The sequence below is a fragment of the Anopheles darlingi genome, chromosome 3 (genome assembly GCF_943734745.1).
Source record: "Anopheles darlingi chromosome 3, idAnoDarlMG_H_01, whole genome shotgun sequence".
Taxonomy (NCBI): Eukaryota; Metazoa; Arthropoda; class Insecta; order Diptera; family Culicidae; genus Anopheles; species Anopheles darlingi.
This window is the reverse complement of record NC_064875.1, coordinates 20,223,455-20,294,382: the sequence shown is the minus strand read 5'-3', so window position 1 is coordinate 20,294,382 and position 70,928 is coordinate 20,223,455. Positions and strand designations below refer to the sequence as shown.

Below are 70,928 nucleotides of genomic sequence, written 5' to 3'. Positions count from 1 at the left end.
CTGGTTGCTCGGTGGATGATGACTCCACTGCCCTAGATCGGAATGCATGCAACGCACCGCCGGTTTCCCCCGAATGGTTCTTCCAAAAACCAGAACATCACGGAGTGTTTCGAGTTTCGTTCGGGAAGATGATTGCACTCTAGGCGCTTGAAACAACCGAACGAATCGAAGTCGAAACCTCCGTTGTTCCGCTTGAAGTAACGATTACCAGCAACAAGAAGAGGGGAAGGGGTTGATCTGCATCCCGCTCGTCGTCGTTTGCTCGTTCGCTAATAATTTAATTATAATCCGTGGCCGCGATCCGCATTTTGCATTTTCGCCATTCGGTGTACGGCGAAAGTGAGTTGTGCGTTACGTGGTGGTGGTGGCTGGCAGGCAGGTGAAACCCGGAGAGCCCAAGACACGGCACCGCGTCCACACACACACCGTTCGAGATTATTCCGCGATCGAGCTGCACTTTCCACGACTGCGATCGCAATCGCGATCGGAAAAGCGGATCCCAAAGGGGGGAGGGCGAGGGAAATGGGTTTCTCATTTCCATGCATTCTAGCCACCCTTGCGATCGATCGTCGATGTGTAACGTCGAATGGGGCGGGTGCAACGGCGAGTGACTTCTTCCTCCACCGGGGCTCTCTGGGTGCATCGATGCATCGTCGTTCAGCGGAAAACATTAATTTCTCTCGCTTTCGGTTTTCATCGCACGGAGGCTGTTGTTGAGTGCATTCTTTTGTTCACACTTCAGCAGCAGCAGCAGCAGTAGCGGTAGTAGCGGCGGCAAGTGCATTGAGCGATAAGCTGATACCTGGAACGAATTGGAGAGCACTTTGAAGCGAAAGCTGCCGATGCAAGCTGCTGCAAGCTGCTGCATCATAGGAGGGTGAGGTTGAATGCTTAGGAAATGATAATGAAAGTAGCGAGCGCTCCGAAGATGGTTTTATGCAAATGTTTGTTGTGATGTTTTTCTTCAGCATCTTGACCGGAGCGGAGTGTTTTGCTAATCTCGCTCGCTTCGTTCGCTCTCTACTTTACTTTGATCATCGTTTGCAAGTCAAGTCATTGGTACGAACGCGAACAACTCGAACCTGTTGCTGTTAAGGCTGCATGACCACGATAGCAACGTTTACGTTAAAAACTATCATAAAGAAGTAGAACTAAAGTTGTTATCGTGGCACTGAAAAAACGAAAGAAACTTTCTTTCAGATCCAAGTTCCCTTGATCCAGCTCGGAAGGAAATTCATTTGAAAGATCTGTCGAAATGCGCAACGCTTGCTACGACCACTTGGTTCCTGACTTGAGGTGTTGTTGGTAAGAGTTTGAGAGTTGCATAAACAAGTAGACGAGCAAGCGTCAAAGTAAAACTGTTGCACGCTGCCAAGGGGTAATTTTTGAATGAAATGAGTCAAAATGGAATTTGGAAAATGTAAAAGACTCCCAATAAACATTTCTTAACAGGTGAATGTGGCTTTAATGATGAAATGCTACCATCGATCGCACTGTACCGAGAACCTTTCACATTCTCCGGCAAATTCGTACACCCATTTTACACCCTTTCAAAGAACACGTTACAGCAGCATTACGGTGGATTAGCTAAGAAAAGCTTATGTTAGCGCGACCTGGGGCGACTGGGAGTTTGAAGCGAATCGCGCGATTCGATTGGCGTTTATGCAAGGGCTCCCCCTTCCCCGATGATGATGAGCGTCGTAATTTGAATTTAATTTCCGTTGCGCACCGTACGTACGTGTACCGCGCGTAACGAACCCCGGTCCGGTGAGGTTGTGCGGTGCATCGAATGTGTTAGAATTGCATAAATGCAACCCCCTCGGACACACACCCTTCTTCTCGGTTAATGAGCGAACGTTCCATATGTGTCGCCGTTTTTTTTTCGTCGTTCGATCGACCGAAAGGGATGACCAATCGCTTACTGCTGAAGTTGCTGCTGCAGGTCCCGGTTAATCCTAGAAATCTCTCTCTTGTTTTTTGTCTTTGTTTTCTTCCTTCTTCTCCTCCTGCTGCTGCTGCTGTTGCTTCTCTGCTCGTCAAAGTGATCGCGATCCGCGAATATTCATCAATTTTACGACGACGATGACACAGCAGCTAATTGTGTCCGTGGCCCTGAACGGGTTGTCAGGACTCGTCGTCGTCGTCGTCTCGAGTACCTGACGGTTGACCCGGCGGCAGAAGGGTGCGTTGGCCCCGTTTGTGGGCAACTCCCGTTGGATAGGGGAGGGAGAGATTTGCGAACAATGGCTGCCACATTGTTATTATTAATACTGCTGCAAGTGTTATTATTACCAGCACACCTTTAGCACTGCATCTGTGTGTGTGTGTGTGTGCACACGCATTACTTTGTGGTTCAATTGTTGACCGGCGGCGTGGCCATTGCCTTCAGCAGCGTGGTGCAAGTACAACCCATAGTGCAGTCCTCTTAAGTCATCATCATCATCATCATCATCATCAGCATCATTGTGCGGTGTGCGATGTTCTTTTCTGTTGTTGGCGAAGGGTATGCAATGATTGTTCATAAATTATCATACGGGCCGCAAGTCTGCCTGCAAACCATCGTATCTCAGACACTCACACACACAGGCGTCAAGGTGCCAATAGGGTTCACACATGAGCTCGCGCTGGTCGCGCCTCTTCGCGAACGCGCATTTGGCGAAGGCCAACGAACAGCGTCCGTGGAGTCCAGTCAAGTCAGGAGACCCCGGAGACCAGAACGATGCCCCGATGCTGCAGTTGACTTTCAATTTCGTTCGCGAATATTTATGCAGGTAAATTATGCGTCATTACTCAACCCCGCTCGGTTCTGCCTTCTTCTTCTTCGTCTGGAATGAAATAGAATAGACCAAACTAGGGAGAACTGGCAGAAGGAACAGCAACAACAGGTACTGACCACGGACAGAACTGACAGCAACACTAAATTATGTTTTGTAAATCAACAACAGCAGCAGCAGCTCAGAGTGTTTTCTGTGTGTGTGTGTGTGTGTGTGTGTGTGTGAAGCAACTACTTCTAGCCCAGGATGTGCCGCACATAAAAGCATCATCCTTGGGGTTTTATGTTTTTTTCTTATGTTTCCCTTCCATTCGTTCGGCTGCAATGTTGATCACGATCGATCAACAAGGCCACAACGCGAGCAGAATACGCCATTAGCATGCCAGGGTAGGGGTGAATGCAGTGTGAGCGCGCGCCCAATTGGAATGCAGAATCCTTCCTCCCCAAAAAAGTGGATGCAAACGATCGATAATTATTATAAATCAATAAGATGGAGCATGGAGCGTGATTGGAAGCCGAGCATAGCATGCCGAGCGTCAGCCAAACCTTTCATTTTCCCAAAAAGCAGAAACCCCAGAACAGAAAAATATACCCAAATAAGCAGTCCGTCGCGGCCATTCCTGGGCATTTCGTGCGCGAGATTGTTTAATCAAATTAACATAGTCATCGATTAAAGAGGCTGTGAGATTGCGCGCATCGTCGGCATATCGACTACCACTAACTAACTAACTAACTAACTAACTAACGTAGCATTATGTGCAGCGCTGCCAGATAATGATTCCTAACGCGCACCAGAATAAACTGCAGCACCGGGGAATGCACATTTCCAACAAAAAAAAAACAAAAAACAAAAAACCACAGGAATCTGCCCGGGTGCTTCTGGAAATTGGATTACTTCCAAACTTTTAATGATGATTACATGGTTGTGGCCTTGCAACGCACACACACGGACACGGACACACACTACATGGTGCTTCCAAAGCTGCCAATCGAAGATGGTCAATCAATGACCTTGGTGCCGGGTTGGTGTGTGCATGTTTTTGGAATTTTCCTTCACAAACCAGAGGACCACCGCAGACCAGAGGGGAAGGTCCCGCAGGGCCTGACGATGGGCCGACATTGTGTGCGAACTGCCGACCGATCGGAACGATCGGACCGACCGGACCGACGGACAACGCGAACTCTTGATGTTGCGCGAGTGACGAAATGATTTATTAGCTTCGAGCATCGAGCAGCGCATCGAGCGTGCTCGTGACAGGCCAACGAACGTCGGAATCACTCTCGCTGGAACTGGAACTGAGCTTCATCGTTGCGTGGCATGGCGTGGCATGGCATGGCGTGGCATCCCGTCGAGTGACTAATGGCCACCGGCGGTCTGGACGGTCCACGCAATCCCCCCTCCCATCCAGCGCAAGGCGTAATGCGCGTACCCGCGAAACCGAGGGCTTTGGCGAAATTTGAATCATCGAGCGCAGATAGGAGCGCGATTCGTTACGTCAAAGAGCAGCAGTTGTGCAGCAAATGAGGATCTGGCAAGGAATCTGCGCATTTCATCTCGACTCGCATCGACTGCAGATGCGTCCTCATCGTCATCGTCATCGTGATGTAATTGCCGGTCGGGGCGAGAGATTGTTTAGAAAGTTTTGGATTGACAGAATCGATCGAAAGGATGTGTGCGTATGCAAATGTGTTAAGTGGCACGATTGTAACTTTACGTTTAGATCTGACAAAACTAGTTATGAAATAACGTTGCTATCGTGGCCGAGCACAAATAAGATGAAAGAAACTTTCTTTCAGATCCAAATTGCATCTTATCCAGTTCGGTTGGAGATTTCGTTGAAAGATCTGTCAAAGTGCGCGAAGCATTAGGTGCCTAACCCTGATAGCAACGTTCACAGTAAAGAAACTTTTATGGCGAGTTGCGAAATTTTATTTACGCTCAATGGCCACGATTGAAATCTTGTTCTGCTATTCTCTAACATAGTATTTCCGAATAGGAAGTATAGTGTAAAGAAAATTTCTGTAAACCTCACCGTGCCTGGGCACTGTAGCAACTTTATTTCATCTACATTTTAATGATTCTTACCGTAAATTTGCTACCATAGTCAGAATCCTTTATCCTCGGTTGGAAATTCTGTTGAAAGAATTAGGGAATATAGGGATCCAAGTCGGTGCGTTGTTAGTATGTTGTTGTTGAGAGTTAAAAAACAAAGTTGCTATCGTGGTCGGGCATCTAAAATAAAATTTCACATCCAATGAATGTTTCAGAACTATGGAAATTGCTTTCGTGGCTCCACACCATTAAATTCCTCATCAAGGGACATCGAAATCGATTTCGGTAAATCGGCACAATCTGGTCTCTGTTCCCGTCTCCAACTAGCATCTTGTAGCCCTACCCCCAGAATCCGTTACATGCTGCGGTCATAAACAGTTCCGGATCATGTTCACAAGTTCTCTCTGTGTGTCTCTCTCGCTCTATCTATTGTTAGCACTCGCCTTGGCCACGGTACCATGTCCGTGTCTGCAAATTGGAACGAATTGCACCGCGGGAACCACGTGAGCGGCGAGCGCCCCCCCCGGAGGATCTGTTGTGGCGAGATGGCATCATCGTCCGTGCAAAGATCGTCCAGTCAACCGACATGCCACATGATGATGATGGTGATGATGATGATGATGATGCCGCTAGAACGGCCGGTCCCGGCCGGCGCGGGTTCCCTGCAGAATGGCCGCACGGCCTGACACTGACGCCTGCGCGCTGACAGACCTCCGATGTCCTCCGGCAAACGTCCGCGAAACGTCCAAACGAAACAGGCTCGAAAGGTGCGAACACGTTAACAAACCAACGACCACGACCACGACCACCAGGGGACGACGATGCGACTGTCTGTCACGCTGGCCGCTGGTGGAGTGCATCCGTGGCAACGGGAATTTATGAGTCCGGGAGTCGCTCTCCTCCTTGAGGGTGTGTAGCATTGGTCGTTGTTGCGTCTGATTGGATCTGGAGCGCACTGGATGGACACTTCGTTCCAGGTCGGTCATGATGCTATCAGGGCGCACGAAGATGCTCCTTCCACCGAAGACGAGGCGCTGGAACAGTTTCTTCTTCCTCTCGAAATCGAATCGAATTGGTCAACGGAACCGCATCTTCAGACGTTGTCCAGGGTCAAACGATGACGACGACGACGACGACTACGGCATTGGCATCAGAGCCTCTCTAGAACAACACAAAAAGACCTCTTCAGCTTCCCGTTTCAGGGGCGGTCGATCACTGGAGAGTAGCGAGTAGCGGAGTAGGAATGCGATGAAGCATTGACCCTCCCTAGCCCCTTGTCTCTTGGTAAACGCAACGATCGACGATCCATCTCTTTCGAAAAAAAAAACGCAACACAAACCATCGGACCATCCTCATCGGCCGCTTGAAGTTTTACAACCGCGAGGGACATAAAGCGTCACCGCGTCATAGCAACGAATAGAAGAGCAACCTGTGTAGAAGAAGGTGAAAAGAAGGAAATAAGGGACCTGCAGCAAACGGTGCGTGCGTGCGTGCGGGGCTAGAATGATATTTATGGACGCATAGTGTACGGCGTCAGCTTCTCCGCTCGGTTCAGGCACCCAGTCCAGCCCAGCCTACTACTACTACTACTGCTGCTGCTGCTGCCGGCATGACCAAAAGTGTATCCATATTGTTGTGTTCCAGTCTGCACAGTTCCGTACCGATTCGATACCGCAACCAGCCAGGGTTCGAGAACCCAAGCGAAGGGAGAAAAAGCATAAAAGACAACCGCGCACAGAGAGCGAGCAAAACGGTAAAAATGCGACCAACCAAAGGCTGGAACCGGGGCTTCCTCGACTCGTCGACCCTTCCATCCGTCCGGGCAATCCGGGGTGGCTGTTGGATAAATTGCTTTTCTCTCCTTCATCGACACACACACACACACACACATACATACATACGCGCGTACAGCGAGCATCATAAATCTCTTATGCATATATGCATCAATACCGTACGCCTGTCCGCCGTCATCGTCGTGTGGCTCGACGGGCGGATACATGCCAATAAAGTTCGTTTAATTGGAGTTCCTCTCACTCTCCCTCACTCCAGTCCAGCTGCCGCTCCTCCCTTTTCGGGGTTGCGTGAAGTGAACGCGTCAGCCCTAGCTTGCTCTGGTCTAGTCTGGTCTCGTCTGGCCCTGGCGCAATGTTCTAGTACCTTCAATGTGGCGCCTTCAGCGGGACGAAGACGACGGTAATTATATCGACAGTTAACAGCCTCCTCCTCCTCCTTTCGTCCCGTTTTTGGAGTAGGACCCTTTGGAAAAGCTGACGCTAATAACGTGCCCTGGCAGATCCATCGGGATCCATCGGGATCCATCTTATTTCGTCTAGATCCCGTTTTGTTACCAGAGCAAACGTCAACCCGAGCACCAACCGTCGTCCTCTGCCTGGGTAATGTAATGAGAATTCCCATTTCTCTGTCACATATTTACACCTTTTGCGCCTTCACACACCTTAAAATAAAATAAAAAACCACCAAAGGGCTAAGGTCCGTGATCGGTGTCAGCAACTCGGTACCGGAGTGTGTCCGGGTGTGTGTGTGTTTGTACGAGTGGAGCAGTTTTACTGCGATCTGCGACTCCACGGGACAGCGAAAAGAATCCATCTTGTTCTATTTGACCGCCGTCCTTTCCCTCTCCTGTGTGCCATTCGGTCTATGCCAATACTTTACGACGACGGCGACGACGCGGACGCGGACGACGTCTTGTGGACTGTTGGACGAAGTCGAAGTCGTCGAGATGACTTCTAGTGAAGCGAAGATGCAAGCGAGGTGAGCAAGCGTCATCAATTTGCATTCGACAGCACACCCCCGGGATCACAATGGAAGAGGAGGTCAACAGGAGGAGGAAGGGGAGTTTGGGGTGGGGGGGGGGAAGAACACTGCATCATGCATTTTCCCATTCCCCACCGACCCGGAGGTGCGCACGCCGGGCGCACGAATCCAGAATTGCCAACGCCAACTAAACAAACATCCCATTAAATTTGACTCCCGGGGATCGCCATCGCCAGGCGGCTGGTGCGCGATGTTCCTGTGTTCCTGGTTCTTTCCCCTTCCTTTTTCTCCAATTCCAATCGAAGTCGACGACGCAACGGCTTGGCATTCTTGGTAACTTCGCTGCCGATGCTGATCCCGGGACATCAGGCAATTTACCTTCCGCGATGCCCCGATCGCCAGCTGGCTGCCTCATCAAAGTAGGCAATTCTTCTTCAGCAAATTGACATCCCGCGCGGTGGATGCCGTACCGTCCGGGTCCGTGAGAAAGCCAGGAAAGCCTTCTGACTGCTTAGGTTTTGGGGAACGACCGACGCGACCTCGCGGAATGTCATATGGGAGCGCTCCTCCAGGTTGCATCACAGTCGCCATTGGCATAAAGTGGAGTGTGTCTAACCGAGTCTGCAGACAGTATAGGTGGTGTGGATTAATGCAAAAACTGACTTCAACACCACAGGCTGACATCGATTGACATTTCTCCAACCTAACCTCCTAGTGAGGTGTCAGACTTAGAAGCTTAGACTTAGAGTAACCCCTATAGGGAGTGCGTATTGGTTCTGGGCTCTTCAAAACTATGCAGAGCAGTTGCGCAACTGCTTATGGAGAGACCCGTGGACGCGCCCAAGACTGAGAGCATGAATATTCATCAACTCCATTTGACGCAGACGCTCAGCTGTCACGCGCCTTGTGAGGAATCTGGAGCAACTCCGGTCTCCACAAAATCGGTGACTGACTGACACCGCCCACCTATCGGGAAGGTTAAATAACCGTTTAACCGTTTTTCAATTAACAACTTCAAATCCTCCGGCAGCTCGCTGTGCGCTCGCTCGTTCCGTTCAATAGGATCAGCCGGCAGTGGCCCGTCAGATCAAATTAGCTAATTAGACCGTAAATCAACCGAGAGGCAAGTCAAGGGGCGGTTCCCCGCTAGGGTCCCTGCTGCTGCTACTGCTGCCGTGCTGACCGTCCGCGACCGCGATAATCCGCGTGTTGTCCGCGCGCGCGCAGGGTTCTGTCGGACCGGAGAGGGACCAAAAGGAAAATCGCCACAAGATTTACTGTCCTGTCGATATAATTAGAGCAAATCATGCTCCCAAGGTCTTCATTGTGATCCTTTTGCCGCCACTGCTGCTACTGCTGCGTCTACGGACATGATGGCGGTCCCGGGATCTGGTCGTTCTCTTCGGCGGCGGCAGCGACCGCTGGACTCTCTCTCTCTCGGTGCGCACACATTAGAAACCAATAAATCATCATTAATGAATGAGCAGCAAAGCTCGAGCAAAACCCGGTGGAGACCAGCCGTGCCCGGGCACGTGATCATCCCTTCCCCCCCTTTTGCCAGGGAGAACCCTCTTCTTCTTCGATTAATTTGTCGAGTTTAAGCCCCGCGCAACACGAGGTACACGCGGTGCGAGGAGTAAGACATCAGAACTAATTTTGCGTCGGCTCGACGACGACGACGACGACGACGACGATCAAGGGGAGGGAGAAGGAAGGAGAAGGCGCCGGTGCCGGTGCCGAGGACTAGCATTCAATATCGATCGATTAGCGTCGTGCGGTTCAAGCTTGGAGTAGCCCACAATCCACTCCGGTTCTCGATCGCCGCAACTTCTACGAAGTCTGCGGTGAGTCGGCTCGTCGGCCCCTTCATCTACTCTACTAGGATCCGGGGCCGGGCCGGGCCGGGCCGGGTACATGAAGTCGCGCAGTCGCCGTCCAGCCCGCAAGTTCTTTTCGTCTTTTGCTTCTCTGCCCTCTGCCTCTTCTTCTCCTCCACCTCCTCCTCGGGTATGATCAATTGTCGCGCAGCGTGTGCACTTCATCGGCATCGCCTTGTCGACCAGCCTTTGTAGCTGTCATCTCCCTCTGGTCTGGACTGGAGACTGTTGTGGTTTGACTTCGCGACGCGACCACGAAGGAAGGTGGCAGAGAACGCCGATGGGAATGCCGATGGCCAGAACTGGCCTGGCCAGGGGCCCTGCAGGAGTCAGAAGTTGTGGTGCCGGTGTGCCAGAACCCAAGGGGAGAGAATTTATTCTCCATCACTTTTGATTTGTGTGTGTTCCCCCGTCCCCGGTCCCGCCGTAACGATGCGTCCTTACGGGTTTCCTCCGCAAGAAAACGAGGGAAGCGTCCGTTACGAAGGTGCACGACTTGGTCGAGAAGCCCAAGATGAAGAAGCTGGACCACAGCCAGCCTGCCTGAGGGCCTCCTAGCTAGCCAGCTCGCTCCAGGTCGGACTTGCAAAAGGGACAATGTCGGACGCATCGGAAGTGCAGCGGCGACGTGCGCGCCGCGTGTACCTCACGGAGACACCGACCAAGGGACACCGACCATTCTCAGGAATTACTCGCCGCTGACAAATATGCGGTGCGGTTTGTTGCTCGAGGACTCGAGACAACGCGAGACAACGCGAGGACAATGCAGCACTATGCACCGTGCCGTGCCGTGCCTCTGCTCGGCTCTATAAATCATAGAGGCTCTTGCGGTTACTAGATGCGAGGTGGTTACTGAGGGCAAATGGCGGCTATGGCGACGGTCTTATCAGCCATTAAGTCGACGGTGACTCCGTCTACCTCCATCTTATCCTGGCGCAGCGAGCGAACTGTCCACCAGAGGGCCAGCAAGGAAGGCGAAGCACTTTACGCTACACACACGCACACACACGCACACATAGAGAGAGCTTTAGGCTATTAATAGCAGGAGCGAGTAATTGATTTAAGACAAAAGCACATTAATGATGATGAATGAACCCCTTCCCTCTAATGCCGGTTAGGTAAGACTCTTTGCGATCGAACACGCGATGAAGAGCGAGAAATTAGCATAACGCGAGTATTAGCATAAACATCATGCTATAACAAATTTAGACACACACACACACGCGTACGATCTCGCGGCACTCTAGATCGTCTGTTCGCGATCGTCGATGATGGCGATAGGCAGTGGCCGGCACTTTAGGACTTTCAATTACACCTCAGCGATCGGGTAGAGACGTCGGGAATGCTCCTGTTTGCCGGCGGAACACACTCTTATCGCGGATCGCGCACCATCGGTAGCAGCACCGGTAGCACCAGGTCCAGCAGTATCCCCCAGTCCAAAATGGGGCGTACATGTCGGAAGAGGCTGTACCGTGGACGCCGCCAGCAAGCGGAATTCATTAAGATTCTATCGAAATCTGGCGTGCGCACATCTCGCCATTCTCGCACATTCGCGCCACCAGATCGTGCTTCTAATTTATGTTCTAAGTCCGGAGCGCGGCCTCGGCGCGGCTTCGGCGCGGCGTGGAGACCGTCCTTGCGATCGCTTGTTCAGGATAACGCGTCGATGGATCTTCTTCGCTTCGACCAAAGGGCGTCGAGATGATTTATCGCCAACAACCGGCCAGCGAGAGAGGAGGATAGAAACAGAGAGCGAGAGAGAGAAACCAACGAAGAGGCCCTTGGGGGGGGACCTCTCCATGGTCGAGCAAAAATCAATTTATGATTCACGAATCCCTTGGTCGAGGGGGGCAATAAAAACCGAAATCTAATTACAGGTTGCAGACCGCAAGGCGGTCGAGCAGCGGTCGACCACTCCGCAAACCCCGCAAGGAGCACGAATTTGACCGCATTTCCTGCCAGGTCTACTACTCCCACCCCGCCACCCGGGGGGTTTGACACCATTTTTCCGCAATCATCGTGACATCGGGCGCTGGCCATCGGGCTGCGGTCCATCCAATGCGATGGGTTTTTCGCGCATGCAAAGCACCGGCAAGACCAGCGCACCGCATCCGGCATCACTGTTTATGACATTGCACTGAGCGAACGAATACGAGCCACAACAATGTGCTCTTAGTGTCCATTTTGTAAGAAATATGTTTTTTTTTTAAATCTAAGCGAATTTGGATCGCGCGACACTCGACATTCCGACTAAGGGGACTGCTATGCCCGAGTACTGCAACGAGAAGAGACCCCCTTTCTGGGTCTGGTTAATGGGCGCTAGCTGACCTCTGACAATGGAATTGTCATCCTCCCTTTCCTCCTGTAAAACTGTCACGACCATCCCACCAAAGTCATCGATCGATGAGTTATGAGCTTCGATTTATTTGTTTTTATCCCCCCCCCCCCCCCCAGCGCGTCCCATTAATGGGCGCATAAAACATTGATCGCGACCGCTAAATGGCGGGTCTGCCTCTCTCGCTCTGGTCTCTCTCTCTCTCTGTCTGTGACATCTCTTTACCATCTGCCATCGGAATCGAGGATCCCATTTATCAGCCTTTTAATAAGAGAACGCCAAGCGCGGGCTCGAGGAAGAGCAGGGCGAGAGAGAGAGAGTGTTTTATCGTTTCTGTAGCACCGGCGTGACGTGAGGGAGTCGCCAGGTTTTAATTTCCATTTCAAGCTCAGCACACACACACATAGAAAGAACTGTGGTCCTAGGTGCTAGATGCTAGAAGGGGAAGAGAAGGAACCATCGGAACCATCCATAGCATCATCATCATCATCTTCTTCTCGCCCGGGGAATTCCAAATGTGCCGGATGCACCAGGGATCGTCTTGAAAAGAAGCGAGAAAGGAAGAGCAGCCACAAACACACACACACACCGAGCGAGAGGACCGATGTAGACTACAATTAGAGATAAATTTATAATTATGTACAGTCCCACGCAATCGTCTTTCTCGTCGTCGTCGTTTGCGTCGTCGTAGACATTGCACATTGACTGCAGTCTCGCGCCCGGCTCTGATTCTCGCGCCGTCACGCTTCGCACATCGATATTCCGTTCCGAAGTTGGAGTGTCGTGTGGTGGCGAGGGGCGGTGGCAGCATCTCCTTCATCACAGGCCCCCCCACCCCCGGAATGTCTAGAGACCGGGAAGGGCGAGAGGCACACGCAAGCGGCAGCGAACAAGCGATCGAGAGCGATCGAGACGCTCGCCGTCTCTGTGCCGTTTGATTTGTGTCTGCGCATTCGGGCTCAAGGAGTAAGCGACATGCGGCGGCAGCTAGGGGAACATCAGAGGAGGAAGAGGTGGAGGGTAGCGATGGAACTGCATCCTGCCAGATGCTGGACGCGACGCGGTGCTGGCGAGAGAACAACCCACCAGCACACCAGCAACACCGGCTAATAGGCAAATTGGACAAAAGAAGAGGAAAGAGCGGTGATGCGAAGGGGGAAAACGAGGAGGGGGAGGGGGGAGGGTGGATGGTGGATGGTGATAGAGAAATCGGGTTGGGGGCGCGATAAAGCTGAACATTTTGACTAATTACGTGCTGATCGGTGACTAATTGCTCCGGGGAATGGGAAAGATCGCGCAGCTGCACTGTCGTGGCCACTGGCGTAGCGGTCATTTGTGTGGTGGAAAGGGCGAGGTTTGTCTTTTTTTTTTTTTTTGTATGAGAAGGAGAACGGGGGAGTCGTCATTCGTCTTGTGAGTGACCTTGTGGTGGGACCACCTCGAGGGGGGACGGAGTCACAGTTGAAGAGTACGCGCCATTTGTTTTGGTGGCATTAAGGTAAAGACATTTTGAACTGTCCTCAAATTTGTAGAAATGATTTCGACTTTACATAAAAAAAATTAATAGGGCTCATTATGGACATGAATGACAATTTTTTATGAGGGATAAGGAACATGTCAATCTTGCCAATTTAACAGAAGATGATGTGGAAGTTGTCAAATCAATAAGGTCACAGAAATAATCACAGAAAAAGGTTTACCCCTCTTAAGACTCGCCCCAGTATCAATAAAATAGTTAAAAAACACTTAACAAAGTATCTTGAAACCATTTGAAATCCATATGTTCATATATAATGATCGACTGAACCGCAACTGACCACTAACCATCAAACTGGTGCACAATCGACACTAAAATCGTTTAATCATTTGTGAAATTTCGCTCCGTTGATTCCAAAAGAAGTACTTCTTGCACAGGATTGACTCAAATGACTAAAATCTGATATTTTTTCTATGACTTCATGCTCCAGAAGTTATGGTTTCGACCTAAAAATGACTCCACAGCAAGTTGCTTCAACTTTAGCAAGAACATGATCTAAGTGATTGCTTTAATCAGGACCGTAACGTGATGAACAGAAACCAAAGTGAAATGTAAAGCAATACCAATAAAAGAGGAAAAGACTGAAGCCAATCTCATGAGTTATGCAATCTCCACAAGTGCGTTACTACTGATCAATTCTGAATTGCTTAAGTGATTTAGCGTGTCTCAGCAACTTGAAAATAAACCAACAGACCCCGCAGATTGGTCTAAATAAATCAAACTAACCAAGTATATTGATCAATTATATTGCGCGTTTAGTAGTGAGGAAATGAGTTTGTAACAGTACAATCTTACATTTGATAAAGTAAACAGGAGGTAGTACTGTATTCACTAAACTTCTCCAAACATTTTCATGACGTCATTGAGCAGAGCGCAACATTGCGTCATTTAAAGATTTCCCCTTAAAATGTAAATGCTATCAAATGGACAACATTTTGAGTATCAACATCATCATCTGTTCCTCAAGAAGAGAACTCCGACCACTGGCGATCACTTTCACGCTTCCAAATGAGTCCCTCCACACAGTGCATCGAACCTAATCAGAACGGATTGCGCTCGGAAACAATATCACGCCGATCGTGGCCAGAATGGTCAGTGCTCGCATGACACTCTCAGCCAGGCCGTGTGACTGGCCTGGCTGGCCTGGCCGGTGGTGGTGCTGCGATCTGTCAGAATGATTTATCGCACCGAACGTGGCCGGGACCCGGGGTTCGAAGTTCGAAGACCTCCCCGTGCGAGCGCACCGGCCACCGGGCATGGGGAATGCATGCATTCCGCTTATTATTTTCACGCTGCGATCGTTACAAGCATTTAAAAAACGATTTCAGAAGTCGCCAGCCGGGGCCAACCGGGCCGGGCCGGCCGCCCCACCCCACTGGGTGTTGTCTCAGCGCCACAACCCACACGCAATGCGCCAGAAACCAGCAACGCGTTGTGTGTGTGTCTTTGGGCGTGCGTGCCCAATGCAGCTGCAGTCGCTGACTCCCGATACCGGACCAATAAAGACATCACAAGGGAAGGGAGGCAGCTAGGGAGTGCGTCCTGCGGAAGGGTGGAGCTTTTTCTTTCTTTTCTTCAAATGAAATTCGATTGATTTTCGCCCGCTCCCCGCTCCAGGGGCACTGCTAGAGCATTCCAAAGTCCCCTCTAAGAAACACTCGCACACAGCCATTGCGTGGTGATGATGTCGTTGTCGCCCGGGCACGGGCATAGGTCTTCAATTACAATCACCGAAAAAGTGAAACAGTAAAAGGAAAAAAGAAGAAGGCAAAACAGAAACCTGACGGTCGCGAACATTCCAGGGGCCTTCCAGCAAGGATGGTTGAAACCCCTCCCCCCGAAAAAGGTGGAACCGGTGGAGCGCGCAACGATGGAAAATGCGATAAACAGCATGTTAACAGTTGCGATAATAACAATAATAAATTGCGTCGAAAGTGATTACTCACGATCACCGAGGATCGTTTAGAAGCGGTCCTAACAGCAGCAGCAGCAGCAACAGCAGCAGCAACAGCAGCCGAGGACCTCCTTCTGTGCTACGTTCTGTTCGAACCACCGTAAGCAGTGCGTGCTCTTCGTGACGCATTTAAGTCCCTCTCCTGCCTCTCTTCTTCTCTCTCCTCTGTGTGCTGGTAAACCGGATCGAGTAAAATGTATTTGCATTTTGCCCCTCACGACAGGATGCCATTGTCTCAGGAAAGGGCGAGGGCGAGGAGCGAGGAGTGCGAGAAGCGAGAGCGAGGACTCATTTCGGTGGCATCGATCATTGCTCCGACCCTGCGGAATGGACTCGCCAGGCGCAAGAATGAATTCAATTATGTTTAATTAAAGTTTGTGGCGGTGGCGCGAGCGAGGCGCTTGGATCCCTGCTCCTTGGCGATCCCCGGGTTGCGAGTGTTGGTCCTGGTGGTCTTGATTTGGGATTGGCCACAATCACAGGAGTTAGGGAAGGGTGATTCGGTGACGGTAACGATGTTTTATCATCGAGGGTTTTTTTATCTTTTTAAAAAAAAACAAGATAAAAGAAGAAGAACATTCTTCTTCGACTTCTTACGCCAAGATGTACCGTAAATTGTGTTTGGTTTTCACTTAGGCCAGGCCAGCTTCAGCGAACCGTGCGGTAGGCCGATCGGTAGACGCTTGGCCGAGTAAGAGGAGGAAGAAAATCTTGAAGAGGGCGGCACTGGCGGCCTTCTCGAAAACGGCGTCCTACGCAACGTGCACGTCGTTGCGATACGATCTGCACACACACCGAACGATGCACAGAGAGACAGCTAACACGCGCGAGAGAGAAGTAAGGGCAGCGACCGCCAAAAGTGGTCTGCATTGTCCTTTATTTTTTGTTCTGCCTTTTCTGCAGACTCGCAAGTGGAGGGCCAGCATGCAATCTTGAGTGTATCGCGTTTATGGTTTCAGTTCATGGTCGTCGTCGTGGTCGTCGTTGTCTGCTCAACCGCAATGCTCAATCGATCGCGGCGTCGTTCTCGGTACTTGGTGGTTAGCGTACGGAACGAGGAGAAAAGGATAAAAGAGACGTGACGCGCGGTTGCGCATCTTCACGAAAAAATGCAGTTCTCGAGGCTCCAGTCGGTTGTTCGAACTTATTTTCGTCGCTTGTTATCGCCATTGGATCCAGCGACCATGAGCAGCGTTCTGCGTTGGTTTTTGACAAGCAAAACAAAGAACTGCAGTAGGCGACAGCAGGCAGTAGGCGACGAACCGACGGTTGCGTCGTTGCGTTGTGTCTGCCAATCGTGTGTGCGTTGCGTTGCGACCGTTGGTAACGTAATGATGTGACGACGCCCCGAAAATACCTCCGCATAAAGCGGCGAGGCCATCATTGCGCCCCCGGTTTTGCTGCTACACGGGTTGTGTTTGAATCGGATTTTAGAAGAAGAAAAAAACCCCGCTTGTTTGCGAGCCCTTTTGCGCAATAAGCCCCGAAAGCGCAAATTGTGCAACGGAACAACGACCACCGTCGGCGTAGCGTATGCTGATGCTCCAAGCCGGTTCGGTAAGAGCGAATCTAAAGCCGACCGCTGGCGGTCACTGATTAGTAACGGGCAGTATACATATAAGCGCACACGCAGTGTGTGTGCGTTGGGCCGCAACGAACGCATGGCTGGAGGCGATTAGGAATGCGTGGTGCTGGCGATGGAATCGTAACGCGGAAGTAACATCTTCTGTGCTGCACAAAGGCGGAGGTTTGCAGATATTTAGGGCAGCAGCATGCAAAGATGGATCGATTAGGGATGGCTGCGTAATGCGGAGTCCGGTGCTGGATCTTTCATGTATTATGAGGTATAGACGTCATAGCTGGACTGCACTTCTGTATATATCGGGTTGAAATCACTTTGTGGAATCGATTTTTTACATGAAAGGTTGGATTGATGAGAAAAAATCATAAATTCTCGGAGGAACAGTCTGTTCTGTGGCATTTGATAAGAATCCCGTTTAATGAAACTGATAAATCTGTCTTTTTATCAGGCTGATCCTTGCATCCTTCTGTCTCTTCTCGGGTGGGTGCACGAGCTCTCCACCGGCAATATGGCCAGATGAATTAGCCTTCCTAATCCTCCAAAAGATATCATCACCACCATCGATCGATTTGATCTTCATCTCCTCTCAGCGTGAGGTTTAGCGTTTACTGAATCGTTTAGTAATCATCTTACGTTAGTTGAGGATGTAATAACATCCATTTCCCTTTGTGTTTCAGTGTTTATGTGTCTCAAAGCTATTTAAAGCTGGTCGAAGGAGGCCCCAAACTAGTGCAGGGGAGCAACCGAGCGGTTGGCTTGGCGTTTATTCCGGTGGCGGTTTTACACACCACGGACCGGCTAGTCCAGGCTGCGGGGTAGCGGAAGGTCCTTAGAGTGGTGTCCAGCGGATCGGTCGATCTCCGTCTGATTTTGGGGCTCTTTTTATACGAAAATCAGTCCCCAGAATTCAGAATGCGCGGTCTCACTTGCCGTAACCGGCCATGCGCCCCCAGCATGGTCAAAGAATATGGTGAACAGGGTTTAGAATCCTTTTTAGGGCCTTTTTGGGGATCTTGCTGCAGCTCCCCCAACTCCCCCCCCCCCCTTGTTGGTTGAATAAAAAAATATGCAGCGCACAGCTATATATTTAACAGAATGATTTTCAATCTACCCACCTAATAAAAGAAATGATTAGTTTTGTCGAATACGAATCAGTAACTTCTACTATCGTGAAAGAACAGAAAGGGGTTTTTGTTTCATTTAAGTACTATTTTTCGGTATATTCGACGGTCGACTTTATCTCACTTTCAGTGATTAGCGGTACTGCTACTTACCTACAATCTTTGCCAATCAACCGCACCAAGAAGACATTCACATCACACTTCAGTCACTTTCTCAAAACCATTTGACGAAGAACAAACCTTCGACCTCTACAATCGTCTAATCGACTCCTTTCGTACCACGTAGCGGATGCGTGTTGCGTGTTTTTGCTAGAACGAAATCAAACCGAATAGCGATGCCGCAGACGCAAATAGATTTTGTACCTCCAAGGGAAACTGCCAAGAAGTTGCCAGTTTGTTTGTTCACCCCGTATTTTTGTGTTCCAGATTACAATGCGCTGGCCCATGAGGCGGCCGGGGTTGTACCAATGAAGAAGGTAATGCTTTAGTGTGCAGCTCTCGTATGCACGCTATAGCTGTAGAGAAGAAACAATGTGTGGTTGTTTATTGAAAGCAACAATCCGTCACAGTATCGCCAATCGCATCCACGAAAAAAATATATGACGTATATTATGCTAAAGACACGGAATATGTGAATACAGTGGGACCGCCCTGCAGTCGATGGTAGCGTATGGTGGTCACCTGGCGATCTAACAACGGAATAAACCCGGCAATGTAAGCAATGCAGAAACCCCTACATTGCTTCAAGCATTTCAGTTGAAAATACACGTTTGCAGCAGCGTAAAACTTTTACACACCACCCTTTTTGTTGGTTAACCGAGGCAGGAACGAAAAAAATGATATATACTAGTAGATACTGATTGCTCGCCTATACTTACTCGTTCCATTTGGACACGAAAATATCGCCCAATCAGTACTTTTCGTACCACGTGTAGTGCATTGTACCTCTCCGTGCTATCGTTATGGTAATGGGGGGAGAACACTTTGTACATCCAATCGAACAGCGATGGTGACGATGCAAGCAATTCTTGCTAGGTGGATCCCGTATGGATCGGGTACGCGTAGCAGATTGTTTGTTCACCAGCCACCCTTTCCTACCCCTCCCTCTACATGAGACATCTACACTCGACTCTGGAGGAGCTGTTGACGCAAGTGTTCTCAGTCGACGGGGTGTCCTCGAAGATTCGAAGTTGGACGAACTGTACACCCCGCGAATTGGGATGGATCCCGCCGTTTTGCGGTGGAAACCAGCACATGACCCCCCCTAGATTGTTCGCTTCAATTCTTAGAATTACTACCGTAGAAGCCTTTGTCTCTATGGATTGGTTGGGGATGAGGTGTTTGGGCAGGTGTCCAACAGCTGTACAATTGGCACGATCGAGATGCTACACGAAGAGGTATCGAATTTTGCGAAACAGCCGACGCATCATGTATCTAAGGCCTATGCCTGTATGGAGATAGACAAAGAGCCAGAGACAGAGATAGGTAACCGAACCAGATGTCCGATTTCGGGTATAAAATGTACACTGGTTTTGGTCTTATCATTCAGTTGCTCTTCAAAGCCTCCAGTGGGTTCAAGGATGAAACAAAGTGTGAAGCTAATCTTGTTGGCAGTTCTTTTCTGCGCATATTGCACAAGACGATCCGGCCACCGATCCTGACACTGATGCCGACCCGTCCTCTGTACTCGATGGCACCAACCAGCAAGACACTAAAAGGGCTGGTCGCACGATGGGAGGAACCACTGTCTCTATCGCAAACTATCCGTACGTAGCAACGGTAGAAGTACAACCCGTAAACGGAGCTGTTGTGTATCGCCACGGCACGATAGTAAGTAACACCCAAGTCCTCACTACGGGATACGTTGTGGATCCAACCAACTATTCTGGAGGTATGAAATCGGTGAGTGAAGGAAACGAATCGTAAGTGAACGAAGGAAAGCGGCTAAAATCAACTGATTCCCAATCGCTCGCCTTTTACGTCATTCGCCAGATTCAAATCCGCGCGGGAAGTAATTACCAAACGAAGGAGGGATTCATTTTTGCCGTTTCCAAGAGTGTAAGACATCCGCAGTATAATAAGGATCTACTTTCAAACGATTTGGCTGTTGTAACCATTACGGGCAGCTTCAGCGGGTATCCAAACATAAAACCCATTGCAATACAAACGAGTCCGATTCCTTTCTCGCCAACAAACCCAACAAACTGTGTTGTTGTGGGTTGGGGCTCGGATAGTGCTGGTAACAGTATTGCTCTACTAAATCGCGTTGATTATACACTCGCTGACGATGCGTCTTGCGGCAATATTTATGATACGTAAGTACAACATGGGAAAACAAAACTCTTTTGAATGATTTAGGTTTTAAAGATATATTCCAATTCTTTGATTGCAGACTGCAATGCACTGAAGCAGTGTCAGGATATATTTGCTACACCAACATTGGCTTTCCTCTAGTGTGTAACAATCGGTTGTACGGTGTACTCTCGGAGGCATTTGGGTGCAATACGTTTTCCATCCAATTTGGGAAGTTGCCAGCCGCCAGCATCCAATCATTCCTGTCTCCATTGATAGTGGCAGGTTCATCAGCTCCGTCGAATTCAACAAGTCAGTCCGTAGCGGCAACACCTCGAAAAAATTATATGACCTGCCCATGTCAATCTTGTTAAAGACAAGGACAAGGACAAGGAACGCAACGAGGTCATCTAGCAGTCGAGGATAACGTATGTTAATCACCTGGCGATGTGGCAACGGAATAAACCCAGCAATGTGAGCCAAGCAGACACCTGTTCTCTTGACGATTCATCCAGAAATGGTATATTGATGACGCATTTTTACAATTTTATAGTCTAAATTGTAAAAATTGATTTATCTTCGTAAATTTCGAACTAAGTTACTTTCGGAAAATTCGGCGCAATTCGCAAGCGTGAGGTTTAGCGTTGCTTGGTTTATTCCGGTGGCGGTTTTACACACCACGGAGCGGCTATTCCGTGGCGCCGGAAAGTCCTCAGAGTGGTGTCCAGCGGGTCCCTAAGAGCCGATCGATATCCGTCTGATTTTGGGGCTCTTTTTATTCGAAAATCTGTCCTTGAAAGCCAGAACGGGCCTTGCCGTACTCCGCATCCAGGATGCACGACTCTCTGGTATGGCCAATCCTTTTCGCCAATAGAATCCTTTTTCGTTGTCCCTGGGCCCTGGTTTTTGGGGATCTAACTGCAGCCCCCCCCCCCACCCCCCCCCCCCCCCCAAATGGTTAAATAAAAACCTTAGTCAAAAATCTTTTTAAAAACCGGTCAAATCAAAAAACCAAAATCAAACCAGGTTCGAGCAAAATTTCAAGCAATTTTGTTTCATGCTTTGCTCGATAGATGGCGCCGACTCTTGGAATGTTTCACTTGAAATTTTGCTCGACTTTTTCTCTCTCGCTCACTCTTTGCTGCGAGAGCGGGAGAGGCTTTTTGATTTGACCGTTTTTTCTATATTTTTGACCAGATATTTTTATCTAACCATCTGGAGGGGGAAGAGGGGTGGGGAGCTGCAGCAAGATCCCCAAAAAGGCCCAGGAACAACGAAAAAGGATTCTAAACCCATACTTTTGGCCATACCAGAGAGTCGTGCATCCTGGATGCGGAGTACGGCAAGGTCCGTTCTGGCTTTCAAGGACAGAATTTCGTATAAAAAGAGCCCCAAAGTCGGACGGAGACCGACCGGGTCTAAAGGACCTCCTCAAGCCTCGGACTAAGACCCTGGCCAAGCTCTTGACATTCTGCTCATTTGGTCAATCGGAATTTAGTAGAAAGAATAGATTACTTTGTTTTCTTTACTCTTTACTTCTTTACACCAAGCAAATACGGATGAAAAATGTTAAAATGGACGCCGCGAAAAGAAGCTCAGTCTCATTAATTTCTTTCTTAATTACTGTACGAATAATACGACTTGTTCGATTTGTTGGATAAAACATAACCAACAGCAGCAAAAGCACTTCCAATAACTTCACCAATACTGTCGGCCCGTTTTTCAACCAAGCTCCATTGCAACAACATTAACACATTTAGTTCCTTCGTATTCGATCCAATTACCAAACCACCACACATACCAGCCATTATGAAATCCCGGCAAATAAATCCAATCTTGCGCAACATATCCCTCTCCGGAGCCGGAACAACGACCTCTCCGGTAACAGCACGACACGACTCCGCTGCTCATCTCATCGCCCACCTTGCGACAACGCGGCATTCCGCGATCACCTTGGCACCCCAACACCAAACCAATCAGGTCCAAACCCGGATCTTCGGAGTGAACTGCAGGCCTCGGTGGACTCCGGGCGTTCCGGACGCGTTAAAGTTCATACAAACAACACACAGGCAGCGCCGCACCTCCACCGTCCGCCCGTTTTATGTAATGCAGCAGGCATGCAATCTGCACTTCACGCGACGACTCTGGCACCGATCACCGATCGGAGCTTTGACGTCTTTTGTTTTTTTCTGCCTTCCTGAGTCCTTTCTCGCGCGGTGTTGTAACCGACGACGATCGAAGGTATATACTGATTGACTGACGTCATCTGGTGACGTTTGCGGGTTATTGCGAATGCAGCCACCAAGGGAGAAGGACAAGGAAAGGGGGGTGGAGGGCGAATTGGGAATTTGGGTTTTTTTTGCATAAAATTGGTTCCTCTTCTTTCGCGGCCCGCTCTCGACTCGACTTCTTAACCCCCCAAGATTGCATAATGAATCGCGAATCTGGCCGTGGTGTCCCCGTTTTGGGGACGCTGCATCCCGATAGTGAAAGTTCAGTTCAGGCCAGTCGTGTCGTGGTGTATGCTGCCGGTCGGCGCCACCATTTTCTTTTAGCGTGTCGCGTGGTTCGAGACGGAAGAAAGTCCAACGGAGCGAGCTGCACTTTCCAAATTGCCACCGGAAAAGGGACCGCATTGCACACACCCTCTCGAGGTACGTGCGCGCCGAATGAACCGAGATACCGAGTAGCACACACACACACACACGCACAATGGGAAGTGTTTGTTAAATGTTGAATAATCTCACCGACTTGTTGCTTCTACGACTTGTCGCCGACGACGAGCAGCGGACATTCCCTTTTTCGCGCGAACCACTCCCGCGAATTAAGCCGTTAAAATGGCGGACGGATGAGTAGGGTGCGCACACAACCATAAACCAACCCACGTCACGATTGACCACCGAGTGAGCTAAAGTAGAGAAAAAAAGCGTATTGTACAAGAAGCAAACAACGGGATCGCTCAACGGTTAATGCGCACGTTCTGTGCTGAAGAACTTCCGAATTCCGGTTCCGAAGCGAGACCCCAACCCTGCAATTGCTAATGAGCCGCTTCTCCCCTCCCTCTCCATTCCCCCATTTATTTGTCTATTGGTGCGTTACAACGGGATTCGCGTGCACCACAATAGACGACTTCGAACCAAACCCCAAAGTGGAGGTCACTCGCGTCGCAGGGCCGAGGGCACCAGGGCACCGGGTACTTGGGGGAAAGGGGGACTTCCACCCCCTCTTGGTACCGGATAAATCATTCTTCGTGCCAGCGCATGCCCGTTACGGACCCGTGGCTTACCACAATTGGTTCTCCCCCACCAAAAGGCTGGTGCCGGATTCCGTTAAGGTACCCTCAACGGGGGGGGGGGGGGATTCCCACACGCTTTTCGGATTTAACCAGCACATGCACACACACACACACACACGTAGACACACAACGATGCGTGTGGATGGGGATCACGGATGCGCCGCACGATTTATGCTGGCTGGCACCAACACCACGCGATCGCATGCCACGATCGTTTGCGTGCTGGAGTGGGGAGTGGGAAGGGGGGCGATGGGCACGAAAGGCGATACCTGGATCTCGAACGACCTTGAGCAGGTTTTCCGTGGGCTCTGTGTGGCAGCGGAGATTGCTGAGATACGAAAGACTTGCGGCACAAGCGACGAACCCCGCAAACGGATGTGTATCGGTGATGATGATGATGAATTCCTATAACAACTATGACATCACTCGATCAGTATTCTACCTGAGCACCTTTTTTATGCCCCCAAAATTATCCACCTCCTCCCCCCCCCCTCCCTCTCTATCACTCATTTCCATAAAAATGAGTAACAAAATCTGGACTCACTCGAGAAGAGTGTGTGCCACGAAGCCACCGTCCAGGAGGTCTGAATGTAACGAAAGCAAAAGCAGCTGACCATTCCTCCGGGAACGTCAGCATCATCATCATCATCATCATATTGCATGTGACCACGACATACGTCGTCGCAGCATCATCGGTGGAAGCTGCTGGACAGACTCTCCACGCCAGAGCAGCTGAGGATCGGTCTAGACGGTCGTGCTGTGCTTATTTTCTGCATGCTCCACACATAATCTCACAAGAGGGGGGGCCTCTATCTGTCTGTGTGTATGCGTATTTGTATTGGTGTGAGTGAAAAGGGCTCATCCCGGATGAGACGAAACGGTGTGTGTGAGTGACGTGAGGGTTACAATTTGCGCAAAAAGTTTCAATTCATTCACTAAAGGTTTAGATACGTTCTGTAATGTTTTATGCCAAGAAATAGATCTATTAAGGACCTCAAATCAACTCAACATCTTCTTAAAGAGAGTTCAAAACGTAAGCTAAACCCGTTGTTCAGCTTCCATGCTTGCGTTCGAGTCAAAACATTAGCTCACCTGGGGACGCGATCTTACGCACACCACTACCAGCGTTCGTGCCTGTTGCTCCACTCTCCGGGTAGTATTCCGGGCCGACCGGACGGTCCCCGTTGTTGGTTTCAGTTTGAGTTGGCATCTCCGCGAGTTCGATTGTGTTCGCGACGTTCGCCGTAGACCCGTTCCTGATCCGATACCGAGATCACCGAAGCAACAGCAACTAAGGGGTAATTGATCATTCGTTGCCGTTCGGCGCACGTGTAGTGTTTGATCGTGAGAATCGCTGCTTCTAATCGCTGCCAGTGAAGCATTCATTGAACGTGTGCTGCTAGCGCCTACGCTGTTGCTAGAAGGTGGAATGTTTGGAACGGCAAACAACCTGCAACAATGGTGTTTAATGAGTGAGGATCATCTGCCCACTCCCCGCTCCAAAACACACATTTGCATTCCAAATGCTTATCCAGCGGTTGCGTGCACCGCAGCGAGTGAGAGACCGGAGCCAGTGAGTGTTTTGATTTGTTTGTAGCTGCGACCGAATTGATCGAAAGATCAAAAAGGGATGAAAGTTTGCAAATGTTGATGGTGCGATAAGAACCAGTGACGGTGGCCCCTAATGCGTCTACTGCTGCTGATGATTGTCGTGTGCTGTGAGGGTTTTTTTTTCTTTATTGTGTGAAATCGATCACGCGTTGAGCGTTGCCAACGCGTTTGGTGGAAAATAATGGGGCTAAAGGCCAGCCACCGTACCACCCACCGCTTCTAACACTGTGTGAGGAAGGGATGGAGTGATCATTCAGGGCGAGACCGCTTCAGTGCAGTAGTGGTTTCGAATTCGAAGCAGCAAAACAAAACCTGACGTGCGTGAAAGAAAGAAAAGTGCCGCTGGCGCTGACTGGGATCGGTTCCTTCCTTCGGTTGGTTGCGGAAGGAAATGTAAAACAAAAGCAACCAAGGAAAGGAAAGCATTGGTAGCAACAGTGGTGGTAGCGATGGATGGATGGATGGATGGATGGATGAAATAAGAAAGTGCGCCGTTCGAACGTTCGTCTGCGGTGTCTGCGTCGTCAGAGCAAGCGACGAACCCTCTCTCTTTCTCTCTCTCGCGGGCGTGCGCAGCACACACAGGAAGAGGCCCCAAAAGCGACCGACCGTGCGCGATCGTGAGTGCGTTTGTGTGTGTGTGTGATCGAGACGGAACAGAATGGGGCATGAAAGGGTTGAATGAGCGTCACCGCGTCGATGACATGCGCAGGCAGGCTGGTGGCCAGCAGAGAAGTGAAAGAGTTTGCGGAGAGCTTGCAGAAGAGAGAAGGAAAAGAGAAATCGGTACAGCGGTAACGGTGAAATGGATGGCGGTCGGTGCTGGTGGCCGAAGCTACCGTAGACCATGTGATGCACCTTCACCGAGACGGCTTTTGGCTTTTCCGATCGATCGTCGATCGTCGTTGCATTGATTTGAATTAAGCTGCGGTGATCGCACGGGGAAGAAGAACAAGAATCGGATGCAAAAAACAAGGATCCCAGGATTGGCCCCTCAGGGTCAGTGAAAGAGAAAACGGTCGACGCATACGGAAGCATCGATTTGGCATTTCTTCGATTACCTTCTGCTCATCTGGGAGTGCGTGTGTCTGCGAAAAACCATTCGCACTTTCTTTGTGGAAAATATGGATTTTCAATCAAGCAGCAGCAGCAGCAGCATCATGGGCAGTGGTGGTGAGCAGAAGATCACGAGTTTATGCGAAGCGGAATCAGTGCACGACGACGACGGCGGCGATGACAACGGGGTTGGAAAGCATAAACCCGGGCAGGCCTGTGTCGGTGCCCGTGTCACTCTTGCTATGCGCCCATATTGATTGATGGAAAGTTGAGGCGCATTAAAATAATGAAGCAAACAGTTTTGAACGGGAAAGCATATCGGCGCTCCGGTGAGCGGGAAACGTTAATTTAATTTTGTGACCCACGACGCGACGGACGTCCCTGTCCAACATGAAAATGGTGGGGAATTAATGGATAGCGAGGTTGGAAAATGTGCAGTTTTGAAGGTTATCATCTATTGATTCCGGTTGTCCAAATGCACTGTTGCCTCGCCAACAGTGGCCACTTTCTCTGGGTGTTACGATTCCAGTAGATCACCATATTTTCGTTTAGTGGACTTCGTTTGAGCTGCAGATCAATCTGTACAGATTTTGTTACAGATTTCTGGCCCGGGAAATGAACAAAATCACAGATGCATAAAGAACACAGCAGCATACGTTCATTATTCGTTAGATTTTGTTCATTTCCCGGGCAGAAATCTAGCTAAGCTGAACATTTAGCTGCACGTTCGTTTGATAAATCGTACCGAGCAAACATTGGCTTCCGCTGCAACAGATATGCAGCCACCGGGCATGACAGCTGAATGCACTTTCTCATCCCGGTTGGATCTGGAGCAGTAAGAGCGGGTATCTCCCTCCGAGATGGATGCTTCTGTTGTGCGTGTCGGGAAATGAGCCAAGACCTGGCCAAGAATGTGGCCGTGGGAAAGGGAACCCCCCGTTAATGACGTCTCTTTATCTCATTGTAACCTTAGGTTCGATTGTGAGCTCACTTCTTATGCTTAAGCTTATCTTTTCTTCTCCCCAATAGCGATAGTTTAAATCCGGACCAGCGATCCGTGAGTCACCGTGCCAAGTTTCAAAGGCAACCGAAGCCTATGCCACCGTGGACGGAACACCCGAATTCCGGAGTGCTACGAAAATGATTCTCTGGCCGAACTATGTAACCGAAAGTGAAACCGAACGGCACCGTAGTAGCCCCATCGTTGTGACAAGTTTTGCCATTGTTACGTAAAAACCGGCGTCGAGTGTGTGTGTGTGTTGACCGAAGAACCGAAACGTTACGTTAATAACCCTATCGAAGGCGGTCGTCAAGGCGGAAGAAGTGTGAAGATTATTATCATACAAGCTAAGAAAGAGAAGAGGGGAGACGAGTGAACGAAAGAAAAGTGACAACCCACGAAAAGGAGCAGCAGGGAGGACATTAAGGGTGGTGGCTCAATGACTTTCTAGCCGAAGCTCGATCATCTCGAGGGACCGAGGGACGGGTCGAGCATGGCTCTCGATTGGATGCGAAGTCGGATTCGGAGAGGCTCCCCTGGCCCGGGAATGAGGAGCCGCCGCAGTAAACCAGTGACGTCAGCGACGATGCCGATGAGCCACTGCTGCCTGACGGTGGGGTGGATCGTGTGTACGATCCTGCTCATCATTCTACAGCATCAAGGCACAGGTAAGGCACACAATTTTTCCGTTCGATCATTCTACATTTACAGCCAATACACGTGGCGCACGCGCGACGTTTAAGCGCAACACCGACGACAGTTGTTGAGGTGCGCAATTCGTATAGAAAGCGAGTGGCATCGGGTTTGATGGGGCAGCTAAAATGAAAGTGGTCCCCTTCCCCGGCGACGGCGGAGAATACCGTCTTCGCAACCGCAAAAGCTGTCCAACGGGTTTCTGGCCGTCCACTGACGACTCCCTCTGAGTGTCTGAGTGTGATCTGCGTCCTTTTCCTCTCGCAGACACACACACACACACCGGACACACACCGGTGGACACCTTGCGATCGAAATGATGCGTCGATCGCTTATCGCTTCGCAACAAACAAATTATTTTGTTTATGTCCTAGTCCTTCAACCGTTCAGATTGAACCAACTCCTGGTCAAGATGTCACGTGAAATGCGGAGGTCTACCACTTCATTATAATCCACCAAGTCCCCGGTCAAGTCAGCTGCAGCATCTTCTTCTAGTCGAGGTGGAGGGGGCAATAGCCCGATATGATAGCGTATTGGCGAGAGGCCTGTAATTAGCAGAGCTGCTCTCTAATAGACCACGTCGCATTAAGGTCGTGCCTTTCGACGACAACGACAACGACGACGAGAGGAATTTAATCACCTGGGCTGGCCTAGGTTAACCAAGACGCTGTTGTTGTCGTTCGCAGTGGATTGTGGAAGGTCGCACCGATCGGAAGTAAATTTGAAAATTATTCAACAGGTTCCACACCCGGTTCTGTGTGCCTTCTGGTGGTGGCTTGGAACGTTTAATAGCCCCCTCCGCGCTCGCTCGAGGCTGATTGTTCGGTGTCGCTTTAGGAAGTCATTTACTAACCGACCGTCCACAGAAGGTCACATTGTCAGTGACCCTCCCCGCTCCCAAAAGACCTTCCAGTTTGCTGCCGAGGAAACTGGAAGTCACTGATCTTAAAGTTAAAAGTTCCTTGCAATGGTTCATATTTTTTTGTTCGATTCCGTCGACTTTTTGCAGACTCCCAGGAGCTGAATACCCCACCGCTGATCACAGTGGATCGTCATTGGCGGATCAAGGAAAACACAACGCTCGGTACCGTCATCGCGCGTGTCCACGCGAACGACAACGAGGACGATACGCTGGAGTTTGGCATGGATGCGTTAGTCGCCGGTCAAGATCAACCGTTCGCAATCGATCCACATACCGGCATCGTGACGCTAAACAAAAGTGTCGAAGGACGGGCGGGTCAGAACTTTTTCGTCTACGTCACCGTGACCGATGGTAGCGTAACGTCGAAGAACGAGGTGTACGTTAACATACTGGCCAGCAATGCGACGGGACTGTACAAATCGCGTCCACCCCAGTTTACGCCCAGTATCGACAACATCCGGCAGATACTGCCACCCGGCTTTAACCTGCCCGGTATGAGCTCACGGCCGCAGGTTCCACTGCCCCTGCTGCCACCGCAGTTTACCCGAAGTCCACCACCGATCCAGCAGCAGGAGTTCGATCTAACCGGTGACGGTTACGGTGTAACGCCACCATCGACGAAACAAACCAAAACGTATCCAGATCGACCGATCGGGACAGTGGCAGCGGTGGCACCGGAAGTCGAAAACCCACCGGACACTAACAGTGCCGTCGACAGTACGCTCGACGTTAATGGAGCTCCAAGCAATACAACCAAATTGTCGATACCTTCAAGACCTACCATCAGCAGCAGCAGACACCCTCCAACGGTTGCCAGCCATCCGACGGTGGGACCTCCCTTCACGACCACCGCTACTACGGTTCACGGTCCGGTGCGTGCCCACCCGGCCCACGGCGCCAGTGAGGAGGCGAGCACGATCAAGATCCTACTGCCCGTCATCATCTCGGTTACGATCATCTTCGTCAGTGCGGGCCTGATCGCGATCTGCATCTTCCGGAAGTACCTGTGCGCCATCAGCAAGACGCTGAAGAAGAAGAACAAAATTGATAAAGCCAAAAAGTCAAACCAAAGCAACGCCAGCAGCAACATCACGTCGGGCACGGAGGACAGCCGGAATTCGATCGGGTTGAGCCACTGGAGCGGTCCGATGGCGTTCAGCAACCGTTACACCTCACCGTGGGAGCGCGATGCGAATGGGCATCTGCAGGCGACCTCGCAGCTGTCCGAAGAGTCGAACGCTTCGATCACGAAGGATCGCTGGGAGTTTCCGCGCCATCGGTTGAAGGTGTTTAACATACTCGGTGAGGGAGCGTTCGGGCAGGTTTGGCGCTGTGAAGCAACCGATATCGATGGTCACGAGGGTGTCTCCATTACGGCGGTGAAGACACTGAAGGAGAACGCGAGCGAGGCGGAGCGGAGTGACCTACTGTCGGAGCTGCAGGTCCTGAAGTCACTCGAACCGCACATTAACGTCGTGCGGCTGCTCGGTTGCTGTACGGAGAAGGATCCAATCTTCGTTATACTCGAGTACGTCAACATGGGCAAGCTGCAGACCTTCCTGAGGAACTCACGGGTGGAGAAGTACGTATTGGCACTCGGGTACACGCAAGTGGATGCTGTACTGTACTGACCTTACTTTTGTCTTTCCTGCAGACACTATGGCAATACTCACGGCAAGTCTAAGATACTCACCTCGGGTGATCTCACCTCGTTCATGTTCCAGGTGTCCCGTGGGATGGATTTCCTGACCTCGCGAGGAGTAAGTACCGTTGGATCGGGATCGGGTTCTTTTCTAACATCGATCTATAACCTGCAAATGGCGGCCATTCTCTCGCCCACAGATCATTCATCGCGATCTAGCCGCTCGTAACATTCTGATCACCGAGGATCACACCTGTAAGGTGGCCGATTTTGGGTTCGCTCGGGATATCGTCACCTCGAAGGTGTACGAACGGAAGAGCGAGGGCCGTCTACCGATCCGGTGGATGGCGACGGAGTCACTGTACGATAACATCTTCACCGTCAAGTCCGACATCTGGAGTTTCGGCATTCTGATGTGGGAAATCGTGACGCTCGGTTCGACGCCCTACCCGGGCATAGCGGCGGCCGACGTTATGCGCAAGGTGCGCGATGGTTACCGGTTGGAAAAACCGGAACACTGTCGGCGTGAGCTGTACAACATTATGTTCTACTGCTGGGCCAGCGATCCCGATGAGCGGCCCGGTTTCCCGGAGGTGGTAGAAATGCTCGACCGACTGCTACAGACGGAGACGGATTACATCGAGCTGGAACGCTTCCCGGATCACAACTACTACAACATGCTAAACATGAGCGGCGAGAAGCTGTAGCTGCCCGCGATACTCAGTACCAAGCTTTTCACCTGTTTTTTGGGTTGTGATAAGATGACGGGCAAGCCCGTTACTGTTCCGCATTCGTTTCCGAACTCTGCAGACACTATTTATATCGGTGTGCTTTGACGAACGTTGGGCGGCGTTACGGATGGTGGTTGAGACGAGTTTTAAAACATTCGACATTCTACTTGTAAATAAGAGAGAACTGATTTCGCCTTTCGTTCATTGTACTATTTCATTGGGCTCTGCATTGGGCCAGAGCGCGTGTTAATTTAAGAAGGCAGCCAATAAAACATGATCCTACAATCAATAAACAAAAAAAGAAAAACCCAACCGTTAATTGGCTCAAATGAATTAACGAAGGCATCGTTGCTGTGCAGAAACAAGATCCATGTGTATTAACACTAAGTAACATTACATAAAACATCAGTTGCTATCCTATTTGGTAAAAGATAAATTAGATTTCATCTAAAGCTCGTGCGCATCCAATGCGGTCTGTCGCAATCATTGCACAGAAACGGCCACGGTCACGTTCCACTACCAGCGATATCACTCGGTGCAAAGCTCGTCACCTTTTCCAACCCGGCGTTAAACGATTTCGGGAACTTGATATTAAACAGTGGCTTACCACCATTGCTGACCGCAACTCCAGGCTGCTCTACCTCGATTACGGTAGCCAGCGGTGCATGCTTTCCGTGACTCTCGCGATCTACGATTTCGATGAAGCTCGACTTTGGCTCTACAGAACGGGAAACGCATTTTAAAGAAAGTTCCTCACAGACCTTGACTGTTGGAATACTTACTTTTACGATTACTCTTGGACACCTGCTCCAGGCAGCACTGATAGAGGAAGGTGTACTGATCGAGCGTCTGCACCATCTTGACACGCTGCCGCCTCAACTGCTTCACCGTATCGTACACGTTGATCTTCTTCTCGTTCTGCATCCGCTGGAGAATGATGTCGAGTGCGATGAAGGTCCCAGTCCGGCCAACACCGGCACTACAGTGCACGACGAGCGGAATGGCGTAGCTTTTCCGCTCCGCTCGTATGATTTTCGTAAACTTTACCAAATCCGTCGGACTGGCCGGACAACTGTGGTCTGGCCACTCGAGGAAATGATAGTGAAACACCAGCTTCGTGAGGTTACCCTGTGCGATGTAGAATGAGAAAATGTTATTAAACTTGAGAGCCATATCTGTGGTAGTGTGGCCACCACACTGACCTGCGTCACTTCGAAAAGACGTTTATGGTAGAAAAGGAGCTTCAGCTCCTGCTTGCACTCGACCCGGATGTCGTTAAAGCGGATCTTCTGCTGATACCTTGGGTAATACTGACAACATTTGTTCTTTTCGTGATCAATTGGCTGCGTGAGCATAACGATCGCTTCGATCTCGTACTGGATCACCATGCGCCAGAAGTCGGCGCAGGTTTCCAGCTTCGGTCCCTGCGTCGCAATGTACTCCCGCTGGTACTTGTAGCCCTCGATGAACGAGGCGTTAATGTAGTCGTTACCACTCCGCCCATCGTACTCATCCTCTTCCTCGTTACTGTCCAGCAGTACACGATTGGAGTCGTACGGTAGTATGTTAACGTACCGGTTCTTGCGCTCATTCTCTCTCGCACTGTGATAGCTAACCGTCTCCTGGAGCACCGTGTCGGAGAAATAGTTGATCGCTTGAAACTCTTTCGAGACTTTCTCCCGGTTCGACTGGAACAGCTCATCGTACTGGTTGGGAAAGTTCTTCAACGGGATGTCCGACGGTTCCTCGCTCGGTGCACGACCAGCGAGCTGGGCCGGTAAAAGCAACCGTTGTCGACGCCACAGAATCACTAGGCCACTGATGAACGCCAGCAAACAGCACGCAACGATCGAGCTAATGATCAGCCCCACCATGATGAGCGAATCGGTCCGGAAGAACTGTAGCTCCGAGTCGGTGAATCCGGTACGCGAGAATATCCTCACGACCAGTGCGTACTCAGTGCCCGGTTTCAGTGGTCCATTGCAGTACTCCTTACCATTATCGCACCGTTCCTCACCGACGACGAACTCCACGGGATTGGATTTGGCACGCGACAGATGCAGCAGCGGGTTCCAGAACTTGGGCGTCGTTTGGTACTGCTCCGTACAGCGCATATTGTTAACTCGGTGCCAATCGGGTACCTCGGGCCACTGCGTCGTACCTTCGCTGTTGATGAAATCGGTTCGCGGTTCCGGATCAATCTGACAAAAGCGTTCCGACACCAGCAGGGCCACGTAGCGGATGCTTCCAATGTCCGACTTGAGGGTAATATTACCAAGCACGATCCGAGCTGTGTTGGTCGGGTTTGGGGCATCGAACACGTCCACCTTAAACCAGTCGTCGGTTTGATCGATAGTTGGAACTGGAAAGATACCAACAACAGTTAACCTGTGGACCCTTCACACTGAGTACGGGATCCTTTCGTTACTTACTACCCGCCGGAGACTCGAAGGTAAGCTGAGCATCCGGACTTGGTTCTGGTACCTCAGCGACCGCTACATTCATGGCGACCGTGTACACGTACTCCGGCTTCAACCGCGTCTCGATATATCGGAACGGTTCCAACGGATCACTCTCCTCACTGACCTCAACAACCCACCTCAGCACATGTGGCACCGAGTTGTCCGTCTCACGAACACCACTCAGTGTGCCCTCGAATCGGTTTAGCTTCCCGTTCAGCCGGCACGGTATCTCCCAGGAAAACTCAACCGACGAGCTGTACGCTTGATCCAGTTCGGGGCCCTTAATTTGCTCGATTCGAAAATTCCGTGGCTCACTCGGTACATCCGGAAGCGTAACGATCTCGGATGGTTCAGAGTACGGACCGACTCCAGCACCCGTAGCGGCCGCAACCTGCACGGTGTAGAGCGTGTACGGTGCTAGCTGCGTTATGGTGTACTGGAACTCGGAACCATCCCAGCTTCGGTGGATCGTTTCATCCGGATCGATTTCATCCCTCAGATCGACCGTTTCATTGTACTCCTCGAGCTGATCGCACAGCTTCGGCATCGGGTATTCGGGGCCGATCATGCGAATGTGAATCCGGTAGCGTACTACGACGCCATTCTTGACGGCTGGCGCTTTCCAGGTGATCTCGATTAAGCCACTCCCAGCGATAAGCTGTACCCCGCGGGGACTATCGGGTACTGGAAAGATTACAAACGTGAGCGTTTAGATTTGACCACAACTGAAGAGCCGATCGATAGTTACCATCCTCTGCCGTTTGTATTTCATATGACGGCGTAGGGTCGGACCAGCCAGCGATGTTCAGTATCTGTGCATTACACTGGTAGACGGTGTACGGTACGAGCGGTTCGACAACACCTTCAAAGCTCACGTTGCCACTCGGTATTGCAAACTCCTTAATCACCTGTAAAACCAATGAAACGACCATTAAAATCCACTCGAACCGCCCTTGCGATGCCATAAACGCCCTTACCGGTAACTCGGGTGCGGAATCTTCAGCTTCTGGTACAATTGTGCAATTAAACCGCACACTAACCAGCAGACAGTTATTGTTGTTATCACTCTGCAGCTTCGTGGACAACTCTAGGCTACGTGACCGTACACCGATCGCTCGAATCGGTTCCACATGGTACGGCAAGATCGTCCGCTCTTTCGTCTTCAGCGGAGCAATCTCATTCCGGCCGTCCTTGTTCTGGAACGATATCGGTATCACCTGCACCATGTAGGACATACAGGCGATAGCCTCCCCAAAGGTAACGTGCTGATCGGTGGTCGTGTTGGAAAACACCAGCACCACGGAAGCATCCTCGGGGGAATTGTACCAAGCGGCCACTCGATACGATTGCACACAGTTCGTCCCATTGAGCGGGGGTTTCCACTTGGCCGACAGTGACCGTGGTTCCACCTCGTACAGCTCCAGCTCCACCACCTCCGATAGCTGCTCGATTTCACGTACCCGGGCCTCAACCGAGCTGGGTGTTCCCTTCGCATTACTATGATCGATGGCACTGACGGTGAAGTTATAGGTCGTACAGGGTTCCAGATTTGTCACCGTGTACGTCGTACGCTCGGCATCAACAATCTCGCTTTCCGAAGCCCACGTAATGATGTACTCTTTCACGCACACTTTCCCTTCACGCGGTGGCCGCCAGCTAAGGATGACCGTTCGATCTAGGTCCGTATTCGCCCGAAGATCACGCACCTCACCGATGATGGTAGGCTTCACGGTAACATCGCCTGGATGGGCAGCGCTCATGGGACAGAACGGTGGAATAACGTGAGGTAGGGCATCGGCTTTGCGCACTTGATTGCTCCTCTGCACACTCTGAACACTACATAGATCCAGATACTCTACGGTGGTCGGTGTGCGGCACGATGTCATGTAGTGTTCGAGCTGGGCGATACTAAGCTCCCCCTTCGACAGTTCTAGTGTGGATACTTTCCACAGTTCCGTGGCGTTACGGATCTTACTGATAACACAAATGGCTTGCTGCGGGTCCGCTAGCTGAGGATAACCATAGAATTGCACTTCTTGCTGTCCGATGACGCCATTTTGCATCACAACTTCTACCACAAATCGATTCCATTGGCAATCGCGCACATTGAACATCTTTACTGCCACAGGATTCGTGGACTGAAGCGTGAGGTACCCAGGACGTAGCTCATACTTTTTCACACACTTACTCGGCTTCCACGAAACAATGTATCCCCCATCGGACACTTTAACTGCTGTCACGGCATTCAGTGCATCAACTGGCGGCGTCCAAATACCACAGACACATGGCTGCGATTTTCTCCAATCACCACGGCACACAGATAGTTCAACGATCTCACACCAATTCCTCGTCGGTAACGCGAAGGTGGTCAGTTTGTAGATCCCGCCACTCCTGTTAACCTTTCGGCCCACGCTCGAATCAATCCAAGTTATGTTGTAAAAATGCTTGGCCGTCAAGTCCGGCTCCCCTAACCATTCAATACCCAGCTCCCCGTCCGGATCGCGACGTTCGACGACCGTAATTCTGGTCGATTTACACTTTGGAGAGATTTCGATAAAACTGTGCTGGACGTTTGTACGTTCGTACAAAGACTCCGTTTGAGTGGCGTCGGAATGACCGCTGCCCACATCGCTACCCCTAGTGCTGCTCATCCATTGCTCGTTTGTATCGCCAGCGATAACGATGGTCGGCAGCTGGTGGTATCGCTGGAGATATGTCACCGTCACCAGACAACACAGTAGCACACCGAGACGCGAAAAGTGTCGTTTCACCATCACTACTGCTCATTACTTCCCCTCATGCGGATGCCAATTCGCTGTTGCGACAGTTTCACTTTCTAACACTTCCTACACACTGTAACTGGAGAGCTGGCGAAGCGGCGTTTAAGTTTTTCTTTGAACATTTGAAGAAAAACTCTAAAGGAATACCAGAAAAAAACTCCTAATCAAACCAACAAATATCAGTTTGTATATCTCGAATGATCGAGCTCCACAAAAAGTGCGTTTTAGTGCGAAGATATGCCTATATGAAATAAATTTCTCAAATTGCGACCAGCTGTTAACAAAAAAATTGAAGTTTAATTATCACAAGCTCTCGTTAAATGCTGCAACTAAAAAAACCCTATCAAACGATTAACGGATGATCGAAAGAACATTCTCGTAAAAATGATCACACAAAATCACACGGAACTCGACTCAACTGCATTAGATAAAGATAGCTTGTTTTTGATTTTTTTTACAACTTCACGCCACCACTTATCAGAAAACGCTTTTTTGTGCTATTATGTTGACACTCTTCTTATCATCAGCCCGTCATTTGCAAGTCGCACCATATCGTTGGTTCGCGCCGTCTGCCATTTCCAGTAGTAGACACTGTCGCCTCTACCTGCTGTCCACGAAGGCACCCATCATCATCGTGTCAGCGCCACCATATGCGCCTCCTTGTCCTGTTATTTGTGCACTAAACACCGGCCCCGATGCAACACTTCAAATGGGCAACGTGCCCGATCCATCAATAAAAGTTCAATCAATTAATCCATCATCGCCAGGGCGTTATCGGGATGTCGGGCCACGCACTAGTACTCCCCCGGTTGGACACTTCTTCGTTACTACTTTCGGGCACGTGTGGAACGATCTAGGTTCTGTGGGGTGTTTGTCACAAATTCCTCACAATTTCGGAAGGTTTCACGGGGCTGGGTTGCGCGGGTTGTTGTACCAAGATGTTGATTGTTTTCCAACCACCGGACACGATTTAGTTCGGATGATAAGATTGATATCTTGCGGTTCCAAAGCACATACGTAGTTCGGGAGGTGCCCTAGTCACCTCCGCGGTCTGTTAACGACTGCCGTACGGAAGGGATGGTAGTCAGCGTTTTCAACCACCATCATTGCGCATATCGGGGCATGTGTTTGTCAGGGTTTGAGACAAGGCAAAAAAGTGGGGTTTCTGCGTGATACCAATAGGCGAGAGTATTGTCCAATACAACGGCAATCAATTGTGGCGTTTCACAGAAGTGTACTGATAAGCAGTGAACACCCATACCAACTCGCGAGATAACGAGACATTATCTACTAACGCGTAGTCGACGTGGGAAGAGGCGAGGAAACAGGTTTATCGTCACAATTTCGTCAAATCAAAGCCCAAACAAGCACAATCAGGTGTTGAAAGCTACTGCTCTACGATCGATACGCGCATTTGGAGCTGTATGGAAACCAAATAGAAGAAGGAGATGAATGAAGCCTATGACACCCCATTAATGGACGTACTTCGACTTAAAAGTGTAGTCACTCACACTGGATGGCTTATCGGTTTGAAGGACCTGAATCATGGCTCGGTTAATCGATTTATCGCCTTATCTATTTTCTTGGGAAACACGACAGCTTTTGTACTACCTCTGCATCTAGAACTAGTGTGAACGTTCCAGTGGCTGACGTCACCCCGAACCAATCTGCAATCAAATGAGATGTACCGATCGACGGTAGAAGCACGACAGAATTTCGTGAGCATCATGTGCCGCCGGTATTCAAGCGCTGGCAGTAGAAAGGGAATCAAACGCCGGTCCGATAGGCATCGGAACCGCCGTTTGTGTAGATATAATCTTCCTCATGCATCGATCGTGCAAAACATTCATGGCCGACACCGCCGGAACCGCTTCTAGTGGATGAAGCCGCACAACCGACATAAGCGACCTTTTTATGTGTTCCGGCCGTGCGGTCCGGGTGATATTTGAAATTCCTTAAAAACATACATATGAAAAGAATACAAAAAATGAAACATTAGTCGTATTTATCAAACATTTGTCAGAACGCATTTATGTACAACATTTCGTATTAACAAAATCGTTTAACGTTCCCTGCTGCTAGCGTTGCTTATTTGCTTCGAAGTTATAGAACCAATCGATCTGCTCTTGAGTTAGCGATGGTCTAATATCTTTAAATGCTTCTTCAAAGTTGCCCATCGTCACCTCCGTAGCCTCTAGGTTTGTCGTTGCCGCTGCTAGTGCCGCCTGGGAGCACAGATTGTTCAGATCAGCTCCAGAAAACCGTTCGGTACGCGTTGCCACCAGCGTCAAATCAACATCCGGTGCTAACGGGATGCCCTCAGCAATCTTCCGTAGTATCGACAGTCTTGTTCCTTCATCCGGCGCAGGGATGTGAATCAGCTTCGTCAATCGTCCTGGACGCAGCAACGCATCATCGACCATATCCGGACGGTTGGTAGCTGCTAACACAACGACACGATTTGCATCGGCACTCAGCGCACTGGCCGACTGTTGCGCTTGCCCGATGCCATCCATTTCGAGGAGCAGCGTCGAGAGGACACCCATATTAACAGCAGACGCAGTTCCTGCCATACCTGCCGTTCCACGATTACCGACAAGCGAATCGATTTCATCCAGAAACACGGCGGCCGGAGCGTTCATGCGGGCCTCGTTGAACACTGTTGAGATAAGTCGTTCGGCTTCACCCACGTAAGGTGAATAGATTTCAGCGGCCGAAAGCGATAGGAAGGTCATTCCCGATTCGGCCGCAAGGCACTTGGCGAGTGTGGTTTTGGCACAGCCCGGAGGCCCGTACAGGAGTATACCCTTCAGTGGATGGATACCGAGCCGATGGAACCGTTCCGGATGTTTCAGCTGCTCCACAATGCACAACCGGAGTAGCGATTTCAGTTCCTCCATTCCACCGAAAGAGTCGAGGGAAAGCGTGGCGGCATCCGAGCAACCAGTAAATCCGATCGCATTCTTAAGACTGCTTGGTCGATGTTTCTTTTGTGCTTCCGTTAGTGCCTCCTCAAATGAACATCGTTTGCTATCCATCTCACGGGCCACGTTGTGATAGAGTAGCTCTAGTTCCGCACCAACGTATCCGGTGGTTCTGCTCGCTAGATCTTCCAGTTGTTCTGCTGTGAAACAGGAACAACCTCCAGCGTTGGTTTCAAAAGCGCGTAGAATGTCAATCCGTTGCTCTTTAGAAGGTATCCCGAGTGTGATTTCCTTCGCTAGCCGTCCCGGTCTGCGTAACCGATGATCGAGATCTTCGATGCTTGAGGTAGTGCCGATGATGATAATGTTCTTCGATGATATGGCGTACTGATCGAGCAACGATATGAACTGTGACGAAATGCGAGCAATATTGGCATTGTCCACTCCTTTCTTTTGACCAACCTTGGGACATATCATATCGATATCTTTGACTAGCAGAAGAATCGGCAGGTCAGTTTCGATCAGCTCCTCAAAGTGACGCAACCGTAGAAAGGTTCTGCGTAGCTCAGCCTCCGTTTCACCGGGCAATGATCGTACAAAGTGCAATCCTCGGACTTCGAAAAGTGGATAATTTTGCTCCACTGCTAGCGACTTCACCAGACTGTACTTTCCCGTTCCGCTCGGACCTGAAATGAGAACGGAGGATCGGTTTGCGATCGCCGCTGCCAACTGCTCGCGGATGCTCTCAAGTCCACCGAGAGATTTTCTTCGCTTTCCACTGGCTTCTGCGGGGGTGTATATAATATCGCCGATGTCGATAACCGTTCCTACCCCTAGAAATCCGTATCGGGATGTTCCAACCGCTTCTCTCACGAAAGTTCCGCTCAGTCCCAGATTACGGTCACGGACGCAGCTCAGGTTGATGCGGGAACCGCAGCAGAAAAACGAGCGTACGAGGAGTGTCCGCAGCAGTTGCTTCAAACTATCCTTCTCCAGCATCAGCTCCAGCCGGAGGCGAGAAAGATCTAGCCAAAGATCGAACGTCACCCGTTCAAAATCGTCGATCTTCTCGCAAACGGGCACGATCTCCACGAGCGTTCTCTCGCCGTCTGGATCGTGGTCGTCAGTTTCCGGTGGTTCGATCGCCTCTGCCGCGAAGTAACCTTCTCGGTGGGAGGAATTCCGGTCCACGCTCGTCTCGAGACACCACAAAAACCGTCGCCCATTTTTCAAACGACCGATCACGCGTGTTCCGGCGGAGAGCGCGCGTTTTCGGTGGGCTGTTTCGTTCAACCAGAGTACGCAGGATTGCGGAGCGGTGAAGGCAGGTTCCAAGTACGGTTTGGGTTCCAAACAAACTCGAACGGATTCTTCCATTAATTACACTTTTGAATAAAATAAGGAATTTATGAAATAGCGCGGCGCCCAAAAACTGTTCCCATGCAGCAAAAGTGTTGGAAAAACAAAAACAGACCGTTTGACGTTTGTGACGTTTCGGTTTTAGAGAAAGTCTACACGTAGCGCAACAAGTAGCTCAGTTTTTAGCACATTTCGCTCAAAAAAGGCGAAGTTTTCGAAAAATTCGCCTCTTTTCAAACCACCGGTTTTTTTAAAACTGAAACGGCCAACTCCAGGACTGTTGGCTGGTGCGCCAGTTCTTCCTTACACGCCAGTCCCTTCTGGGACACCATTAATGTTTATCGTCGCAGAGTCCAACTTTTTAATGCTTATCAGGAGTAGCTAGCATGCTTCTGGTAGGCTAGCTCTAGTGCCGGCTTGATCCGGGCATCAATTCGCTTGTAGTACACAAGCGATAGTTCATTTTAGTGAACACTGATAGACTGCTCTCAGCAGAAACCGACCGACGGCCAAACGAAATTCTGATCTAGACCGATGCACCGAGCATATTGCGATTCAGGAGGTTTCTTTTATTTAGAAGTAGATATTGGCAGCTGCTTTCGATGTGTTATCCAATCAACCATCATTCCCCTATTTAGGTACATTCTGCTCAGAACTCTCCGCTCCTTTCATAAGAATTCTGAATCCATCAAATAAAGCATGTGATTTTTATTTAATAGAGCCCTTGAACCACAGAATTAAATTTTGCTTACAAATGGAAGATAACAAACGAGTTAACAACTAACTAAATTCGTTAACTTTTATAGGAGCTCCTTCCATCAATCAAACAAATCCAATGAATAAACGCTGTGAACCGTGCAGTAATAATTCATAAAGAAAAGTTATCAGTCAGCAATTAACCTTATCAAAGCACCATATATCTTAATCATCGCGCATCTAGCCGCGAACCATTGCAAGCTATTCAGTCGGCCTTCCGAATCGGTGTGGATGAGTCGGTGATTGTCCGTGGTGGAAAAATGTTTCTCCAAGGAAGTAAGTACGGCAGCGAGCTCTCTAAGAGAGCACAAAGTTTGTTCTAATTTGTTTTATAAGTTTTAAGCAACAAAAAGGTGCTGACCGCGTGTGCGATTGCGGTGGTGATTACGATCTGTGCAATCGTCGTACCGATCGTGGTGGTTAATTCTTATGATGATGCACCAAAGAAAACTTTTGCTGGACGTGATGTGCTAGATGAAGTTCCGCTGATTGATGGGTAACAAAATAACAAGCCATTAAACTGTTTAAATTGTAACTGATCTGATTCCTGTTGATGCTTTCCGTAGCCACAACGATCTACCGTTCAGCATCTACCTGGTGGAGAGTAACGTGTTGAAGCGTTTCAATTTGGATTCCAATCTAAAGGAGGACACCGTATGGTCAACGGTAGATCGTAGCCACACCGATTTGCCTAGATTGCGCCAGGGTAAGCTCGGAGCTCAGTTTTGGGTGGCTTACGTGCGTTGCGTCGACACACAGTACAAGGATGCGGTCGCCAGAACGCTCGAGCAGATCGATGTCACCAAGCGGTTGATCCGCAAGTATCCATCCGATCTGAAGTACGTCGATACGGCCGACGGTATCATGGAGGCGTACCGTGAGGGGAAGATCGCTTCACTGATTGCCGTCGAAGGTGGACACTCGATCGATTCCCGGCTCGCGGTGTTGCGGTTGTACTACGAGCTGGGTGTGCGATACCTTACCCTTACCCATTCCTGTAACACTCCGTGGGCTGATGCGTCACCGGTGGACGATCCTGACGCTACACCTCAACCATCTCCGTCGCAACTGACCAACCTGTCCCCCTGGGGACGCAATGTCGTGCTGGAGATGAACCGGTTGGGCATGATGATCGACATTTCGCACGTTAGCTACGGTGTGATGCGCGATGTACTGCAGTACAGCCGAGCACCGGTCATCTTTAGCCACTCGTCGGCACACGGTGTGTTTGGGCATCACCGGAACGTACAGGACGACATTCTGGTTTCGTTAGCTTCCAAGCGTGGCATCGTGATGGTCAACTTCTATCCACTGTTTGTCGGCGGAAACACGATCGATGACGTTGTCAGTAAGTATTTGTCGGGTGTCTTCCGATCAGTGGTCGCTAGAGTGTCCTGCTATTAATTCCAATCTCTTGCAGAACATTTAAACCACATCCGCTCGATCACGGGAGTCGATCACATAGGTCTAGGTGGTGATTACAACGGTGTTACCAGCACACCGGAAGGACTGGAGGACGTTTCCAAGTATCCGGATCTGTTCGATCTGCTTGCCGAAGGTGCGCTACGATCCGGCGAAACGTTCGAACCGTGGACGAGAGAGGATTTGAAGAAGCTTGCTGGACTGAACCTAATACGTGTGTTCCGGGAGGTGGAACAGATACGCGACTCCCTCGTTGAGGTGGACCCTTACGAGGATCTTATACCGTTCGAAGAGTTTGAACACGCCAACGTGGCCGTCCAGCCTTGCAGAACTGACATCGATATGTTAAAGAGTTAAATAGACAAAACAGAAATCCAAACTATTTGCGTCAGTAAGCCGTTCCCGTGGATCGCCTTCGCTCCTTATCTAGTGGTCAGTGACGGTCGATTGACAGTTTTCATCTGTATCACTTTACGACTAATTCCTGCGCGATAAGAAACGGCTAGGGGCGCCCCTTCGGAGCGTCCGTCTTCGATCACGAACAATGCTTACCTGGCATGCGAAGATGACAATGCGACATCCGCGCGCAACACGCGGCTTTTGCATTGAATCGCATTGGTATGGCCATTCAGTAAGACCATTGCGCTACGCGACAGGCTAATTGCTTTATGACTATTATCATATCAGCCATCCGTCTTTTGCGCTACCCGTCATCGCGTCATCCCCGCTCGTTCGCAAAGCGTTCGTTATGGAAGCTCTTAAAACAACACGACCTACTACCGAACCGGTTTAGTAGCGCTCCGGTCGTCGATCTAGTAACAAAATGATGTTCCGTCCAAGAGGTACGTATGTACGGCTCGGGGATTTTTCGTCGTCGTCGGCTTATCATCGGCGTATCGAAGAGCTTGTTACCGCATGATGTGCATTTCGAACGGTTGTTAATGTGCTAGTGGTATCATCCAGTGCATGTTGTTATGTGGTTTGTTTTAACAATCTGTCGGGATGGGCCCCGGAAGTTTATTTGTTCTATCACAGACCCGTTTCTGTCGCTCTCAGTTCCTGGGTGCTTTATTCATGATTTGCTTCCGAGAGGCCGTAGTGTGTTGTGGTTTGTGAAGGGGGGGGGGGGGGGGGGGGGGGATTTAAACAGATACCAACTGTCCACACACAACGGATTAGTGAGTCATTGGCGAAAAAGCAAAACAAAAGCTATTATTCGTCTTTGTATTGTATCGTTTAGAAAACAAGACATCGTGGCTGTTTCAAGGGCTGTTACTGTCGGCCTCGCTAACTTTGGCTGTATCCATTCCGCTAACGACCGACGATGAAGCAGCAGCCAAGAGGAACGAGTTGTCCGGCCGCTCCGTACTCGATGAAGTGCCGCTAATTGATGGGTTAGTCACACAATCGTATCTAATCTATGTACACAGTAATCGCGCCAGTTGACATTGTCTTATATTGCCTATCGCGTCTCCTCTGAACTAGCCACAACGATCTGCCCTGGAATCTGTACAACTTTGAGCGCAATCGCATCAACCAGTTCGAGCTGAACAGCGATCTCAAGCAACATCCCGTCTGGGGACCGTCTACCAGTAGCCATACGGACATCCCGCGACTTCAGGCGGGCAAAGTCGGAGCCCAGTTCTGGGTGGCTTACGTGAGTTGCGGCAATCAGTACAGGGATGCGGTCGAGCGAACACTGGAGCAGATCGATGTGATCAAGCGGTTGGTGCGGAAGTATCCGCAGTATCTGAAGTACGTCACATCGACCCAAGGTATTATGGAGGCGTTCCGGGAGGGGAAAGTTGGTTCACTGATCGCCGTCGAGGGTGGCCATTCGATGGATTCCCGGTTGGCGGTACTGCGTATGTACTACGAACTGGGTGTACGGTACATGACACTGACGCACTCTTGCAATACACCTTGGGCGGACGCTTCGCCCATCGATGCGGAAGTGGATGCGGAGAAGCGCAACGTTAGCAGCTGGGGCCGGAATGTGATCTGGGAGATGAATCGGTTGGGTATGCTGATCGATCTGTCGCACGTGAGCTATGGGGTGATGGTGGACGCACTGGAGCATACGAAGGCACCGGTCATCTTCAGTCACTCGTCTTCGCATGCGATCTTCCAGCATCATCGGAATGTGCAGGATGATGTGCTGAAGATGTTGGTCCAGAACAATGGCATCATTATGGTTAACTTCTACACCGGGTTCATCGGGGGCAGTTCCATCGACAATGTGATTGGTAAGGAGTGGATCGTGATGGTTCCAATTGATCGGCGACTTACTGAAGAAAGACAACTTTTCTCCTTTTTAGCGCATCTTAACTACATCAAGAGCATTACGGGTCCGAATCACATCGGACTCGGGAGTGACTTTGATGGCGTAGACTCAGTTCCAGTGGGTTTGGATGATGTGTCCAAGTTTCCCGATCTGTTCGATATGCTGGGCGATGGAAGGTACCGGAATGGATCCACGTACGAACCCTGGACACACGATGAGCTGCGGAAGTTGGCCGGAGAGAATTTGCTGCGCGTGTTTGGGGATGTTGAACGGGTGCGTGACAGTATGGTCGATGTTGAGCCGTACGAGGACCTCATTCCTTATCAGGAGTTCGTCGAGGCGGGTGTGGCGGAGCAGCCTTGCATGAGTGATATCGATATTCACAAGCAGTGAGTCGTAATGCTTCGGTTACGGTATACCGAAGAGGGTATTAAACAAAAAGCAATGTTTTTGTGTAGATAAAAGACAGTTCTGTTAGTTTTTGTACGGAATTTGATGTAATTCTTAGTAGCATATTTTCATTGTCTGACATTCGAAACTAGATAAACACGAAGTTAGTATGAAGATCCTCTAAAGAAACCTTTCACATTACTCGATTGAAGACTCCTACTCTGTAAAGTCCCTACATGTGCAACTGCGCACATTGTTAGCGCATCCCTGTAGCGCAGCTCGAATGTCCTTGTAGTGTAATGGCCGGTCCAGCACGTTACGACCGAGCGGTAGGGGGTCTCAGAAGCAAAACGAAAAAAAAGAACGCCGTCCGAACGAACCAAAATCATCGCCAAACAAGGAGGAAAAAAGAGCAAACAAAAAAGAAAGGGAGAATCCTTTACAACCGATGCTCACGTGCAGCCCATCGCAATGCAATCCCTTTGACCATCCCTTTTGGTATCCGCAGTGTCCAGTGATTGTGCGGACCGTCGACGGACCGGGGCTATTGTCGACCGGTACGGATCGTCGTGCCATCGGTTTTCAAAGAATTTCGGACCCGTTTCGATTGTATGCGCTTGGTGCTGAATGCTGGACCGGACCGGTGGTAATCGTGGCCATTTTAAAGGGACCCCTACCCCGGACGGTTATCCTTTCGGCGAATCCGCGAGCCCAAACCCGGGGCGATCGATGATCCTCGTCCATTGATTGTGAGTTACGCAAGCTGCGCAACGGATGCTAGCGCTCGGGACGGGAGGGACCCCGAAACCCTTCCATGTCCGATCGGTCACGGGCACGGCCTTTGTCCAGTTCGATTGTTCTGCGATATCCGGAAAGCGGACAGACTGCAACCCGCTTCACAGCAGGGATACTTTTCGGAAGACAAATACCAGAGCGAAAAAGGATTTATGCAGGATATGGCGTACGAAGGAGCATCAGGCTCATTATTACCGATCATTGGAATGTGAAGCAGACAAAGAGAACGCACTGATTGTGGGCACGATGCCGTTATCTATGCCTCGTCTACTCTGCATTGGACTCTGCAAGCTGCTCAAGACTCCACCTTATCTACAGACAGCAGTAGGCAGTTTGTTAGGCAAGACGAAACAGTTCAATTTAACTTTCTCCCAGCATCCTTTCCCGGTGTTTTTTTTTGCATCATAAATTACCGTTTCATCACGCTGTTCACAGTGTGCCGCCTGCAGGAGGAAACATCTGACACCAGACCGAGTGGAGGACAGTTTTATGAGGACCGTTTGTAGACCAAAAAAAAACAGACGATTTTTAGGACTGCTCTAAAATCAAGTCGCGTTGCGTAAGTCGATACCGTTTGACGCTTCGCTCGAAGGAGGTAAAAGATACGTCCTTTTTCCGGACCCAACCAGAGACAGAGAGCGAGAGAGTGAGGCAATAAAAAATTAGCTACGCAATGATGAGTTTCATCTGTGCAACTGGTCCCGCCGCACACGGTTTCGAGTGCCTCCTCGAAGCACTCGCTCCACTCGTGTGAGGATGGCGCTGAGGATCGCGCAACCTTTCCGGGATGCATCCTTTTTCCGTTACTTTCGCTCCATCGGCAGGCGTTTCGTCGTCTTCGTCGAGAGCGGATAATTAATTATCCTGCAACGATGTGCGATGTGTTGCGGCCGGGCCACCGAGCGATCGACCGATCGATCGATCTGACTGGCGCAATGGTTTGGCGAAAAAAGGGGCTCGTACGGTTTCTTTCTTCCTGGAAGATGGGTTAATGATTTATTGCGAGACCGTCTGTAGTAGTGGGTGATGCCGGCGCAATGCTGAAGACGCTCGCTCGCTCGTTCGCTCGCCGGATTCGATCGAACCGAAAAAAGGCTACCAAAAGGATGAAGCTTCTTCGTTGTGCTCGAGGAAGGATGCGCAGTCCCAATCTAGCACCTAACCGAGCGAACCGAAGACATGATCTGAAGGACGAGGCAGATGTTTTACGTTTTCTCTCGTTACCTTCTTTTCCTTCCTATTTCATTGCTCCTTAACTGAGCAAAGGATGTGTGAAAGGATAACACTCTCTCGTTTGTTGTCTGGATCCCTTTTTAAAGGGATCCCTATGCCAGCCAAAGGGAGGATTCTATTTAACTAAATCGATGATCATTATTATTGATTTTCTGTTGTGTAACGCAGCGGACGACCGTGCAAGCGCGTTTCGCTGGAGACTTCATGTTAACGTTACGCTGACATCCTTCCAGGCCAGCCAGGGTGGAGAATTCTTCCTTTTATCCCTTTTGTGCATCCCCTTACGACCGGAGACACGTGTGTCACGACGATCGACAACAACAATGTGGAAGGTACTTCAGCAGGCAAGAGGTAGGGGAAAGGTGATTTTTGAAAGGATAAAGTTTGCAACATCACCTCGATGGTTACCTCAACCCCGTTTTCGGTCTTCAAGCAATCGAAGCAGCAGTTGTCCTAGACGACGACGATGACGCAAGCAACCAATCAAGTAGTCATGGCACCGTTTGTGCAACGCAGTTTTCCGGTGTCTTCCAAGTGATTGAATGCGTTTGTGCGCATTACTGGTAGGTAGTTAAATTCAATGCATTTTAATTAGTTCGTTTGTTCCAAGTATTCCAAGTATGCCGGGGTGATCGTTCCAAATTTCAGTTTGCATGTTCCACATCCAGAAGTGAAATCGAATGGAACGATGCCAAAAATAAATCCGTACCCCTGGAGAAACATGACAAGCATCTTTCATCAACCGGGAAACTACCGCAGCCACCACGACGCACTCGACTCATCCTTTTCGGTGTGTTCTACCGGCTAACGGCTAACCGATGAAAGGTCCTCAATTAGATCGATTTATCGGGCACATTACTCACCCATCACCGGCGAGCTGGAATCTCTCGCCGTCTCGCCGCGATGCTAATTGGATCGGAAACGGAGCATCGCACCCTCGCACAATCCGTGGCTGCTCGACTGTGGTAAGTTCCGATAGTTCCGGTCTTCCAAGACACTTACTTCTCCCTTAGATCTAGCTAGCTATAAGGGGTAGCCAATTTTAGGGGTCACATCGCGCGATCATGATGAATGATGGTGTGTTGGCGAGAGACAGGAACATGTCCGATTCCCTGCTCTGGATCTGCATGTTTTTCCAAGAAACCACCTCGACAGCGGCAGTCACCCCCATCTCGGGGTGCGTCCTCGGGATCTGCCAGGCCACCAATTATGGTCCCCGTAAGCGCATCGAGTCAGCGAAACTGTCGGTGACATCCTTTTCTTCGCCGACGTTGCTGTTTCTGTTGCTTCTGTTTCTGCTGCTGCTGCTGCTACTGGTTGCGCTGGTCGAAGCGTGACCGGCAACGGAAGTGACTCTTCCGATAAGCACACACACACATGCACACGCACACGAAGTGTCAGTTCACGCCTCGAGCACCATCACCGTGCTCGCATATCCTTGGTTACCAGATCGAAGCAACCACCGCCGATGATGGCCAATGGCGGGCAAATGGCGTGGGAAACTGGCAACAGGCTAGCGAGCCGAATCCCGGAGGCTCACATTTCCATGTGTGTGGATTTCCAAAATAACCCAACCCTGCGGACCTGCCGGCCTCCAGAGGCCAGAGAGCCAGAGGAGGGAAGAAGACCCCGAGCGCAGGAACGGGGAAACATGTTTGTCAGCCGTTTATCGGAGCGTGTAATGTAGTTTTCTCCTCCTTCTGCGTTCACGCGGTGCGATGAGGTGCGCCGGCGGGTATGACCATCTTCCTGGACCATCATTTCGGGCACTCTCGGGAACCGGGCGACAGGGAGGTTTGAGCCCAGCCCAAAAAAATCAGTCAGATTAATGCTATTTTCACTATCGAACGTTGCCCGCAGGCCCAAGCACCCAAGCTGGTTGTCGCCCCGTTGGCGACTCCATTGCCAAAATGTGACACAAAAATGTCACTCCGGGAGGAAAGGTTTGAGTTCCCCAAAAGAGCCGACAAAACAAACGAGAAGACTAGATAAAAAAAACCACGAAACACTCTCCCGGAAAAGTGATTTCGTTTTAATTAACTATTTAATCACTTTTCCCCCAGGCGCTCGAGGCACGCTTGGATTGTGCCGCGCTATACAGCCGGAAGTTGCGTGAGATGCGTGAGTATCGGGTGTGGCGTGGACGTGGACGTAGACGTGGAAAACATCTGTGCAACAAGTGATGCCACAAAAATGCAGGGAGGTCTATCGGGAGGAGCGCGGTCTCTCTCTTTCTCTCTTGCAGTCGCTTGCTACTCAGGGATGGCTGGATGGAGGAATTTTCAAACAAACATCCCAAGGACGCACGATTACGGAAATGTTCACATCTAGGAACCCGCGCCGGAGTGTAAAAAAGTGCAAATGAGACAATTTTCTAGAGCTGTACGTTATTAATTGAAAAATCTCAAATTGAAATGCGCTTCCAACTGATGCAGATGCACCGCAACCAATGGAGATGCAGCCGGCACACTGGAATTTCCGTTAGCTGCTTCGAGAGACACTAACTTCCGTCGAGGTGGCGTCGATCCGATCGAAGGAAACGCCATTGACGCCAGCTGAACACCCGAGGCCCGAGATGTTTTGCCCTTTTTTCCGCTTGACTAGTTATTGGTTTCACCAACACAGTAATCAATCAATGCGTCGTGGCTGCATTGGACAGGTTTGGACCGCGCTGCAGACACCCGAAATCCGTCTCGAACTTGACGCTCCTCCAGGGGCTCCGACGAGACGAAACAATTAAAATGCCTTCACTGGTGGTGCCTTCTCTATTCCGGAAAAAGGATGTCATGCATGCTGCAACCGCCATCGCCGTCGCCCTCGCTAGCATTTGCATATGGTTACCGTGATAACCGCGCACCCGGAAAACGTCGGCAAAAAAATGGACCTGCCGGAACCTGCTGCTCCTTACCAACTGCTGTGCCGGAAGTGTTGCCGACCATAATCAGCCTCGAAATTGGTCCCCGAGGAGTGAAGCGCGGTACCAGTGAAAAGTGTCGAGAAACGTGTTGTTGGCAACAGCAACACAACGGAACAAAAAGGAACAAAACAACAACAACAACAGAAAAAAGCCGAACCACGGCAGCGGCGGCGACGGCGGCAGCGACCCCCTAAGGACCGCGACATCCGGATAAATGGCTGATATTGGGTTGGTTGTGAAAAGATTAGTCACATTCCTCGCGCTGTGCACATAGTTGTCGTGCGCTCCGAGATGTCGAGAAGGAGGTGCACGAGAAGTAGTGGAGAAAAAAAAACTCCTCAACCGACAAAGAAGCGCGTCCTCGACAGGACGACCAACGGCAGCAGCTTCAAGGCGGAAAAGGGCTTAAAAAAGGAAGAAGGTCCCGCGTCGCGGCCGAGATCCGCAGGCAAGGCACCGCGAGTGGTGTCGCGTCGACGCTCAGCGGAAGCCGGCCTCTCCAGTTACGCGTCGCGACCTTTTCGGCTGACCTCTGGAGGCGGCTCAGGCAGCGTGCCTAGGATCGTATCCTTTCTCGCGCCGAGTCTTTCCACGCCTTATGGTGCGCGTCTCACCAACGGGCCAATATAACGGCTAACGGGAACGCGTACCGGCAGCCACTTGGTGCCTATTATTTGGTGCCACTTGGTGTGTGTGTGCGTGTGTGTGTGTGTGTGTGGAATTCCTTGGGACTCCCGCAGGAGTGAGCTGCTGGTTCCGAGGTTCCATTTGGAAGAACCTAAAAATAAGGACAACATCCAAACGAATACAACCGAAAGCATCGACAACAACAGGAGAAAAAAACATGCACAGAAACCAATCCGTGGCGTTGCTGCGAAGGAAAACACATCCCTTGGCCGGTATGGACACCGATGCGACGCGGTCACTGGAAACCCGTTACGCATGGTTGGCGATTTTGGAATATATTCATTTTCGTGGAAGAGAAACTCCTCGAAAAAAAAAACGATTGTTCGGGGTCGGGGTCAGTTCAATGCGGTGCTGGTGCTTATGCAAAATGCGGTCCTCCGGTGGACAGGTTTGGCGTGTCCGTTTTCAGTCGGCTGCACATGAAAGACCCCCGGGACGGGATCTGGGACAAAAAATGGGGGAGGAAAAAAAAAAGCAAAATGCTGATCCAAACCGAACCGAACCGAACCTTCAGCAACGGCTAAGACGAAGATCGATATCTTAAGCAAACCGCCAGGTTACCGCTGCCAGTGGTGTGTGGGCACACTGTCTACTTTTCTGGTGTGATATCTCACACCTTTGATTTGGTGCCGAACGCGGCTCTTCGGTGTGCTGGAATCCGTTGGCGATATCTTCTACATACCGTGCAAGGGTGGGATAAGCTGTGCTTACGTTCCCGACAGATACACACGTATGGGCCCCGGGGGATAAAGTGTGAAAAGTGAACTGTTTTCGTTGCAATTTTCTAAACAAATAGATCTCCCTTACCACCGCTCCGGTCGCAGACAGTGGCGGCCGCCGTAAGGTGGTTAAGCTCTTTTGCAGTTTGGAGTTGGGGAATTCGGGTTCAACGTTAGCGGGAGGAGGAGTAGGAGAGTCCAGGCTTTGAAACTCACTCCTACCTAGCACATTGGTACCACCGGTGGACGGTGGAGGACGCATCGTGTGCCGGAATCGGGCATTATCCGTTCGGAAGGCCGTTGCCTCTCTCGCACACACACACACACACGCTCGTGTGCATTGGCGGCCTTGGGACGAGGAGGGGTTTCGGTTGAAGGGTTTCAATGTCTGGGCACCGAAGGAGTAAGCTGCCGCCAACGACTACCACGACGACCACAATGTCCTCTCTGTGAGCCTACCGTACGCCGACACCGAAAAGCCGATTAGCCACCGTAGCTGTCGGTCGGTATTGTCACCTCACGGCGCAAAGGCTTCGGCTTCGGAAGCCACAGAAAGCCCGACGACGACGACTCAGCCAAAGGATTAAGCGAACAACAGTTGAAGGTGAACCCGCATCGAGGTGGTTGCACACCTTCGCGAGCTGCATTGCGGGGTCTTCTCGTCGTCGACGAAGCTCGTCGGCCATTGTTTTGTGGCGCAATCAGTGTACCGTGGCTTCCTGTCGCGAGACACGAGACACCAGGGGGGGAGGGAGGGAGCCGGCCGACTGGAACGGCTTCTTCAAAAGGGTATCCCCGGAACGTCTTTCGCCAACATCAACAACAGCAACAACGACAACGACCAGAACTACAGCAAACAAAAAAAAGGCTCCCGAAAAAGTATGCCACGTGGAGCAGAAGCGGCAACAGACCTGAACCGGCAGCGGTTGCGAATCGAGCGTCCGATTATCATCATCATCATCATCATCGTCGTCGTCGCATATGTGGAGCGCTCGGAACGACGACAACCATTTGGCAGTGAAATGTGTCACCGTATCCGTCGGCCTACCGTCCAGTTTTTCTTTACTTTTCAAGAGTTTTTTTTCCCCCACTTCCTCTGATGATGCTCCTGCTCCTGGTCCTCAACCTCTTTGCTCCTATACTCCGTATCATCAAGTAACGCTTGGTGGTGACGATGATCCCATTTATCAAACCACGAGTCGAGTGTTTCTCGATGCTAAACTGGAGGCTAAAGTGTGAACCAACCAACCAACCAACCGACTGACAGCAAGACAACATCATCACCACCACCACCACCATCGCAGCGGTAGAAAGGAGTTGTTTTTTCTTCTTTTCAGCTTTCCAGCGCCGAAAACCTAACGAGCTCTCGGCGAGGGTTGGACTAAAGTGTTGTCACTTTCACTAATCTAGAGCCGGACGCACACGTCCGTACGTACGTCGAACCGAATCGATTCGGATCCGGCTGTTTTTTTTTTTGTTTTGTGTGCCGCCTCTTCCTGACGATGACCACCACAAACCGCCATTACCTCGGGGAGCGAAAGAGCGAGAGTGTTTGGTATCGAGATGATGAAGTCGTTTAGATATCCCCGTCCCCATCCCCCCGGCCCAGGCCAGAATGTGATTTTTTAACGTCATCCACAGGGGCCCGAGCGGAGGATAAATGGATCAATCTGCCATTCGTTGAGTCGGCGAGGACTTTTTCCCAAGGATTCTTGGTACAATCCGGTTCCGGTTAAAGAATAGTTGGATCGATAGATGGTCTTCCTCGCGCACCTCGTCGCAGTTGCAAAGTGCGTGGTGCGTGTTTTAATTAAAACAAGAAAACAAACGACTCACGAGAGTCCGCCCAGTTCCGGGATCATGAAGCGCGAAGATGAAAGTAACCGAAAATAACCGGCGGGGGCCAGTTAATTTGACAAAACTCTCCTCTAACGCTGCTGCTAACGTAAACTCGGTTGCAGAGCTCATCTTCGTCGAGGGGAAAATCCTGCCGCATGTCCTGAACCTCAACAAAAAAAGGATATCCCCCTTGACGGGTCCTATCGAACAGCACTGCGATCGGGGGTGTGTTCCTCCATGTTCCTCCTCCTGCTGGTGGCGGCCTGGCAAGATAAATGTGTTCCCTTCATCGCAGCTCGCAATCGGACCATCGTGCAACGCAACCACGCCGACCAAACCGAACCGAACCGAAAACCAGTCCATCGGAGCATCTTCTTCTACGCCAGACAACGACGACGACGACGACGCACCGAGAACCGAGAACCGAGGAAAAAAGTCATGATTTATAACCTTAAAAATAATCTCGAGTGTCTTGGTTACGGGGCGCGAAGAAGAAGAATAGTTGTTGAAGAGAGACCTGCAGGGGAGGGAGTCGAGCAAAAACAAAAAAAAAACAAAAAAGTAAACCAAACTAGCAGCGAAGAGGGAACGGTGGGTACACTAAACTAAATATAGGCTTATACGATGGATGAGCGCCTATAAGTTTTTCCGACTGCGAGAGCAGAGGGTGGTTAGACGGACCTCTGCCATCCGGAAGTATGACCTGGAAGAAGGAGTACGTAGTCGCTGCTTGCTCCCTGCTGCCAGGAAGTGGCAGTTTCATATCCTGCTTTGACACTTTAAGGAGCGAAGTTTTCCTCCATCTAAACCAGAAAGAGAGAGAACGAAACTGTTAAATGCTTGCCCTGTCCACACAGCCATCGACGCAATGCGCCGCTCCAAAAGATGAATACCTCTTCTCGAGAACCTGAAGTGGAGGAACTCTCCCTGTCTTCCCTCCCCCTGAGATGGGTATGTAATTGCCTATCAAGCGTTTGCGATACGAGCAAAACAAAAAAAATGGAGCAAATCGTAATCGGATGTCACCATCCGTTCCTGACCAAGCAAGTATGAGGAAAGGGAGGGGAGGGGGGGGGGGGTGGTCACCGTATCGGTGTCGTTGTAAATGGTTTTGCTGTTCCCGCTGTCCGCCGTCCGAAATGACAATATTTATTATGCACTATCCACGGGGTTTGGGGCTAGTTGGGGAGTTCGGGGTGAGTAGCAACATTATTATCATCAAATTACTCTCCGCAGGATACGTGATCCTGGGGCCAGAAGAAGCCTCGACGCTCCTTCTGCTCGTTAGATCCGTCGGCCTCGTACGGCCGAAAATGGGATAACAAATGTCCTCTTCAACTTCTTTGGCAGCGAAACAACGAAGCAGTAGCTAGATTATGCGTCAACCGAGTATGCTGCGGCACTCATATCCGTGTGTGTGTGTGTGTGCGTATGTGTGTAGCTTATGCAAATACGATTAAGCCGGAGCCACAGTACAGCACAGAACGCAGGTCGATCGCAAGCGTCTGGTCCGCAATCCAACGCATCTGCCGAGAGCAAGCAAGCGAAGGACCACGGCACCGACACCACCACCAGATTGTGACATGTCCTAATGAGCGCCCGGAAGCTTTCAACCCCCGAGTTCGGTCCGATGGATGGACGACGTATGGACTGACGTATGGTCTGGCGGATGATTAATCGATTCCTCTGGCACTACGCACTGCGAAGGATCAATTTCCAGTGGCGCCACTAATTGGCTGCAAAGGCAATCGTTTGCTTGCGACGACGACAACGACGGACACGCATCAAGGACACAAACACACACACACATGCATACTCTTTCTGTTCTGCTCCTCGGGACCTTTGAGGTTCGCGTGGGTGACCTTTTTGCGTGTCCAGTGTTACCCCGTTCCCGAAATGTGACCGCCGCCACTCATGCACGACCTCAAAACTGCTTCAACCCTTCTCGCGCTTGTTTGACAGTTGACGGATAAGGGGTTTAAGTAGGTCCTGGCGGCCGCCTGGTAACACGGTACGGCTACCATAGCAACCCGTTCCGAAGGACCGATGAAGGGCAGTTGTTTGTTGTTTGGTGCCGTGGTGCAGTTGTTTGTTGCTCCGCATAGCATAAGCAGCATAAGTGGCCACAAAGTGGGCACCCCCGTTACACACATGTCCCGTGTCCCCGTGCCTCGAGTAGCCCCTTTTCAAGTGGTTTGATTGGAAACAAATGATTCGTTTGATCGGGAAAACCCTATTCCTTCCCTTAAATGGCATCCCCAAATAGGGTTTGAAAAGGGTTGTAATAATAGATGTTGAGTGGTGAGTATGTGTTTGTCTGTTCAAGTGGCATAAACTCTGTCGGATACCTCGGATCGATGAGCGAAGAAATTATGGTTTCAAATGGAGCGTTTAACACTCTCTTTGTTGAGAGATAATGATTGTCAGGGGGATGCAATTAACCCCTTTTTGGCACCCCTTTATGCGATCGCATAAGAATTTACCGCCCGGTGGCGGCCATTTTCGATTCTAAATAAACCTACAGCAGCATCAAACAACGGTAAGCCCATCCCATATTGCGCAAGACGAGGCTCGGTGCGGTTCTTTCCCTTTCTCGCGGCGTTTCTACTGTCACCCCTTTATTTCCACGACGATGACTCTGCTTTGCTCTGCTTACCTTTGCTCCTCCTCATTCTCATCGTCGTAAAAACCCATATCTTCTCTGTACCCCGTTCACGGCATAAAAAAACCAGAAGCTAAAGAAGGGGGAGATCCTCCATTCCCGGTCGTTTTTCTCGGTTGTTTAGTTTTTTACTGTCGTCGTCGTGGTTGACGCTGGATGGCTTTTTTTTACCGAACCATCCCTGTCATCCCTTCTTTATTGCACCCCCGGTGAAAGGGTTACCCCTTTAGGCCGGCGTGGCACACGACAAACGGAGCGTGATGACGTCGGTCACCGTTAAAAAAACACACACAAAACAACGAGAAGCCATTTTTTATCATCGACTTTTTTGCCATAACGTCAACTTTTGTTTTTTTACAATCCCGACCGGTGAGAGGAGCATAAAAAACATGCCGGGCCTGGTCGCTGTGTGTGTGTGTTTGTGGATGATGGCGAGCGGTGCACCCGGCGTAAATGGCGCCGCCTACCAGACATTCTCTGTCGGAGAAGACGGTCGGTTTTTGAGGATGATTTTTATGAGTGTCAAGATATGCCGAGTATTGTAAAAAAAATGGCAAAAAACAAACAGATTTTTAGCATAATTTATTGCGCCCTGCTTGCCTGGTTTCGGTTCGGTTGGTCATAAAGCTGTGTGTGTGTGTGCGCGCATTACCTCCTTTACTCCCGAGAGGTTCAATGAAGGACCTGGCCGCGCGCGCACATGGATTGCGGGTGGCAAAAGGGCATCGGGCAACCGGCAGGTAACGCACACCAGACCCCTTGCAGACGCGGGCTGCAACTTCAAACGACTGCACGCGAGAGAGGTACGCACCCGAAGGACCGAAGGACTAAACTACCAAACTGGAGCGGTGCCCGGGACTCACCCGGACTCACATACATGCCCGGGATGCAAATAAAACCATTTTGGCAAGCCCCGACACCCCGACCACCAGCAGGATGTCGGTGAAAGTGATGGCAACCTTCCAGGGTCACCATACGCCAATAATGTAACGGGATCGACGACGACGACGACGATGGCATTGATCGGAGTGAGCCAGAAAGAAAAAAAAACACACGGAAAACATCGCACAGAGGATGACAATTAGCATGAGGCGCAAATTATGTTACCGTTTTTTACGATCCCAACAGTCCGTTGCATCCAAGTCCCATGTTCCAAGTCCCAGACCAAAGGGATCCTGTCTGTCCTTGGACTGGAATGCGTCGGGCGTAAAATCGGGCCACCGTATCACGGTGCGCGTCGTCATAAAAAGAAGAGGAACACCGATGACCGAATGCTGGTCAATTTGCAAATATGATGCACTGCACTGCACTGGTGGTGGTAGGGTGTGACGTAAACGTTGGTCGAGGTTAGATGTCGAGAGAGAAGTCATTTGCACGGAGGTGTTCTATGCGTAAAACGGATAAGCATAAGCCTCGTTGGCCTCGAGCGAGCACTGACACGATGCTCTGATTGTTTTATGATCTCCAAGTAGCTCGATCCCACCAGGAGTGCCAGAGGAAGGAGACCATTTTTTCCTCGGCAATGCATGCAGTTCACTGGCCTAGCACAGTGATTCGAGGTGAAAATTGTTGGGAAAACTAGGATCCAGAGGTACGGAGGATAAGCGGCAATCGATGGCACGGAGGTAGCAACTCGCACTAAGACATTGAATTCAAGATTCACTTGGAATGCATTCGCTTAGTCCTCCATTTTATTCTTAAGGGGAAGCTAAGGTCAATTCGAGGCTAAAACAGTCTCAATTTTTAGAATTTGATTGTTTTTTACCTAAATTATATATTAAACTACCTCTTTTCAAGAATGTTTGATTATGTTTTGAGGAAAATTTATTGATTTATGAACTACGTTCATGGCATCCAATCTAAAAAAGCGGGTCAGTAAAAATACATTTTTTCGGTGTCCATGCTTTCTAGTACAGTTAATTTTCTGCTGCATTATTGGTAATACAAATCAATATTCTTTTTTAAGGGGGGGCTTTGGTTATTTCAGGTTAAAACAAGGCTCATTTTTGACGATTTTTAGTGAAGAAACTATCCAACTTTATGTTTTCAAAATAATGTCATATTCAACTACAACTATTCAAGAATATTTGGCTTTATTTTGGGGAAGATTTATTCAAAACTACGTTCATGGCATCCAATCTAAAAAGGCAAGTTTGTAAAAATGTACATTTTGCAGTGCCCATCGTAGCCACGTGCCGGGTCATCAGAAAAATACAAATCAGTATTCTTTTGTTAGATTATAAGTTTATCCAGGTAGCTCCGTCGATTTTTTGTTTCATTTTCATTTTTTCGATTATTAGAAGCTTTCTGAAGTTAAAATCATTATGCTTTTTACCATTTTGCCTCAGCGATTTTGCCACAACAATCAACAATTTTTAAGAAAACTAAACGGGACTACCTGACAATTAATGTATAGATTAAGTGTTCAAAATTTCAAATCGATTTCGTTCCAGTAATCCGCTTCAAAGTATCGAGATGCACATCAAATTCATTGTCAGTTTTGCTTGCAGTGATCCAAACATTTCACACAATACTCTTGAAAGGATCAGCATTTAGAAAAAAAAAATATAGATGAAGAAAGTAAATGTTAATAATAAACAATCAATAGCTTAAACCTCCCTTAAGTCACCGTCAACCGACGGGTTACAAGAGATTAATTAGGAAGAAAAATACACACATGATTGGCCGATCACGACCACGACGACCGCGACGACGACGATGCCGCTGATGATCATCATCTGCATCATTACGCGATTATTCGGGACGATCATTGTGCTGCTCGTAATAGTTACAAATTAACCGCCATCGCGCCTATTGCATACCAAGCGGATCCCCTCCTCCGGGTACATTCCACGGTAACCGAACCTTTCGGAAGCACGCGGACTGCGAGATGACCATCATGGCCTCCTTGGCCAACGCTTGCTACGGCCACACGACGGGTATGCTGCATACCAGCGGGTGCAGCGCGAGGGTGAACATCGAATCGGAATGCTCTTCTCCCTTCGAGCTCCTCTTTTTTGGCCGCTCTTGAGTGGGTGGGGGGGACCCGGTAGAGACACTCGGATTCCATTTCAATTCGTCGTCGTCGTCGTCGTCGACGGCCCTTCTGTAAATAATATATGGAGCACCGTATTTACATAATATCGGCATAAAAGGCCATTTTTTATGCTCGCACTCCTCGCGTACGTGTGCGTGTGTGTGGAGTGCCAATGGGGAGGTGGGAATGCTTCTAGTGCGTGTCACGAGCAGTAACCGGTCGCCAGTTGCCAGTTATTTTGTCAAGAGACCGGCTACAGCGAGGAGGAGAAAAGACAAGAGGTCCCTATAGTGTAGTAGTCAAGCGATGGGGTGGTGTTCTTATGTTTTGTATGTCGCTTCTCCCTTCCCCCTCCCCTTCACGGGTTCCTGCTGATGGCATTCGAAGACCAACACCTAAACGGGGAGACTTCAGCAGTAGTCGCGGTGTTTCATTTCATCCAACACATCATCACAAAGGGAAGGAGGAGAGGAAGAAAAAGGAGACCATGGTGGGAGTCGTTCACCCGGGCCATGGCTGCATCATCATGATCATCACCATATTCCGATGCACTGTCGGCCAAGCGCAAGCGGTACAGGTTTTTCCTTTTTAAAACACAAAAACGCACCAAGAACTCCTTGGCATCCCCTTGGCGAGGGTTGGTTGGTCTCTGTCGCCGTGTTCCATTAACCCCAGCCCCCCAGAGGTTTTTGGTGAGGAGTTTGGACTATTTTTAAGCCACACAACCGTTGGCGGGGAAACCGTTAGCTCCAGTCAACTCCACCGAGTAGCTAAAAAGTGCACCAAGGAAACCAACCCGGCGGTGTGTGCATTATTGAAATGACATCTCGCGACATGCAGGACCGTGTTGCACCCTCGCAAAGCAGCCCTTTAAGCACACCTCCGAACACCAGACCAGACCAGACGGAGGACCGCTTTTTAATATCCCCCAACAAACCGGTGAACGCGGAAGTTTATGACCGTGGCGGTGCGCGTGCTGCTGCTGTTGTTGTCGATGACGTCTCCTGAGGCGATGGGGTGCATGTCGCGGGGGGTAGTGTTGGCTAAAAAAAGAAGCCCCTATTAGAGTGCGCGTGCCACGAAACAACGTCGCCGTCACAGAGAATCGACCAAACGACAGAATCGCCGATCGAGGTGTTGGTGTTTGGCGTCGATCTCTACGTCCGTGAGCGAATGGCGTCGTCGCGTCGGCTCTTAACCGATTCACGCTCCCGGCAGACTCCCGGATACCCGGATTGGTTAACGCCCGTTAACGCTCAAAGAGGTGGAGCCAATCCTTTTTCTGCCTCTTGGACCCAGCGTCTTGAAAGCGAGATTCTTCTTAGATTTGTGCATCTTGCTCTCTCTCTCTCACTATTCGAGACCATTAACCTGTTGGAGGATGCTGTGGTGCTTCAAGGCAGATAAATGAAACACATTTCTCAACGTCGAGCGCGAAAGAGTTCGACGGTGCGATGATGGCGGACGCTTAAACGATCGTTGAAAGCCGCTAACCAGAGCGTGCGCGATGACAGACGACAGACATACCCTTTAGTTGCTGCTACTGCTGCGGTGTGTGTGTGTGTTGCGGAATGAATCGCTTAAATTCCACTCGGATGTTCCACGCGATGCGACCTTTTGTGACAGCTGACACAGCGTTCTGTTGCTGTTGCTGCTGCTACTCCCGGTTGGTTGCAAAATGGTCGCCGGATAAGCAAAACATTACTTTGCTCCGAGGCGCGACTCGCGATGCGCGCGATGAGTTATGGCACTGTCAGAGCATCAGACCTTGTTGGTTGGTTGCGTGTTGTGACAGGTGAAATGTTTAACGTTTCGGACGTTGATCGGATCCGATACGCGCTGCCTTTGCGATAGGCAACTGCATTTCTACGACAACGACAATGACTACTCGGCACCTCTTTACTGATGGACGGGTTTGCGCTGCTCCCCCTTCACCGACAAGAAGGCAATCATTTTGGGTTTCATGCGAATCGTCACTTTGCACGTCGTCATCCTAGTCGCCATCGTCGTCGCTAACATGACATTCGACACTACGCTGCACCATGGCAACGAATGGCTGCTATTTACGTTCGCGGTGCCGTGTCAAAGTGTCACTAAAACCCCGCTCAACGGGGTGTGGGAGGACGATTCTACCTCCTTTTTTTTGGGAATGCTAGCTAAATTTGACTAACCCCCCTCCCGAGCTGGGAGCCGATTGCCGGATAACATCCGAGGGTTCCGAAGATTCATGGATATGGAGTCCGCCCGCGTGCGCCGACCGGTTTCGGCATTTAATTGACGCCATTACATGGTAATTACGCCCCATCTTATCTCAAACTCCTCTACTTGGCCCTCTAGGGAGCACCCCAGAGAAATGGCGGGCCGGCAGCCAAATGGATGTTTCTTCCACCTTCTTTCTTTCCTTTTTTTCTTGGGTGATTCCAACACGAAATCGGTTCGATGTGGGCGCTGCTACAAGTGGAGTTCTGAGTTCCAGCAGTAGCAGTAGCGCAACCGACGACACGGACAGGCCGGTAGTTGTCGGTGAAGGTCCTGCGACGATGATGCTCACTCTACCACTGCCCTCTCCGCTCCCCCAACAAAAGGGGGTCTTGACTGACAAGAGACCGTCACCGTCGCGCGTCGTAACCGTAAATTGTGTCAACCGACGTTCCGCGCGACGTTTTTCGTCCGTTTCGTTCGGGGCACGTAAATAACCGCCCACCCCGTGAGGGAGGGGAGTCCTTTTTGTAGGTAGGATCATCGCACCTTAACCGACCAAATAACCCTTAACCGCCACGGTACCACTAAATACTCAACCAACCAACCTCAACGAAAGCCAAACTAACTCCCTTTCGGTACCTTTCGGATCGGGGGTTTTAGGTTTTACGACTTTGTCGCGTGATAACCCCTCGGGAGGGGGAGGAGGGACGATATTCATAAATTCCGGATTGTGCCAATGCCAGAGTCACAGTCAGAGGAAGAGAGAGAGAGAGAAACCTTGGTCGTTCCTTCACACTACCACTACTACTACCAGGTCGGGTTAAATTTTATCAATATCGTAAACTTTATACCTTATCTTGGGGTCGGTGCGTTGTTGTGGATCCTGCGACGGGTGCGAACAGGCGACAGGCAAATGCGGTGGCCTTGTTCCTCGTTCCTCGTTCCTGTCGTCACTTGGCAATTTTTCGTGGCGACCATTTTCGCACAACGTCGCCACGACTAGCAATTACAGGGTTTGGGAGCGCTGGCTATGAAATGGGCCCCCCCGAAATGGCCAGGTGTAGGCCCCATCGCCGGATGGGTATCATAAAACTAAAGAGTTTTTCCCGCAGTGTGTCGCGAATTGACGCCCGATTCCTGTTGTTGTTGCTCCATTTATGGGCTCTATTCGTGGTGCGAAAAACAGTTTTTTTTTCGCCCCGGAAACACTTGGTGCTTGGCCCTCGATGTATTAACGTACCAGGCGTTAGCTCCAGCCTGCCTGTGGAAGGCTTCTTGAATGAATGAATTGGTGTGTGGTGCCTTTGCTATTAGCTTCTTTCATTAAGCCGCTCGTGGACCGAAACTGAAAGTGATTGATCATAACCTTTCCGATCGTTAGAGAGAGAGAGCGCGCACCTCCTTCATACCTTATAATTATCCTGACAGCGCTGCTGATCCGAGGGAAGGATTCCAAAACAAAAACCCATCGAGGACGAACACTCCGAGGTGCATCAGCGCAAAGGTGGCCTACGGTAATAACCGGGTTCACCAAGAACTCCGTCTAGGACGCAAGGAAATCAAACAGCACAGCAGGGGGCCAGGACCAGGAAGTCATTACTTACCAGTCCAGTAGAGACTCTACACTGCCTCGAGCTGCCTTAAAGGTTAAAGTATTAATTTCATTTCGAATCCGGTATCCGAATCCTCGAGGAGACTGAGGAGAGTCGAACGAAACCCGCTTGATTTGGCGCACCCGGATGCACTTTTTTCCATGGTTCCTTGTTGTTTGTTGTGTGTGTGGGCCACCACTGTTACTCCTGTGTCCCCCTTGGGGTCCCGTTCCCCGGGAGTGAGCGCAAAATTGAGGTTTCTAGCGAACGATGTAGCGGCCGCTGGCCGTGAAGCCGTGATTAATTTCCAATTAACTGGCAGGCAGTGACGGAGATTCCGTGTCGTTAATTTTTTTTTCTCTTCTTATTTGTGGTGACGTCTGTGGTTCCAGCGTCTTTTTTTTTGAGTCTTTTTTTTTATTTCGCGTTCCAAATGGTTTCAGGTTTTCGGTCCTCACTTTCGTTGCGGGGGCCCTCCGGGATTGAGAGGTTGAGATGAAAGCGAAAACCACCACTACAGGACAAGGGCAGCGCAGCGGGAGGAAGCAGCTGTCACACAGCAGCGCGCGATGCACCGTCGTCGGTTGTTGCAACGGTACCAATGGTCGCGATGCATTTCATGTGTTCTGTTGCAGCGCGCAGAGCGCATCTCACCTTCTGCAGTGTTTGTGGCGAGAGGTAAATACAGACCGGTTGGCGGTCCAGCAGCAGCAGCAGCAGCAGCAGCAGCAGCAGCAGGAGATCTACCACGTGCCATGATGATGTTTGGAGCGGTCCCCCCCCCCCCCCCCCCCAGATTCTTTGTCCCGAGCCCTGTCCCTGTTTGCTCGTTCTAATTGCCCTGGAACATTCGTTTTAAATTACGAGCGCGAGCGCGCGTCCATGTGGCCTCGATCAAATAAACAAACATGAAGGAAAACCTGGACGGCAAGGGACACAACAGCACGCAGCAGACACCGCGGTATGTTGTGTGGCTTCCTCGTGTGTTCCTCGTGTGTTCCACCAGGAAGGTCCCGCGCAAAACTTAAATCAAATAAAGCAAAGCGAGTGTGAGGTGTGTGGTAGCTCTTGTAGCTTCAGCCGTCCATATTTGCAGCTTTGTTGCAGCGCTGCCGTTGGCACAATGAAATGAGCGGAATTAAGTATTTCGCAGCACAGTGGCCGCGGCCGGAGAGGTCGTCGTAGCTTGAGCTTAGCTGTTTGCAGTTTGACCTGGCCAGAGGACACAGCGAGAGAGAAAGGTGGCCTTTGAATACTTTATGCGCTGTGCTGTGGGCGCACTTGACAGATAACACTCCACGGCCACTCCAGCGCAAATAACACTCGAGTGGCGATCGATTTGTCGTCGAAATGAAATTTGATTTACTTTAGTGTTATCCAGGGGGAGGAGAGGGGGGTGAGGAGAACAATTCCACGAACCAGAAAGCTCTTGTGTCTCGAGTCATGCCATGGAGGACGACGAAACAGACAATAACCTTTTGTATCACAAGGATTCGTGGTACGCTTTCTGTTTCTCTCTCTCTCTTTTTTTTTACTGCTGCTCCATTGATGCCTATACACTTGTCCCTTTGGAGGTTCTGGCCCTCCATGTCCATACATCTCCACAGCGCGTTACGTAAATCCTGGGCCCCATGACGCCCCATGAGGTTGTTTGATAAATCCTCCAATCAGCAATGAATGTTTGCGTTCTGAGTATCGTTCAAAGAATGAATATCTTCAAACACCGGTTCCGGATCCGGGAAAAAAAGCGAAAGTCTTTTGGCCAGCAAACGCATTCCAGCCATTGCCAGCCGAAGCTGATGAACATGTTGGATCAAATTATTATGGTGGTTAGCGCCGAATGGTGCTCCAGAAACTTGCGACAGCGTGCGCGCGTTATAACTACATTCTTTCCAACAAACGAACTGAACGATGAATTTGTCAGTTGCGGCAATGCGTCAGCAGTGTCAGAACCTGTTCCTGGTTTGCACCTTGCCTTGGAATGAAAAGCACTTAAGCTAAACTAAGGGAACGCGTGCGAGAAATAGAATAATTCAAACAATGTTAATCGATTTCTTGGACCCGATATCTATTGCATCTACCAAAGCCGTGGTTACCCTTTCACCTGAGTGACATTTACCTAAGACATCAAATGGTTGAATACTGCTCAGAGAAAGGGTCCAGCAACAATAAAAACAGAAAAGGGTGACATTACATTTCGAGCGTTCTAACCACTGAATAAATTTTATCCAGGGATCCCCAAGGCAAAGGAGATCCCTATCTACACTTGTCACCCTTTCTGTTCTGACAGCATTTTCTCTTTTTTCTGGCAGCCGTTTCCTCGTCTCGAAGGTGGCGTAAGGTCGCTCCCCGTAAAAGGGTTTTTTTATATCCTTATCCGGGCCACGTGGGGGAACGTGCTACCAAAAAGTCATCGTGGTTAGCAACCCAGCAGTAACTAAGCCCCAGCCGCACATCCTGCAGGATTCAAAGGATTCCAAAAAAAACGGAAGGGAAAACTCCAGCCACGCCACCGTCACGTTGCTAGATTGTCGGCCGGAATTTATACAGCCTACTTATCTGAAATTAAAAGACTGGAAAGGAGATAAGAAACGGGCCGCTACATCGGCTTCAACTCGTGCACTGCGGTCGAGGAGCACGTAAGGGCACTTTCTGGGTTTGCGGGTGCGGTTTGCGGCACATTATAATTTGGGATCCTTTCATAACTCTCGAACCTTTAACATACTTCCGCTGTCGGTCGACCAATGAAAAAAAAAGGGTGGAACGCGATGCCGGACAGGTTGATTTATGGCGCTCTCCAAGGATCCAAGGGGTTTGCGCCCGTTGACCGCACCGGAAGTAATATGTGAAATATATCGCTCACCTTTTTTTTTGTTTGTTACAAGAATCTGAAAGCGAGAAGTTGGGTTGTTTGAACAGTTTGATTGTCCTGGCGGTTGGCTAATGCCACGGACCGTGAGTCCGATAATTGTATCCAAATTGGATCAATGATAAAGATCAAATCATGGCGTGGTGAAGGTTGTTTATTTGCTTCTATTTCTATGGTTCTCATTTAGAACGACCGCTTCGGCGATAAAGGATAACCCCCAAACACACACACAGCACCGACATACGAACAGCACACAGCACAGCACAGATCCCTTTCATTTTATCCCCGAATATATATATCTTGGAGCCGCCGATCCACCGAGTGTGTCGCAAACGGCATCCTTGATCTTCGGCTTCTCTTGTCGCCATTCGGATCCTTTGGTCGTTGCGGAGGACGAGCTTGAACTATGGAAACCCTATAATTTGGTCGCCTAATTACCGATCAGCGATCCGATCGACTTCTTCAAGACCTGCAAGGACCTGGATCAGGACCAAGTCCTGCCGGTCGGTCGGTCGGTCGGTCGGTTGACCCGGCCCATTTTGTCCCAATCGAAACGGGTTCAAACACAGTTCTGCCACAGTTCGCCAGCCAAAAACGATCCCCGAAGACGACGACGACGACGACGGTTTCGTCCTTGTGATGCCGAGACGGCTAATCCCTTCAATCATCCAACTACTCCGCCTCCGACATTCTTCGCCCTTTTGTCGGAATTCGCTTCAAAAGAAAAGGCATCAGAAGAAATCCATCAAAAAAGCTGCCTCGAGCCTCCGGATCGTTGTGCTAATATTGAACAATCGAGAAAGCGAAATTAGGGTTTTGAGCTGCATCCTTCTACTTCTTCTTCTGCTGCTGCTGCTGCTGCTGCCGAAGAAGAAAAAAAGGGGAAACTGCCTCGACGGGATGTTTGACAACAAGTTTTCAATCTTTAGCCCGCACTTTTTTTTTTGCGCGCGCATTCGCTCACTAATCGATCCAGTTGAACTCAACTCGACCTGCAAGGGTAGCTGCAGGGTGGTTGAGCAGCACCTAAGACCCCGGGGGCGAGATTTCAGAGGACATCTTAGGACTCTTTTTTTCTTCGGGGACATTTGGCGTTCGAGCAAGAAATTGTTTTCGGGTGCGGCGCTTACCCTCGGTCGTGCTTGTTTGTGTCTTGCTCCAAATGGCTCTACAGTAGCGCAAATAAACCAATTCGGCACCACCAACACCAACGGGAGTGAGTGAAAGTGGTGGCATTATGGTGGAGGATATCCCTTTCTTCTCATCAGGACCCTTTTTCTTTTCGGGGTTTTTTTAGGGGACAAACAAGGAGCAGCAAATTACAAACTCGGTGTGTTTGACGGGACGTCGGTTGACGTTGTTTGATCGGGATCTTAGAAGCGGCTTTATTTTGCCCCCTTTCTGGGGATGGAGTTGCACATGAGAGCACATGAAAGGGATACGATCCGGGGGCTGGGATAAAGGATTTTTTGCATTATGTTCAACCATTGGCATTGGAATGAATGCGTTCTGTGTGCCTGGGTTTAATGGATGATTAATCTAACCAATATTTATGTCTCGGAGCAATAACAACAGGAAAACAACAAAAAAGTGCAGCCGACGCAATGTTTTTGTTTGCCGAACCCGAGAGAAGTTAATCGCAGAGAAAAACGCTTCCATCTCCATCTTTATGGTGCAATTACAGCGTTGTTCGTTTCGAACACTTGAACCGATATGAGAGATGAAGTCGTTAGATAGAAGAATGGAGCATGTTTCCATTCGTGTCGCTCTAGTTGTACGCCGTTGTTCGAACAGAATGAGGGGACGCTCATAATCTGCTGACACACGATGCTTGTCGTGATAAATATGGTTACGAGTTGTGATAGCCTAAAGGCAGCACATTGTCTGGAGGCATCGTTCGGATCGGCAATTGATTGTTTCAAATTATTCAAACAATCGCCTCAAGACCGGCACCACCATTCGTACAAAGCTACTAAAAACGATGGATCAATTACAATGTGCAAAAAAAAAAAAATATCTATCGCTGCAAGAAATTGACGTTTTGCCTGAATTTTCGTAGAAAATGATATCTAAAAATCGTCCAATATCGCTAAAGTTTGTGAGCAGTTTTGTTAGATACTTCTTTGGAGTATCACTGCCTTATTTTTAATTTTTTTTTTTGAAAATTTTTTGATAAAGCCATCAAAATGGGCCGCAAAAGATCATTATTTTATTATTATGAAGTGAAAGCTTTCTATGTGCCTTATAAAAAAATAAAATCAAAAAATGAGGTTCAGATACGTATTCAAAAAGGCTGCAGATTCGACAGAAACATACAATTTTGTAGTGCAATGTTGAATATTTTTATGCTGAATAATTTAATGTTGAATATTTAAAAACCAACATGGTAGTACGATCACTCCTGGATCACAATCGAATTGGAAAATCGGATCGATTTTGAAGAGCAAATGCAATCAACATGGAACTAGCAAAGCAGCGTGGTATTGTGTTAAAATTAATGCAAAGATGAAAGCAATTTTTTTATTGCAAACGATGGAGGTTATGTGTACTATTAAACAAGACAATCATGAAGGGGTGGGTAAACTTTTTTGCGTGTTTTTCTAACATTACTCGATGGATTAACATCTTTTCTGGCGAGTATTTTTGTTAAACTAATAGGAAAATGGAATAGAATACAAACTGAAGCGAATGATACGTGATTTTAATTTGTAGACTTAGATTTTCTATGAAAAATTAGTCAAAACGTCAATTTCTTGCAGGAATGGATAAACTTGTTGCATACTGAATTTATTGAAACTTGTCATTCAACTGTTGCTTCACCAGCTACATAATCCACAACATTTAAATCATTTTAAACCCCACAAACATATCAATCCAACACACAATCGCACACACACATACACACAGATAATGAGTAAAACTTCCTCCCAAAAGGCCACAGACACAAGTACTTCAAACTGTAGCTCGCAATGCGCCTATTACTCAGTCATGCCTCTCACCACCGGTTATCGACGATGCCATCAAGCCGAGAAACCCAACCAAACCATGATCGCTTTGCCTATCAGCGGCTCTCGATCATCAGCACCCAGGGGCATCAAGCATTTGCGGAATCGAAAGCGAAAGCAACGAAGCAACGTGTACAGGGAACACGGAACACGGAGCATAGCATAGCACAGCATATAAGCATCGTCTAGCATCGGTCGTCGTCGTCGTCATCGTCGCCAAAACTGTCAATTTCGATCCGTCAGTCAGTCAGTCACTCTCGCTGCTGTTATGTCGGGGCGCAAAAGGGGCTTGCGCACCCATACCTCCGCCACCTCAGTGACCCTGTCGTTCCCGGGCCACGGAATAGGGAAGTAAAGAGACCCACAGAGAGACAGAGAGAGAGAGAGAGAGCGCAAAAGAGGAAAGCGAAAAAGGGAAATAAAATTTTGAAAAATCCAAGGTTTTCAAGTTTGCTGCTCATCATCGTCCCCGCTGGCGTTTGTATTCGGGTGTGCGCGCGCGTCACCGGCTTCCGGAATGGCAACATCTGTCGCACCGTAACCTTTGGCCTTTGGTCGAAGCGTTTCGTGCGTTCGGGTTTCGATCGCCACCGGTTTCGGGCCACCGGGGGGTACTGCTCCCATCCAAGCGCTTCTTACTGCAAAGCGCTCCTCGATCTCTGCTGATGGTTGCGTGTGTGCAGTGCAGCCACGATCAGTGGAGGTAAAAGGATACATTTTATCCTTTATTTCACCGTTCGTTTGATTGTGTATGCTTGTGTGTGTTTGTCTGGAACGTTACCGCATTTGCCAAACACCGAAATGACCACTCTCTGGTCCACGGGAAAAACGGGCGCGCATCGATCCATCGATCCATCGGCAGCAACCATTAGCTGCAGCGAAACATAAGCCCGTCCCGTCCTATTGTTATGCTCGCTATCGGTGCTCGGAGCGCAAAAGGATAAGCGCACGATTCGGCCGCTAGGGATTCGTCGCTAGAAGGGGGCTCGGATGAGAAATGGAAATTTTTGGTCCTTTCTGGGGAGGAAAAAAGGGGTTGCTGTTGCTGCTGCTGCTGCTACTGCTGCTGCTCGGCTGGGAACTCGGGAAATGAGGAAGGGTCCACGACGCACACACCACAACCGACCAAACGGAAGCGACCATCATCGATTCCATTCGATTCGCTCCGATGGCGAGGGGATTAGAAATGGTCGACGACGCCGAGAGAGGGGTTATTCGGAAATTTGCATTCAACTCTACCGGGAGCATTAATGGCGGGAATCGATCCGCGTCGCAAGCTGCCGCCATTTGCGTGCCGCATAAACAAAAAAAAAACAGGGAAAAATTGGAATGAAGGGAACCTTGGTTGGTAGTAGGGTTGGCCCGGTGGTCCGGAGTCCACTTTCGGTTCTAACAATTCGATGTAGCTACTGCTGCTACATCCTGCAACTGTCCAAATACAAACGATGTAACATCGTTACCAACTCCCGACAATTTGATACCGAACCGAGCGCCAGTTGCGTGCGCATTCTGGCACACAAAATGGATGCCCAGAAAAAAAATCATATAAAAAAAACGAGGAAAAAGCGATTCTTGAAGCTGTCAGCATGTTTGAACGCATCAATCCCCGCCCTGCCTGTCTCCGTTTAAATAACGTCCAGCAATGGCCCTGTATCCAGCAAAAGGTCACTCTTAAATGGTGCTTTTTTGTTCGAATTTCTGCGTCTGGCTCGTGCCAAACGATGCAACCTCTAGGTCTCTCTACC

General features: G+C 49.9%; 4 protein-coding genes across 4 annotated transcripts; 2 read left to right on the top strand and 2 right to left on the bottom strand.

Annotated features, from left to right (window-relative positions):
* Positions 1–24,802: 24,802 nt before the first annotated feature.
* On the top strand, positions 24,803–31,600 carry LOC125953744 (tyrosine kinase receptor Cad96Ca-like). Its single transcript, XM_049683503.1, has 5 exons — positions 24,803–24,892; positions 27,291–27,929; positions 28,964–30,458; positions 30,531–30,636; positions 30,719–31,600. Exons 2-5 carry the CDS (start codon positions 27,755–27,757, stop codon positions 31,223–31,225), a joined length of 2,283 nt encoding a protein of 760 aa, XP_049539460.1. The 5' UTR covers positions 24,803–24,892; positions 27,291–27,754; the 3' UTR covers positions 31,226–31,600.
* Positions 31,601–31,619: 19 nt separating this feature from the next.
* Positions 31,620–36,746, bottom strand: LOC125953739 (phosphatidylinositol phosphatase PTPRQ). The gene is made up of 6 exons (XM_049683495.1): positions 34,689–36,746; positions 34,460–34,619; positions 33,682–34,395; positions 32,452–33,611; positions 32,032–32,377; positions 31,620–31,967 (listed from the first exon to the last, which is right to left on the bottom strand). The coding sequence occupies exons 1-6, from the start codon at positions 36,483–36,485 to the stop codon at positions 31,756–31,758; spliced, it is 4,389 nt and encodes a 1,462-aa protein (XP_049539452.1). The 5' UTR covers positions 36,486–36,746; the 3' UTR covers positions 31,620–31,755.
* Positions 36,747–38,375: 1,629 nt separating this feature from the next.
* Positions 38,376–40,841, bottom strand: LOC125953745 (spermatogenesis-associated protein 5-like protein 1). Its single transcript, XM_049683504.1, has one exon. The coding sequence runs from the start codon at positions 40,790–40,792 to the stop codon at positions 38,570–38,572; it is 2,223 nt and encodes a 740-aa protein (XP_049539461.1). The 5' UTR covers positions 40,793–40,841; the 3' UTR covers positions 38,376–38,569.
* Positions 40,842–41,744: 903 nt separating this feature from the next.
* Positions 41,745–45,737, top strand: LOC125953768 (uncharacterized). Its single transcript, XM_049683543.1, has 7 exons — positions 41,745–41,806; positions 41,867–42,026; positions 42,097–42,878; positions 42,951–43,304; positions 44,193–44,346; positions 44,438–45,198; positions 45,271–45,737. The coding sequence occupies exons 1-7, from the start codon at positions 41,791–41,793 to the stop codon at positions 45,627–45,629; spliced, it is 2,586 nt and encodes an 861-aa protein (XP_049539500.1). The 5' UTR covers positions 41,745–41,790; the 3' UTR covers positions 45,630–45,737.
* Positions 45,738–70,928: the final 25,191 nt, after the last annotated feature.

Bases quoted from the DNA above. Each gene is read 5' to 3' on its own strand.
- LOC125953745 (XM_049683504.1), bottom strand. From the start codon at position 40,792: ATGGAAGAATCCGTTCGAGTTTGTTTGGAACCCAAACCGTACTTGGAA.
- LOC125953768 (XM_049683543.1), top strand. The intron at 44,347-44,437 runs GTTAGTCACACA...CCTCTGAACTAG, and splicing joins GAAGTGCCGCTAATTGATGG to CCACAACGATCTGCCCTGGA. The intron at 45,199-45,270 runs GTAAGGAGTGGA...TCTCCTTTTTAG, and splicing joins TTCCATCGACAATGTGATTG to CGCATCTTAACTACATCAAG.
- LOC125953739 (XM_049683495.1), bottom strand. From the start codon at position 36,485: ATGGTGAAACGACACTTTTCGCGTCTCGGTGTGCTACTGTGTTGTCTG. The intron at 34,396-34,459 runs GTAACTATCGAT...TAATCTTTCCAG, and splicing joins AATACAAACGGCAGAGGATG to TACCCGATAGTCCCCGCGGG. The intron at 31,968-32,031 runs GTAAGTATTCCA...CCCGTTCTGTAG, and splicing joins GTCCAAGAGTAATCGTAAAA to AGCCAAAGTCGAGCTTCATC.
- LOC125953744 (XM_049683503.1), top strand. From the start codon at position 27,755: ATGGCTCTCGATTGGATGCGAAGTCGGATTCGGAGAGGCTCCCCTGGC. The intron at 27,930-28,963 runs GTAAGGCACACA...GACTTTTTGCAG, and splicing joins TCTACAGCATCAAGGCACAG to ACTCCCAGGAGCTGAATACC. The intron at 30,637-30,718 runs GTAAGTACCGTT...TCTCGCCCACAG, and splicing joins ATTTCCTGACCTCGCGAGGA to ATCATTCATCGCGATCTAGC.